Source organism: Falco punctatus, assembly GCF_963210335.1.
Source record: "Falco punctatus genome assembly, chromosome: 13".
NCBI classification, from domain to species: Eukaryota; Metazoa; Chordata; class Aves; order Falconiformes; family Falconidae; genus Falco; species Falco punctatus.
Window position 1 is genome coordinate 5,035,912 of NC_137593.1, and position 72,089 is coordinate 5,108,000.

Genomic DNA, 72,089 nt, shown 5'->3' on the forward strand with positions numbered 1-72,089 from the left:
CCCTCTGCCCACCTCCTCTGGTCCCTTCCCTGCCCCCTGTTCCCAGCCGTGCTCCAGCACCACAGCTGCTGCTGAATTAAGCTTGTCCTTTGTGGCTGATAAAACAACTGCGGTGCCCAACACTTGCCAGGAGGTCACACGAAAGCTTTCAAAGGTGTAGCTGCCGCGACAGGCATTTGCATAAGTCCATTTCTAAAACCTGTTGATTATTCCTGTGGTAAAATAGAGAACTCCTTTAATCTTCCTTTCATATCAGTCTCCTGGCACAGGCCCTGGTTAGCTGTGACTTAATTACAGCAGTTTTCATTGGCACCGCTGTTGCTTTTAATAGATCACTCTGAGGTGTGCCGAGGTGCCTGGCAGCGCTCCACCTCCCATTTGTGCCTTGCCCCAGCTCTTCGGCGAGGACTCTGTGTCTTCCCAGGTACTGATTTTATTCTTTGGCATTACAGTCTAGAACTACTAGTGAGGCTAAATGCAGGTAGGATTTGTTTGGGTGTGAGGACACTGTTTAGTACAAACCATCTCAGCTTAATATATAGAAGCCATCGCATTTCTCACCTGTCACTATAAATGATCAGAAAATCGGCTCCCGGTAGCGCGGGAGGGCTGTTCACGTTCAGCTTGCAGTGTCTCGTGTACACAAGCAGCTCCTGCGATCAGGAGTATCTTGCACAGGGCTGACCTGGGTTGTTCGCCACAATTACTGCTTTCGGAAGGTACTTTGCAGCTCCTGCCAGGAAAGGCTGAGCTTGTCTTTTCCACAGGCCAGGGAGAAACTGCAGGTCTTGCCATTCTCTTTGACAGCAGTGGAATAATGTATCCCAAATAGTCTGTGAATTGATTTCATAATCTCATTTCTACACACTTTAGCTATTTTGTTCTGATGAACAGCTAACAATACCATTTGCTCATTAATTAAGGACGCTGTCTTTTCCAAAATGCCATCTAGGACTTTTTTGTTGTTGTTGTTCCCTTGGTATAAGGCAGTGTATAAAGTTCCCTGTGAAGTTTAACCTTTCATTAAAGATCACCTTTTTAATCTACTTCAATTCATAGTTAAGGTCTTAATTGCACCTTGTGGACAAATGTAAAATTGTTGCTTTGACGTGAATATGAGCTCTTTCAGGAGTGAAACTGTGCTAACTTCTTTGTGATGTAAACCACAGTCCTTGCCAAGGAGAGGGACATTGCCTTTGGATGCTCTGTAAATTCATGGTAAAAACTGGTGGCCTTTAGAGAGATACTGATGGGAACACAGACCCTCCATTTGTTTGACCTCCGATGCATGAGAGCCCCCAGTCCTGCGTTGGTGGCAGCGGGTTAGATGGTAGATATTTTTACTTGTTTGAGAAAAGAGAGGTGGCAGAGCCAGGGGTGGCTGTGGAGCCCCAGCAGGAGGTACTGCTGGGCCAGCCCTGGCCATCTGCTGCCGGTTCTTGACTCCATCCTCTGTGTGACGATGCATGATGAGTTCCGTGAGCCTCCTGCGTAATGCTGAAGATTTGAGGAGCCCCTATGAATGTTTAGGAATTGTTAATCAATTTATCACAGTGCTTGTGGTTTGCTTGACAGCTAGGCTCGGACCTGTGGCACACGAAGAGCTCAGCCCTGATCCTTACCCATGAAATTTTTCTTTACACGGAAGGGGTTTTTTTCAGCAAGCACATCCCTACAGTTGCCTTCTCCCTCATGGAAAAGGACAAACATCAAGAAATCCTAGAACAGCTTGTTGCATACCTCTGATCAGAGAGTCAACATTTTGGGGATTCTCTAGTATCAGATGCGGGGAGATGTTCACCTCTTCCTGCAACCTGGAGCAGGAGAGCACCGTTCCTAAAAAGCCCCATTCCAGCACATCCTAACTAACTGTGACCGGGGAGCCGCAAAGGCTGTGACCAGACAGGGACACAGCGCTGCCCGTGCTTGGCGCAGCCCGTGATGAACGAGTGCCTTGCCTGCAGAACTGCAAAATGAGCGTGCTCGTTGCTCAGGGTGACTGATGGCTGTTCTGGAGGGAGGTGAGGTGGCAGGGGAGAAATCTCCCGTAGGCGCTAAGGGCTGAGCCGTTCCTGCTGTAGTCAGAGTCTGGTTTTTACCCCCAGAGCTCTACCAGTGCCTGCGACTCATGTGTTTGTAGAAATCAAAGTTGCTTCAGTTCACTCAAGCGCCAGCCGGGGTGGGTCAATGGTCAGCAGGAATGGAACTGGCTGAGTTATTCTGCAGGAAGCAATGGTGTGGTTTATGAAATAAGGATGGGGAGAAAGGCCGGTGTTTCCCGGCTGCTGCGTGTGAAGCGGCACCCAGATGCAGAGCGGCTCGTGCCGGCGGACGCAGAAGGCAGCGTTCCTGTGTCGGCATGGCTGGCTGGGAAGGGGACTCCTACTCAACCGCAGGCAGCAAAGCTGTTTGAGGGCATTCTATGAAAGTCTGTAGGGCTGTGAAAATACTGCAATTAATCACTGAAGGCAACTCTATGAAATGAGGGCTTTCCTAGCCAGTTAGCTCTGTGATGGGCGTTCGCTGGGGGCTCCGCTCCTGTGGCTTCGAGGGCACCAGGAGTGTTTCCAAGGCACCGCGTGATGCTGTGATCACGTACGTGGCTGACATACACAGCCCTTATGACGAAAAATGTCCTGATAGTTTTGCCACCTCTGAAACTTTCATGGAGCATTAATTCATGCAGCTCAAATGTCGGAATGGAACTTAGGGAAAGCATAGCCCCTAGCTGGCATCGGGGTGATGCAAGGGGGGGCAGCAACTCGTACAAGCGAGGGCTGTGAGACTAGAATAGTGAGAGATCAGCCAGAGGTCAAAAGCCTGTTGCAAAACATTTTTTTGAACTGGTAAGACCATTTTGCTCTGTGGTTGAGACACGCGGAAGATGCAGTGTAATATTGATTATTGTGGTCAGAGGGTATGGCAGGACCCTGGGGCCGAACTGGGGCCCAGCCTGATCTCTTCTCAGGGTTCTTCTTGACAATCTTTCCCAAATCACTTGTGTGGCCTTGCCTCTCTGCCTCTCCCTAAGATACAGTTTAACAGGGTTTTTTTTTTATAATGATTTGAGGTTTGCAGGCAGAAGAAGCTTTGAGAACAAAATATACATTGCAGTGCAGTGCTTGTGTTTCAAGGCATCATAGGTTATTGCTCTCAACGTGCCTGTGAATTTTCTGTTGTGTATGTCAGCATGTAGGAACAAGTAAAGGCATTGCTAATTTTGTCAGTTGAATCCCTGACTATAATAGAGCTGATAAATACCTTTAATATGCTGAACTTCTAATAAAATTTTAAAAATCCTTCGTTAATAGATATGGCAAAGTTGTTTGGGTTTTTTCTATCCCCTTTTAAAAGTGATGAGGAGAAAATAACGAATAATTTTGCATTTGAACCAGCAAGAACTATTAAAGCAAGAACTGTGGAAGCGAAAGGAAATGTGTTTGAAAGCTGGTGATGTCAGGTGCACTGAAGGCAACTTTTTATCTTGCTCTGGATACACAGCTTTGGGTTTCTTATTCCCTTCACCCTGAAAATATTTTGGCTGGAAGAGTACAAATTTTTCCTGCGTGTAGCAGAGTAAGAAGTTCTGTGCACGCAGCAAACACGCTGTACGTGCTCAGACTTGAGCAGCTGAGTGAAGGCTGGTTTTAGCAATAACCGCTCTACGGCTCCTTTGTCATAAAAACCTGTAGCAAAAGTGGATTAAACTTGTCAGAAACTAGCTTGTGCTTCAATGACAAGTGTATCTGTGTTTCATTTCTCACCACAGTGACTTTATATATATTTCCCCCCCTAATGTGTGCTTTAAAGGAGAGCTACCTAACTCACTTTTCAGCTGGGGTTAGATCAAGCCTTAGGTTAGCGTGGTGGTGTTTACTAGACGTGGACAAAACCCAGACTGGGTGCTGCTTGCCTGCTGGTGCCAAGAAGCTCCCTGACGGCGCGTGGTGGCTTTCTGCCTGCAAATGGTTCCCAGCTCCCCAACACACTCAGAGCTGTGACAGGCCGTGTGGCAAGGAGCAGTTGTTTTACTGAGATGAGTTGTGGAGCCATAATATTGTATCTGATCCACTGGAGGATTTCCTGACCTACAGAATGAATTCCCCTGGGTTTGATTTTTTGCAGTGAGTGTTATTGTTTCATGTATTTTATGGCTAGAGCATGCTGTTGTGATCCTCTTGACTGACCTTTCAATTTATCGTAGGCAGTAGGGCTTATCTTGTGATGCCCCAGTTGGGGCTGAACGAGAAAGACTTTGCAAAGATGTCTAGTGATCAAGAATTCATCACAGCCTCTAAAAAAATTGCTGCCATGACTAACTAACTCCACTGCTAAACATTTACTCTGTATTTCTGGCCTAAATTTTATTGTGGGATTTACTTTTGGGTTATACTGGGAGGCTGAGGACTCCCGTCTCACCGGCTGGCTGCCCCTGTGAGTTCTCCTAGCCCACATATCAAGTCACCCTGACATTTCTTTCCTGAGCTGACTGTAGCACAAACTTTCTTTCTATACGCCAAGTTTTCCTGTCACTCTCACCCTGTTCCCTGAGCAGTCTCCAGTATTTTGATATGAGCGGAGGTTAGACCTGGTCACAGCACGCCAATAGCAGTTGTCTTGCTGCCAAAGCCAGAAGTGATGTAACTTTTCCTTTTGAGTTTGTACTTTCACACCATTGGCACAGGACTCTCGTTAGTCCTCTTTGCCACAACATTATGCTGGGAGTCGTGCTCTGTGAGCAGTAAAACTGGGAAAGAGCATTTTTCTCTGCCGTCTGTCCAGTATGCCCACAGCGCCAGAGCTGTGCGCCATCTCCGGTTTATTTTTTAGGTCACAAACATCACTTTCTTGATTTAGCAGAGCATTCAGCACTCCCTGTGCCCCAGAAGACATCCTAGGGCAATGAGGACCTGCCATGTGGGTCCCCCTTCCCACCACCTCTACCGGGTCTACCGGGTGGGACCGTGGGGCCTGGCACTAAGTGACGTGTGTCAGGTAAAGAGGTCGGGATCATTTTAGGGCGAGCAGCAACTGAGCAGGCAGCAGTGCAAGGTCTCGTGTGGTTTGCCTTGGCTTTTGCCAAATTACTGGAACCAAGGAATTGTGTTTTGAGTTGGAGCCACTGGCAGGGAGCGGTGCTGGCCAGGGAGTCGTGGGAAAGCAGCGGCAGCCGCTGCCGGAGCGTGGCCGAGGCGCTGCAGAGGTTACACAGCGCTACCGTCAGCCAGGCCTCGAGTCTTTCCCGGAAAGTTGGTCTTCAGTCAAGTAACTCTTGCCCAAAGTGAATAGGCCCTTGATTAAGGACAGCAGAGGCTTTCATTAAGACCTTTCTTGGCCTGCCTGTGTTAGCTGTGAGTTCGTTATGCTTACTGAAGTAAACACTGCACCCGCTGCCAGTGCTGCCTTGTTCCCGCACAATAGGAGCCCTTGTTCTGCAGCTTCTCATTCTGGGCAGAGTTCTGTTGTCTCCCTGGGCTCTGGCCGGAGCCACAAGTCACCCGAGTGAAACCCTGCAGCCTGAGAGTGGACAAAAGGACATCGCCAAAGCGGCTTAACAGAGGGGCTGCACGCCAGCGTGACGAGCGTCGGCTGTAGGCAGCAAACTGCAGAGGCGATGGGGGAGGGGGAGCAGCAGCTTATTTTGGTGCAGAGGTGCTGCACCGGCAGGTAGTTTGTACCCACAGGTGACTTTGGAAGTGGCTTTTTCTGCACTGTGGCAGAAAGGGGCCCGTGTTCCTGCAGGCCATGCCGTAGCCATTAACACACGTGCCTAAAGCGTACGGCTTGTTGTAAGTGCTAGGTACGGTGAGAAGATGGAGCCCTTTGCACTGGGAGCCCTCCCTGCCCCCCGTTAGCCGTCCCCTCTGTGGAAGGGCTCCGCTGGCCTGAGCGGCCCCACACAGACGGCGGGGGTGGCCCCTGCCCCGCGGGGTGGGCAGGAGCGAGGGCAGCCGGCCCGTCTGTGTGCCCCTGTCGGGGGGGCCAGAAGGCTGAGGTGCTCTGGTGCTCCAGCTGGAGAAGGGCCTCGGTCGCAGTAACGGTTTAGAGTGCACCTCCAGCCCGCCAGAGGCTGCCCCCGGTGCTGGTGCTGCCCCGGGTGCCCCTCACCCACACGCCACGGCGCTGCCAGCTCCCTCCCTCTGCCGCTCTCCGCTGGTTAACGCGGCATGAACAAAAACACCGGCACACTGGTGAAAGATCAGTAACGATACTCTAGTTTATTGACTGCAGTCAAGTTTTATTATGCCTCAAATAATTAAATACTGCAACCATGACATTAAAAATACAGGCCAATTTACCAAAATAATTGTATTCTGAAGATTATGTACATATTATACATTTTACAGTATCATGTAAACTTTTTTTTTATACATAAGGTAAATCTGATCTATGGTAACTAGAAAACCCAAAATACCTGCTGACAAAAATCTTCCTATGAAACATAAGCACTGTGTCTGGGACATTTAGGAAAATTGCAAAGAATGGAAACCAGCTATAAAACATAATATAATTGAGTTAGTAGAAAAATGAATTAAATTACATTCATATAAAAAGTTAAACTAAAAACATTGCTATGCATCATTATTAAAAAAGGGAAAAATCCCAAACCCTCTCCTTTTTATATATTAACACACACTTTCATGGGGAGCTACTGTGCGCCTCATTTCCAGCAATGGGGCGTAGCCTAGGAAATCCAGATTCCCGTTCTCCTTTTAACATATATTAAATAACTAGGGTCTGTACCAATACAAATATTGTATATATTCATGCACCGTGATTATGTTCATAGTAGCCTACACCAAGGCACAATTTTTTTTGTTATTCCCCCCACCCCACCCCTTACATTTCAGCATGCAGTGCTAGAGATGTTGGCTGTTCAAAAAAACTTCTGTGGGACTTCTCCCTAGTCTGATTTTTCACACTAGGGGACACAGAAATCCTTCCAGCATAGACTTAAATATAAATAAGTAAAAGAAGGTAAAGGCCTTAGTTCAACATCTTGCACCAAGCGTATCGACGCAGTTAATACGCCTTAACCCTCTCTACGGACTCCAGAAAGCACGTCACTGAGGCAATGTCGTTTTATTTCTCCGGTCAAATATTTTAATATATATTAACTAGGAGAAAAAAAGTGTTCCTTCTATAAATCTTCATTCACGTGACAGCTGTAGTGTTTTGGTTTGGCATAATGGATCTTCAAGTCTAAATTGGTTCCTAGCTCACACCTCATCTCAGCATACCACCATTTGCATTATCTGCTATGTAGTGCATGTAATTGAAGTACCTAGGCATGCTCATTAAAATAAATGCATAATTTAACTGTATATAAACAGCTGCCAAAATTAACAGCTGTTAACCTGGCTGTATTTTGAAGGCTTGTAAAACTTGCATATTTTATATGTTAGTTCTGCACCTATAAAAGGCCTGGTCCTGCAAATAGCTAGGCATGTGCTTGTCCGCAAGGATTTGAAGAATCTCAAGAGATTATAAGGAATGAAACTACCCCTGGGCCTCTCCGAGCAGCGCAGATCCTGCCCGGGGCAGGCAGCGGCCAGCCGTTAGTCAGCAAAGCTGCCAGGGAAGACCACGAGAGCTGGGGTGACTAACGTCGACGGCCTTTAGGCACTAGGTATGTTCCCTCAGATGGTGAACGCGTCCAAATTCAGACCAAACATCTGTCGGACCTGGACAAGGTAAGAGTGTATTCCAAAATGGCCTTTATAAAACATGCCCAGAATTACAAAAAATTAAACCTATAGGACGTCTGTTTATGTACAGCTGTAATAGAAAAGAAATCCTAATCTAGAGTATCAAAATACCGTATTCATATAAACATAGGAGACCATCTAATAGAAAAGTAAAAAGTGTAAAACACAAACTTTTTTGGGAAATTAAATATCCTAAAAAAGTTGTTGGGCTTTTTGGAAAAAAAAAAATAAAGAACAAACACACACAGGAATCTTTGTGCTGGAAAAAAAAAAAAGAGGAGGACTACATCTCCCCTCGTCTACGAGTTTTTGCTGCAACAGCTCTGCCTTCCTCCTCCTCGTCGTCCTCCTCGTAATTTTCTTCATGAACTTCTTTTTGGTTGTTCTCTTCTTGCATTTCTTGCTCTTGATCTGCTCCTCTGTTATTCTTTTCATCTGCCTGATTGGGGGGGAGGGAAACCCAACAAACAAACCCAGAACAGCAGAGTCAGTGCATCTGCCAGTTTCCTTACAGTTTATTTTTGATGAGATGAAGCTAAGGGAAAGGAAGAATGACTGTCAGCTGGAGTTGTTAAAGCCGATGGACAGAAACAGGAAAGATTTTCAAAGGCCTCCAGGCAGCAGGAACTGATGTGGGGGTGGAAGGATGAGCAAAAGCATGTTGGGACAGCATGAAGTTTTAAGGTCTACGCTCTAAAGCAAGCTACAACAATTATTATATAATGGCACTGTGACATGATCGCAGTTATGTTAAGTGTTTAATCATGTCACCGAGTTTGTGGGTTTATACACTACTTACATTTTCATCATTTTCACCATATGGCTCTTCAGCATTGCGTTCCAGTTCTCGTTTCTTCTCTTCAGTCAAATCTTCCTGGATCTACAAAGTACAGAAACATTCTGTATATTTCAATTTCCTTTAAAAAAGTAGCCTGTGGCATAAATGTATGCATTTTCACAGCGACACTTTTACAGCATGAAGATTGAAAGAGAGGAAGAAGAGGGCATGGAGAGGTGGAAACCAACCACCCAACAATGGGGAAGCTCGCTTCCTCTGAGAGCATATTTCACTTTTAAGTACCATTTTCACAGACCTTCCCATCATCAGCTAACACTTCCAGATTTCCATTCCATGTTTTAACTTCAGATATATATTATTTTCTCCTTGTCCTTCAGAGTAAGAGTCATGATGCAGCAAAGAGACAATACCGATCCTTCCACCCCACCCTGGACTCCTACAACTGTTTCAGCTCCGATATGCGGTGCACATATTTAACGGTAACTTTGTCCACGTTTTCCCAGCAGTTGAGTGCTCCTTCTGCCAACTGCTCTTGGAAAGCCACAAAAGAGCAAGGGAGGACTGGGAGCGAAGAAGAATCTCTCCCAACTCTACCCTTGGAAAGAGCAGGCCATGCTGAATCTGTGTTCCAGATGTTCAGGTCCTGAGCTATCGCTTCGACATGGTTTAGTGGTGGACTTGGCAGTCCTGGGTTAACAGTTCAACTTGATGATCTCAAAGGTCTTTTTTAACCTCGATGATTTTCTGGTTCAGCCCTCTCCCTCGCTTCCACGTCCCTTTAGGTGCAGCTTTGAAAGAGCTATGCTTTTCAAAGTAAACTTGTCTTTCGGAGAATGCTGTTCTGCGTTCTGCTCCAAAGGGTGTCCTGCGAGCCGTGTCATATGCTCCTCCTGTAAGGCTGTACAGCCCTCCCGTGGGAAAAAGCTCCTTCACCTGGCTGGGAAACATTCACCACTCAGTGCTGCCACCTCCCCTGCCGCAGAGCGAGGACCAGACTGCTGCTAGCAGCTGCTGTCATTCTCCGCAGCAGCAACAGCAACAGCCTTCCCAACAACACCACTAGCAGGAGAGTGTGTTCAGCAGCTGCTTCCAACAGGAGGCAAAGCTGCTGGTGAACAAGCTCTCTGGGGTTAGGAAGTGCTGCCAGCAGAAGGGCAGCCACCGAACCTGCATCACTTTGAGGGATATGAGGGCAAGATCTGAACAGCAGCAAGGTACGATATTTGAGCCCACCTACTACAGAATCTGTTCCTGATTACAGCATCTGAATTCTTTCTTGATTGCTTGTTCGATGACTGCTCACTCTTTGACCAGTATGCTTACTGGAAGTATTATAGTCCTTTATCAAGAACATATTAAATGATTTCCTGTAAGCCAAAGAGCAGTTGCCAAAGGCCGACTACCCCCAGTTCCTCATGGCCTTGTTTGATTTAAGTAACCTTCTTTTGAACTAGTGGATCCCAAGTGCACACCAGCTAATCTAGACAAAGTGTTCCCCACAAGGGAGTAATGAGTAGCTGTTCCTGTTGCTTTTTGTAAATCATTATGTAGGAAGCAGAAAACGGCAATTGATTGGGTACGTATCGGAGAACTGCAGGGCAGCTTATGCTAGCGCATGCATAACGAGCGTGCCATTCAGCGTAGGGAGGAAAAAGGCCCTTCCCCTCGTTTTCCCCTCCAGTTCAAAGCGATGTGCTAACAGCTCCTGACTGACTCCACCAATAGGAGGGGCTTACAGACCATGCATTGCTTGGGAGGAGCACAGATAAATCAAAGTCAGAGCTAAGGAATAAGTAGCTGGCCAAGGAAGCCAGTTTGCCTGGAACAGCAGCATGTGATTAGAGATGCAAAGTTAACGAGGTTTTCAGTGACCTTCAGAAGGCTTGAGGTTTTCAGGAATTCTTCCTTGCGTTGTCAAAGGCTTAATCTTTTCAGTTACTGCACAATTAATACCCTGTTGCATGAACTGCAGCACATAAGCACGAGTAACACCAACAGTGTCCAGGAGTGGACAGCAGAGTAATGGCAAAGACATCCTATGTTTCTTAGAGTCAAAGTGACTTGGGTTCATCTGGCACTTACAAAAGACACCAACGGTGAATGTTAACGGCGATGTGCTGTGCTACCCAAGTCCATGTACGCTTATGTATGTTTTCTTACCTCCTCTTCTCCCTCTTCCTGGTATTGTTCATCCACATTATCTTCCTGCTGGTCAGGATTTCCCGCCATCTGCAGAAAGACCATATAAAAATTCAGTTCCATGTTCATGTCTATTAACTTTAGAAGACGGAAGGTTAAAGCTTCTTGTTCTGGAACTAAAACTTCATGTAAAGCCAAAGTAACAATAATAGCATAAGAAGTTATAGTGCATTCATTAGTATTAATGATAGCCTGGCTACATGATTTAGAACTGCCCTAAATTAAAAAATAGACAGCAGAATAATTATAATAAAAATCACTTCACAGAATAAAGCAAGACTTTCCATACTAAGCAGGAAGACAATGAAATATTCACACCATTAAAGACCAATGCCATAAAAATACCGATTATCTCTGCCTAGAGGAGTTTACAGTTTAAACATGGTTCCCCTGGAACGGCCATAGAGGGAGAATGACGCTGCTGCTTACAGCTGGCTGAGTGCTGATGGCACGGAAGGGATTTGTGCAAAGACACGAGGACTGATGAACGGGTGCTCTTGCAGGGGCTTGTGCGACGGTAAATACAGGGGCCCTGAACGACGGGACTACAGAGCCTCGCTGGGTGGAGCCGGTGATGAAAGGCATGCCAGCCCATCACCAGGAAGGATTCCACACTTTTACCTGCACTGTCATGTATGGCTTAAGAGATCTTAAAAACAACCCAAACAACCAAAGTTCAGCGTTCTCTCACCAAGCTGTGCTATACTATCCTTAAAGAGGGCCTATAGGTGCTTCCTCTCCTTTTACTGACCACTAGGTGCTCTTCCATTCCTGGGTGTCCTTGTTTCTGACTGGCTTCCTTGTGCTTTTCGTTTTCATCAGGTAGATTTTCTTCTCTCTCTTGCTCAGCTTCCTCGAATTCATCTTCTCCCTGATTGTTGGGGTCATCAGCAGGATTCAAATCTTCCACAGCTGCCTTCTGTAATTTTCAGAAGTGAATGTTAAATACATATCTTTATCTCACAGTCAGAGTCCGTTTCCCTTGAAAGCTACCCTAGCATGAGCTATGTTAGAGCCAGCTCCGGACCTGCTGAAACCAGCTGGAATCTCTCCACAGGCATCAGGGGTCACTAGATCAAGCCCTACCCAATACACAAGTGTCAGTTCCTGAAAGAAAAAGTACTGCAGCACTGAGCACAGACAGCACTGCGTAGGGGTACCTGGCTGCTTGAAACAGATTGAATCTGATGACTTTTTCACATCGGCTGTAGAACTCCTTTTGTGTACTGACTATCTGACAACTGACAATGCCTGATAAGGCCAGGTGAGAAAAGATAAGAGTTTAAATGCTCATGGCTCGAAAGAGCTGATGTGATCTTTTAGTACCAGTCTGTCCTGCAATATTGACCTTGTCTACTCCTATAATAAAACAAAAGAAAACAACACTCACTTGTCATCGTACTTTGCGGTTCAGAAAATGAGCATTTTCTTTCTGCTTATCGTTCAGTAAAAACATTTCTGATATCTTTATAGATGAGAAGTTAAAGAACCTTTAGAAATATCTGCTATACAACTTAATTTCCTGAGGGGAAAGGAAGTAAAGACAATATGCTTGGTGTTCCACAACCCCAAGTAAGATGGAACTTGGGGGAAGGCGCAGGACTGAATATTCTGCATCCAGATCTCCGGCTAATCGACATCATGGCTGTGTTAGTGCTGAGGTATGACCTCTTTCAAGATCTCATGCTTCTTCTGTAGACTCCAGCTGGCTCCAGTGGCTGTTGAGTTAGCTCATAACCTCTTAACTAAACTCAGCGTGAAAAATAGCATCACCACTTTTTTTGACTGACCGCTCCTGTTACTTTTTTGAATCCAAGTTGACCTGTTCAGGTTCCAGCTAAGTCCAAATCCTTTATTCCACCTAAAGTACAAATCAAAGGAATGTAGAAAAAAACCCAACTTGCTTCCAACAAGGAAGCTTTTTCTGACTTCTTCCCAAATCAGTAAGGACAACTTTAAATAGATCTTAGATGTAGTTTTAAACTGTCAAACTTGTCTTCCTAGCAGACCTCTGGTTCATCTTATTTCTGTAACATGCAATTATACTAGATGAGACTTTTGGGTTTTCACTTCAGTAACAACTGCAATCCATAGCATCCTAATTCATACTCACTGATTCATCAGCCTGCTGATTTTCTACTTGATGCTCTGGTTCTTGCTGTTCATTTGCATTATTTTGATCATCATCTTCACCTTCATCCTGGTGGTGGTTGTCGCGTTCATAAGCTGACAAATATTTTATATTGTTATTGTATTATAGCGGTTTCTAGTTAGCCTTTTAAAGAGTCCCCTATATACTAGCTTGCATATCTGCTTTTAGCAGTAGGCAGCCTTTACCTAAAGAGCTTACCTAAACAAAAGGCGCTAACAAAATTGTTTTACTGCTAGTAGGAAAGTGACACAGAAAGATTATATAATTTGAAGAGATCAAACAAAATAGCAGGCAGAGCCAGGAACGTAACCAAGATACACAAAGCCCTATCCTAGTAGCTCAATCAAAAGGACACTTTTACTGTCAAGAACGTGGATATGATCTTTAGTAATTCCTGTATGTCACTCAGTTCAGTCAGTATTATTTGAGTTTCTGGTTTTAAATTGTGAGTTTATATTTTACTTGAATCCAAACTGGATATGAAATTAATCTTAAAATCTCGCATGAAAGGCAGTACACAGGGAACCCGTGAATATGGTAAAGACATAAATTGTATCTTACCTCCTTCCTCTTCGTGAATACCTTGCTCTTCTTCCCCTTGTACGATATCATGGTCCATGTTATCATAATGGGCCCGTTGGCTGAGGAAATTAAATGCCAATACATCATTTTAGTTTCAAAAAACCATGTTTCTGCTTTAATAAACAAACCATCCTACATCTTTGCCTCTCCCAGCTCCTGCCAGAATGGGTTCCAGTTTAGCTTTCTATTACCTAATGTTTTCTTGCATCCTCTTTTGTGAAATATACTTTATAGAACAAAGACTTTCTTGTCCTACTGTGCTACCTTCTCTGCTTGTATTTCTCCATGTATTTCTGTCATACTGGTGGAATCTGCAGTCCTGAGGGATATGGGTCAGGCAAAGAGTAAAGTCAGGACCTGGAATTTCAGGAAAGCAAATTTCCAGCTGTTCAAAGAATTAGTCAATAGGACCCCTGGGAAACTGCCCTCAGGGACAAGGGAGCAGAACACAGCTGGCAGATCTTTAAGGATGCTTCCCAGAGAGCACGAGAGCTCTTGATCCCCAGGTATAAGAAATCAGGCAAGGAGGGCAAGAGATCAGCATGGCTGAGTCGAGACCTGCTGGTCAAACTAAACGGCAAGAAGGAAATGCACAGGGAGTGGAAGCAGGGCCAGGTATCCTGGAAAAAGTGTAGAGATGCCGGCCAGTTGTGCAGGGATGGGGTCGGGAAGGCCAAGGCGTGGACAGAACTGAAGTTGGCAAGGAAAGCAAAGAATAATAGGAAGGGCTTCTACAGGCATGTCAGCCGGAAAAGGAAGGTCAGAGCTAGTACACCGCCCCGATGAGACAGACTGGCAAACTGGTAACAACAGACAAGGAGAAGGCCAAGGTACTCAGCAACATGTTTGCCTCAGTCTTCACTGGCGAACACTGGAGCGGGTGGACCACAAGGCAGGGACTGGGGGAGCAAAGTCCCTCTCCTGTAAGAGGAGATCAGGTTTGTGACCACCTGAGGAACCTGTACAGACGTAAGTCTATGGGACCCTACAAGATGCATCCCAGAGTCCCGAGGGAATTGGCTGGTGTAGTTGCCCAGCCACTCTCCATGATATTTGAAAAATCGTGGCAGTCAAGTGAAGTCCCAGCAGACTGGAAAAAGGGAAACATTCACCTGTTTTTAAAAAGGGCAGAAAGGAGGGCCCTGGGAACTATGACCTGCCAGCCTCCCCGCTGTGCCTGGGAAGATCACGGAGCACATCCTCCTAGAAGCTATGCTAAGGCACGTGGAGGACAGGGAGGTGATTCAAGACAGCCAGCAGGACTTCACCAAGGGCAAGTCCAGGGGCCACAAAGTCAATCAGAGGGCTGGAGCACTGCTCCCATGAAAACAGGCTGAGAGATTTGGGGTTGTTCAGCCCAGAGAAAAGAAGGCTCCAGGGAGACCTTACTGCAGCCTTTCAGTATTTAAAAGGGAGCCTACACGAAAGACGGAGACAAACTTTTTAGTGGAGCCAGCTGCAATAGGACAAGAGGTAATGGTTTTAAACTAGAAGAGGGTAGATTTAGACTAATTTTAAACTAAGCAGAAGCATAAGGAAACACGACAGGCAGGGTGAAAGGCATGTAGAAGCTCCAATATCATGAACATAACTGCATTCACAATAACACTATGATGCTGTCAGGATGCTGGTTTCTCCTGTAATCATGATTTTATCTCTACAATGCAAATAATACTAGCTGCTCTTGTCCAGAAAGTCCTTGTGGAATTACTTAAAAACAGTATCTCACATTTAAGAGAAACTTTAGCGTAGGTGCCCTCATATATATCTGATACTGGAGCTCCTCAGTACTACAAGATCGTCACTGCTGCTTAGTCGAAAATAATTACTAATTTAAAGCAAGCTTTAAGACAAGGGGCATTGTATTCCAGAAGCCCCTAACCTCTCTCAAGGATGCACATGGCAATGTGCACTCATTACTCTAGGCTTCAGAGGCTTCCATAGCAAAAGGGGAAAAAAAAAGAAGGAAAAAATCCCCTTAAAATAGCAGTAAGATTTATCCTTGAAAAGAAGATGAGGCTCACTGAGTTTAGTTTCTGGGCAGTCAAGGCTTATAGCTTTAAACCACCTTCTTTTCAAAGATGGTACGGTGGAAGCCATAAAACCTAGAGCACAGACCATGACAAACTCATGTAAAAGAATTTAACCTGAGCCGGTTTTTATAGAGTTTTTCTCCTTGTTCTGCCTGCTTCTGCAGCTGAAGCTCTTTTTCTTGAAGCTGTTGCTGCCGTAATAGCTGTCCTCGCAGCCTTTGCTGGTGCAGTGATTCCTGATGTTCCCGTAGCTGACTGGCTTCCTCTGCTCTCTGGGCTGCAAGATGTTGCTGCTCTAGCTGTTGTTCATAAGCTGGCTTATGTCTTTTTGTTACAGCTTTTGTTGATGTTATCTGTCAAAGAAATGTGTTAGTCATAGATTAATCATAATTTCAATCATCAGAAACAAGCATGCAGAACCCTATCAAGAAGGAAAAATATGCAGATGCTACATGCAATAGGCAAAATTACAGCAAAGTTATTTTAAGTTTTCTTGTCTCTGCTTAAAGTTTAATTATCGTTTTTAATGTTGGGGTGTTTGTGGAGGACATGAGGAAGGAAGAGGAGATAATGGGCTGGAGGAATGCATGCTTTTCTCACATGTCGATAATGATAAACCCACCAAGATATTACCAGTAAAGGAAGTTTTGATGGCTGGCAATTAAGTCAGAAAATACGTTTCCATTGATTTACCTGGTAATTTCAATCGGGGCTGCTTTGAGCCTTAAGTGAGACACTGTTACAGTCAGCAGTACTCTAACTGCAGTTTCACAGCTCAACCTATTGCTGCTGTTCTAACCCACTACACCTCTTCAACAACGGCTTCGCATCGCAGCGGAGTCATACAATTAATCTGCTAGGAGACTAAGTATTTACAAAGCCTAAGGTGAGATCAGTAAAATATATTCTCCACTGGAGATCCAATCTAGAATGTAAATCCAGGATTTGCAGGTTTTATTTAGAGCTGCATAGAGCAAGACTTGCCATTGCTATGCACTGATTTCCCCTGGCTATTTTAGTCACGTTCATCTTGCAGTTAAAAACCTCCTGTCAAACGACAGAGAACATTTAGATGGAAATGTGTTTACAGAAGGGAGGTACATCTGACAAGGAAACACACTGCAATTTGCTGAGATGCATAGAATTAGTAAGGCAGGACAGCTCTCCATCAGTGATGAAGATAAGTCCCATTCTCATCTTCTTCCCATCAGCCACCACAGGCCTCAAATTTAAAGCAGGAGATGAGATTCAATCTGACTGCTCTTTTTTTCCATCTGTTGCTTTTTATCAGCAGAATTAATGTTCGTTAAGCTGCACTTGGCCAGCACTGTGGTACATGCATGCTGACGGTGAGTCTGAAACCTATGCATCCAAGTGCTTGGAGTCCCAAATTTTCTATGATGGTAATTTTTTTCTAAAAACCAGTGAGTGGTCCAGATCCCAAACTTTCTGTAAGTATGACACTGATTTTACCTAGAAGCAGGCGAGTGCAATACACTGCCAGCGATCGCAAAAGATGCCTCAATTTAAACAGCAAATCTAATCAATTAGTAGAAAAGAGCTCCATACCTCTGAATGAAGATGATCGCCCAACATGTTGGTTTCTTCTTCCTTCTGTTCCTGTTTTTTCCAGTCATGCTCTTCTGGTACTTGATCTTGTTCCTCCTCCAAGTGCTCAGGCTGACCTGCCTGCTCCATTTCTTCCTCTTCAAGTTCTTTTTTGCGTTCCTCTTCGACTTGATCAACACGTTGCTCGTCATCCTCTCCAGCTTCTTGCTGCTCCTGGATATTCAGTTCTTTGGTATGCTGGCCTTCATTAGCCCTTCTTTGCAAATGAAAAGGCTCAGCTCCATCTTCTTTTTCCTGGGTATTTATTTCTTCTCTCTCTTTTAGCTTCTCGTTCTGCAAAAATCACACAAGATTACGTGTGCACAAGATATTACAGATTACTTATTTTCAAGAGAGCCAAGGACCAGATACGGATGCCTTTACTCCAGCCTGCAGTAGCGAAGCTGTTATCAGGAGAGCCAAATGCCTGCTTTGGAACAAGCTAAGCCTCCCGCCAGACGGTATCAATACCTGATTCTTGGCACTGCACAGCTAGGCAAGGTGCTGTACAACTGCATCATAAAGTCGGTTAAGCTTCATTTTATCTGAAGTGGAACAAAAAACTCCTACAATCCTGTATCTACAAAGCTTTGTATTTTTATTTCCTGTAGGTTCTGCTGGCCAAGAACTCTTGTCAAACAAAACCACAACTGATTTTGTACCTTCTAGATTTTAACCACAACATTGCTTTTTTCTTTTTGAACATCAGATAGTGTTAATTTTAAAGATACTAAACTTAAGTGAAACTGGAACTTTATAAAACACATGAAAAGACAATTTCTTCAGAAGTTGTTAAAGCTTGTTCTGTAACACAGGAGATATCTAAAGTTATAGAGACCACTTATTATTCAAAAAATTAAGATCTTTAGCAACTTCTTAAAGCAGCTTACATAAACCAGTTTAAAGTGGTAATGAGAAAAGGTCTTCGTGAATGTATTTTTCTACTACTCAATAAGATTAAACTGTTCCTTACCACTTTACTCAAGAATTGACAAACGCGTACAATTAAACATACGCTTCTAATAGACATTAAGCACAGAGCTAGTATTTTGCTGAATAAGAACCATTTCCTATAGCATCTGTAGCTAGTCAGTACTTTATACCTCCTCATGCTCTTCAGCCATGGTTTCATGGTGCATTGGGAGGTCACTGCGGGGAGACGCCACTCGCACCTCTGGTTGCTCATCTGGTCTTTCTAACTTCTCAGGTTGTCGGAAACTTGGCATTTTGTTGAGTGTGTCCTTCAACTGTTTGTATTCCTCCACCTGGGACTAAAGTCAACACATTAATTATAGTATGTTCAAATCAATTTCTCAATAAAATGTAGTCACCTTGGAGTAGGCTTGCTGGCAAGACACATGGTAGAAAGACTCAATATTCATATTAGAGCAAATACCGGGGAGAAGAAGGGATGGGAGCTTTTAAAATTGGTTATTTCCACACACTAGATAATAACGACTCATCACGATCTTTTCAGCCAAAGTGCACATGCATACAAAGTATATTGGAAAAATCTCTGTGGGACAAAGAGAAAGATTTGTCTTATTCATGCCAAGCGGGAGAATTGTCAAAAGGGGATGATGCAGTTTTCCTGGCAGACTAAAGCTAGGGAAATCGAGCGCACCACAACTTCTCCTTTACTGGTAGAAAGAAGTGCAGTTCTTTCAGAAACAGTAGTTTTAAAGTATATATACACGTCATGAAAATGCCAAATCCTCAACATTTAGACAGGTGCTACATGAGACAACAGCCAACATACAGTACTGAGGCAAATAAAGTCATAGTACACCATTGGTGAGGAGCAAGGAAAAAAAAGAAGAGCAAAAAAAGAAAAAGGAGAAGAGAGAAAATGTCAATGTCTAAAGTCTTCCTGAAACGAAACAGTAAAATGTTGTAATTTGATTTGCTGTTTAACTTTGTTCAAGATTAGGATACTTTCAAAAAGCTCTGAAGTCCACCATGAGAATCCAGACCGGTTGGTACACCGGTCCCTGTCTATACAGCAGACATACAAGGAAGAGTATGTTATAAAGTAAAATTTTTGAGATAGACAGGATTTATAAAAGCCAATCAGCTGCATATACAAAAAGTGGTGACCCACAAAAGGGTTTCTCTGTTGCTCCAGTGGAGGTGGTGGGTGTGTTTACTACCCATTTTAAAGTCAGAGGTGCATTTCATAATCCTTTTAAAAATTCAGTTTAAAAACTGGCTATAGGTTCCACTTGGTGACTGTGTACGTCATTTTGTGTGTTATGTGGTATCATAGCAATCAATAGTACAGCAGACACGCACGATGCATTGATGTACAATGCATAATACTCATACAGAACAATATCCACGGTGCTACAGATTGACATGATGCAATGCGTACCAGCTCTGAAGCTAGACGCACCTCGAAGCATCTTCAAAAGACTATGGCATCCATTAAAACAGACGGGCCTAAAAGCAAAGCAGAATGCACAGCAATTACTCTTGTCATTCCAGAGGGATACTTCTGCTTCCTGATTAACTGCTGGAGAGTCCAATAAGAAATTTTAGAGGAAAAAATAGTATTTACTTCACATAAGACTAAAACGCAGGTCTCTTGATTTTTATTTCCCACCCGCCCCTTCCACTCACTGACCATGCAGAAAGACTAATACACCGGTATATTTAAACAGTGCACGTCCAGATCAGAATCAGGTACTCCATGCCACTTGCACGAGTCACTAAGCTGAACATCGTGATTCAAGGCCATAGCTTAAAAGGTATTAATACTGGCAGAAAGACAGGGTTTATAAAAATATATAATGAATCTGTCTGGCTGCTTGAGCTATGGAAAAGTACAAAGATTACAATGCCTTAAAGATTCAGGTCACAGATTCATTATTGCAGTATTGACTACTAGTATTTAATGTCTAGAATACACTTCGAAATAGAGGGGTCATTTATTGAGCTGTGTTTCTAAGCAATAATCCCTTGTGAACTTTCTGTAGCTGGTTTGCAGGAGAAACTAGGCAACTGTGCTAAATACCTTCTGTTCTGAAAGAATGTGCGAGACCTTCCTTCTCTTGAAGGAAAGGTTCTCCCTTTGATAAATGCCACGTTCTGGCTGCAGATAGAAAGGCTCTGTGCGCCACAGGTTTTCTAATTAAAGAACTGAATCAAAGCCAGGAGAACTAAATGGAGGTTCCCTTTGGATTTGGTGAACCTTAAATCAGACCCTGTATCTGCCCTTGTGGAATTTCAGATATTAGCAAATACATACCAAGTACCTAACGTGGCCAGTGGGAAAAGAGCTTAAAATTAGCTGCCAGCATATTTTAGTGCTCGAAATCCAGATCCTTCATATATTTAGTCTATGAGGGTCTTTCACTATTTTTGAGTATCTACACATATTGACATGCCCGACAAACAGAACTGGGGAAAAAAAGAAGACCCAATGCTTTTAATGCTGCTAATGATTTTGTGGACTGTAAAAACACTTAAATTAAGAAAATTAGTCAGGAATAAAAATAACTTTACACTGCCTCATTGCCTTGCCCTCTGATCTTTCACCAATAGTCCTCCTCTGCTCCAACATTACTTCTACTTTCAGATTCCCAGTGGCCTACACAGCTTGTACTGGCACAGCTGACTGAATCTGCAACACTAGCAAAGTCTGCGCTTCACGGAGGGTTCACTTGAAAATCCCATTTAAGAAAGGTAATGCTTCTGCTTCTCTTAAACTTATTTACATTCCACCTGCAGTTTACGTTCCTCCATATATACTATATACTCTACGTCTGTTGCAGTGATGTATATAGCCTTATAAACCTTCCATACACATAAAGAGACTTTATAGTGCACCAGCGTCCAGGTCTTTCTAAGTGATACATGTGAATGTCAGTGTGGGATGTTAAACTAACAGATGTTCTATCAGAGAAGACAGAGAAAGAAAGGTATTTGACAGCTCTCATGGAAGCAGAGATACTCTTCTTATCAGTAAGACATGCATTCTTGGGCCTATAATATAGCTTTTTATTTTGCGACAGCCCTACGATTTGTTGCAGCTTCTTCTTAAAAGCAACCCTTTAACTCATGCATTTCCCTGCAGTGTGCAGCATGGTGCTGACTGCAAACTCCCCATGCGAACGGCTACATGCACAGCATGGCAGTCAGCTGGACTCGGAGAAACAAGTGTTAGAAGGTTAGGGCTCGCAGGAGCGGCTCGCCTCGCTGACCTGTGCGGCGGCTAGCGCACTCTTGTGGTCTTCCAGAGTCACTACAAGCTGGTTGTGTTGGGAGAGTAAGTTCTTATGCTGTTGCTACACAAAAAGAAGAACATGACACGTTTCACATCAAGTTCATTCTCCACGTAAATTAGGTAGCCTGGGGGATTCTGAACTAGGAAGATCATTCGATTTATTTCGAAAAGAAAATCCTGAGTTGGAATGACAGCATTTATTTATTTAACACGGAATGTACTTTAAAAAGGGAAAGCGTGCATGCCAGGGAAAAAAACTTGGAGGCCGGGATTTGCATAACTATAAAATAAAGTTAGAAGTTGGAGTAGATGTTGATGAACACTTTTTTAAAAAACAGAGCTGGAAAACATTAATTTCAGCAAACTTAGATTGCCAAAACCCAATTCTTAACTTGCAAAATCAAATTTCCAATTTCTATACTAAATACATGTCTTCCTTTTTTTTTTCTTTTTTTTTTTTTTTTTCAAAATGAGCATGTACCTAAAGTGCAGGTGGCAAAAGAAAAGAAATCCAGTTCAGCCATATTCTTCTCCTTTCTGCCACATATCAGAAACTCTAAGTCTCCAGCATAGCCCATTTCTGGCTTGTTAAAACTTGGGAAAATGTTTCATTTTCCTAAAGGTCTTTAAAGTTCTCCCCAAAGTAAAGCCTACCTTGACATCTTGTAGCTGGGTGTGAATGTCTTGGTGAGCTTTTCTCAACTGCCTGTTCTCCTCCCGTAAGTTATATAAGGATTCTGTTTAAAAGAAATGATATACAGAATTTAAACCCAGTCAGATCTATAATACCAGATTAAACACCAAAATTAAGACTATAACACAAGCCACCTAAAATCCCACAGAACTGCTACAATAAAAATGGATTAGAGTAATTGCATGGTTTGTTTATGTTAATCTCTCCCCAGCCCTATAAAAACCTTACATTTTCAAGCAGAAAGTTGTAAAATTTGGTTAAAATCTATATTAGTGCACCCAGTCTGCAACTGGAATTATGCATCGCTCTTCACACTGGGGCCTGCAGACAGCAAAATTCATTATGGTAATCTGAATCTTTAAAAGGCAGAGAGGAAGCCACCCTCCCCTCTTCTCCCACATCGCATCTGGTGAGTGAGAATTTTGTGGTAGGACTAAGCCATTCTTTTGGAAGAAGCACCCAGATGGCCGGCATACGTAAAAAGCTTTACGTTCTGGGACCAGGGAGAGGGGCTCCTCTTCCCACTTCTTACATTATGTTGATGTGGAATATTGCAAGCAGACACAGGCAGGCTCTTCCCACACTCCAAGCTGCTAGGCTGCAATCCAGCTCAGTCCAAGAGCTAGCTGTATGACTTCGCTGGTGCGGTGCCAAGGCAGAGCTAATAAACACAGCCTCTGCCTGCAAAATACTGTGCAGACAAAACTGCAGACAGCTCCAAAACTAACTCATGTGTTAGTGACACATGGCAGAAAGTGGCTGAAGGCCCTTGATGGGGAGAGCCCCATCCTTTTGTTCTGTGCAATTGTGTAATTAGGACCGAATAGGTCTGCCAACTGCAAAGAATCTCTTTAATAGGAAACTGGATGCCAAGAGTAAATAATGAATACTTCATCGTCCAGGTGTACAGGTGCGACATGTTTCAGACAAGGTGATACATGTAGAGCAAATGAGGTCTAAAATGTATGTAAAATCACTTCATTAAAAAGCACAATTAAATCCCTGAGAGAAATAACAAACATTCTTAGATTGCCTTTCAATTGAAAAAAAAAAAAAGAGTAGAGGCAAACCAATTTTTCCAGTTTTATAGAAGTCTTAGAACTAAAAATGAAAACCTGGATAAGTCAGCCTCTGGCACTTGATGGGCTTTTAAGTGCCGTGTTTCTTACTGTTTCTCTAATACAGATAGAAACACCAAGCACACATACGAACAGATTTCAGAAAGAGGCCACAGAAGGTCACAGAAGACTAAACTGTAACTTATCAGGAGGAAGGTACATGAATGACCTGTTAGCAAGAACAGAGAAAATGCCTTTCTGTCTCACATCACACAAAACACGATGACAACTACACATTTTAATACGGGCAGCCAGATGCAGGTTACATATACCCTTCAGCTTAGAGATCTCCTGCTCTTTTTCCTGCTGCAGTTGTAAGTATCGCTCCTTGTGATCGCTGAAGGTTCTGCTAAACTCTTCTCCTTGTTTTCGGTGATCTTCCTCAAGGTCGGCATGCTGTTTCTTCAGTTCTTCATGTTGACTCTGCAAATACCAAGAACAGTTCTGTATCTGCATATCTGGCTAATATTGTCTTTGGCAGTTTGTTAAATAAGTCCAGATGAATAGGAAGCATTCATAACAAGAAGTTTATTATTCAAAGCATGCATATTGCAGCTCCTTTCAAGCACAAAATGATCTCTGTGATGAGTAGCCGCCTGTTCTAGGGCTACGTCACCTCACCCTGCAGTTGCACTGTCCCATTGGGAGCTGCTGAATGTGTCTAAGAAAATCCTTACATGCCAAACTACGTAAAGTCTGATAAGTCAGCATTCCACACAAGTAATTGCATTTGATAAGATTAAATTACCCACTGGAAAGCCTGACTAGGAATAACTTCAGTAAATTGTCGTTTAACGGTACTGCGGTAAGAGGAAGGCACCATCAATGGACGGACATTCTGGAGAGAACCACCAGAAGCCAGCGAGACCGTATCTCCCCGACACAGCAGAAAGCCCATTTCACAGGACACTGGCAACCTCGGTGACCTACCTTCAACATCTGGTGTTGTACACTCAGTGCACTGTATCGGCTGTTTGAGTCTTGCTGTAAAACAAGAAGACTGGTGTGTTAAACAGAACAATGCTGTCACTCCTCTGAGCCCTGGACATGCAGTCACCCAGGAGCCACAAGCCAAAGGACACAGCTCCCCGGGAAACAAATTAATCTCTCTACCTGGTTTGGAACTTAGCAAGCAGATATATACTTTGCACTTACTGCAGCAACAATGTATTTTCACTTAGTTTACTCAGCTCAGAAACCGCTCCCCAGTTTCGACACTAAGTAGCCGTAAAATCCTAATTCACCGGCTTTATGAAGAGTTCCTTACAGGTCTCTGGGTCCTTTGCCAGATACAGCTTTCCTTCTGGCACTTGGTATATAAAACAAAGTTTCTTGTTTTCACACTTTCCAGTTCAAAGACCACGTGCTACAAAGTTGTCTCTGTCCTTTTCCCTGTGGACTAAGCTACAAAAAGATTTCTAATGCTTTCTTATTCCCCCTCCCCCTTAAAAATAGCAACATTATGTTTGAACTACTGTAATATAAACAGGAAGATGCTTTCTAAATTAATTTTCTGGAAAGATATTAGCATCTCCTACTACAGCTCAAATAAATGGGATTTGCAGAGCACTTATGCACGCAGAGTAGAAATGGGATAAATGAGAGCTCTTTCAATTAGTATTTTGTAAGACCTCTTCCTCTGAACGTTATAATTGCACAGCATTTCCTGTTTCTTGCAACCCAAATAGCATCAACTATTAAAAACTTGTACTAGGAATGATGACTTACCCTTCCTTTATTTAGCGTTTCCTGTGCTTCTAATTTATAAACAAGAAAATCTACAACATAAAAGGGAAAAAAACTGATGAAAAAAGCCAGGAAGATTAGAATCTGTACTTAAATAACATCACTGTTGCGTACATAAATTCTCTTAAGAGCTGAATACTTATGCAGTTACAATTTTACAATTTTTTAACAAAATGCTCAAATTTTGACAAAATATTTTCATTTAAGAGTTTCATACCTTAGTGTGAGAGATAAGGGGTACAGACTACAGGTGGGTAATTAAATCTGCTACACGAACTCTCTCAGTAGAGACCGAGTAGCATCATTCAAAAGGAAAAGGACATTTATAAATCGTGTATTCTTGTATTACGATTAAAAAAAAAAAAAAAAAAAAGTAGTATGTTTTAAGAAGTATGAAAGTCTAGGCCAAGTTTAAATAAAATTAAAAAAAAATTCCCCTTTTATTCCTTGATCCTCTTTAAGATTTGAAAATGCCGACTCGCCTTTGCACAGCAACGGGACAGCTCTACACTAGATGGCCCCAGAAAGCTGCTGAGGACTGCACAGTAAAGAACAATTTCTTACAGGTTCTTTATCTTCGCTGAAGTACTTGCTTTAATTCAGCAGCTGAGTCCTCAGTCTTAGGAAGAATACAGTCTTACTTTGAAAATTCTAGTGCATTTAGAACAACCAAAGACTTGGAGAAAACTCTGAGGATCGCATTCTGCTGAAGTTTCATAGAAGGCAGATGTGTAAGAAACACAGCGTGTGCCAACCTTCCCCCCTCACACGCACCTAGAACTTAGTTTTAATCAGAAAAAGGTACGTAAGCATGTGTTTACCCTTAAGCATGTGTAAAAATACTGATTCAGAGTCTAATTTCACATTGATGGAATGCAGAAAAAGATCCCTTGAATTTGGTAAAGTGTAAAATTTGCAGCATGCCAGAACAGGATTTACACACGTCCATACTCCACATACAAGTTAGGTTTATGTACATTGATATAGATGCATTCTCAGTGTGGATTATGCCATGTTGTGGTGATCTGTAAACAGTACTAAAAAGATTAGACAAATGTCTAATTAGAAAGATGTACTAAAAAGACCACCACAGATCTGCCAGGGTAGTCCTGCTAACGTGTTACACACTGGTAACTAGTTTAAAATTGAACAAAATACATCTGAAGTTACGTTCTAAAATAATCAAGTTATCTTAAATGTCAAAGTGAAAAGCACATTTTTACCTTCTTTTGCTTTCTTATGTTCAAGCCTTTCCTTTTGTAATGACTTTTCTAATCTTGACCTGTGCTCATATACAACTGAAAAGAGAAATTTTGTACACAATGCATTTTAAAAGTAAAATATACAAAACCCACCACCCACCCCCAGCACACCCAGACAGCATTGGCACAGAAGGTACCAGGAAAATACAAGTGGAATGAGGTTATAGGATAAAGGACTGTTTGTATTACGTGGGACAGTAACTATTTTTATTTTTTGCGTGCTTTATTGATCCTGGATTCTGGCTTACTTCCATTGCATAAACATAGAAGGTGATAACCGTGTGATTTGTTTATGGTGACGGTCAGCTAAGGTGGACCGACATGAAAGCTACCAAATCCTCTTTCCTTCTTTGGCATGCAGGTATGTATTTTCCATGCTTTCATTCTCTCCTGCCTTATTTGTAAAAAGACAAAGACATAAGACGGGACAACCTTACTGCCAGAGTAAATCCTTGCAGCGAAGAAACTGTCACAAGGAGGGAAGAGAGATGCACAAGAGCAGGACGACTTTGAAAGGTGCAGTAGTACCCTAGGCAGGCTGCTTAGGCTAAGACACGGAGAGCCTGAGATCCGCTCCTAAATTGCCCCCAAACCTTGGACAACTCCGTTTTCTGCAGCCTTCTGTTTTGTAGAGGCCGGATAGCAGTATCCTTTCACAGCACAGCGCTGTTGAAGACCCATCAAACGCACAATGAAATGCTCAGGGAGACCTTAGAGCAGCCTCCCCGCACCTAGGGGGGGTTGAAAGAAAGTGGGGACAGACTTGCTAGTAGGGCCTGAACAACAGGGCAAGGGGGAATGGTTTTAAACGAAAAGAGGCTAGATTTAGATTAGATATTATTTACTGGGGGGGGGGGGGGGGGGGGGGAGGCGCTGGCCCAGGCTGCCCAGAGCAGCTGTGGGTGCCCCGTCCCTGGCAGGGCTCAAGGCCAGGCTGGACGGGGCTGGGGGCAACCTGGGCTGGGGGGAGGTGGCCCTGCCCGGGGCAGGGGGCTGGAGCTAGGTGGGCTTTAAGGGCCCTGCCAACCCAGACCAGTCTATGGTTCTGTGATTCTATGAATGCCCTGCATTTCTTAGTAAGCATGTGCTGACAGCAAGTATACATACGCTAAAGCACCTTGTCCTCGCAATATCCATACAATCTAAGAAGGATCTGGCATTTTCTGAGGCTTTTTCTCATCCCCCAATTAAGGAGATAAGGCAGGAAGAACAAAAGAAATCATCTGAAGGGCTAAGGTAGCTAAAGTATAAAGCTAAGCTGGATGCTTCTCTGTAAGGCTAGGGTATCAGAGACTGCTCGTCAGCAAATCATTTCAGTTTGAGAGCAAAATTTAATCTTCACTGATTTTAAATCTATTTATGCATTTTCTTTAATTAAGTCACTATATCCACATGAGGCTAGGAGATGAATGAAGATGTGGTCTGTGTACAGTGCTTCAGCCAAAAAGCGACAAGCTGAGGTTTTAGGAGCACCACTGATAGCACAACGCCCAACACCCTCAGCAGAGCAGCTAACAGCAGTCACGCAGTGTGTCATGCAGCGTGTTGCGGTCCCCTCCAGCCGGGTCACTGCCTACAACAATACCCATGTGTTTTTTTGAAAAGATGCTCCAGCATCTTTGCCAACCTCTAGAAGCCATTTGAGCCGACACTGCTATGAGAAGAGGTGGCTCTGCTGCTTGTTCTCCTACAGTTCCTTCTTTTGCTCTCACTGCTATGGGTGATGGCCCAGCAGGACCTAGCAGTTGGGGCCAGGGTGTGTAACAATTTCTTCTGGTGGCGGTGCCAGCTTGTACAGTTTTTCAGAGAGCAGCAGTGACAACTGGCAGAGCCCTGCAACGCTGGGCAGCATGGCAGAAGATGGACTGCCCTGGGTCTGATCACAGAAAGCAGACAACCTTAGTTCTAGATACTTACAGTATGACAACCACTCGTGGTCATATCAGAGGTCCAACAGACCAACTGTGCCATTTCTCAAGACCTGACAAGAGCAGATCCCCAATACAGAATACACACAATGAGATTACAGTATTTCTTTGGCACCGTCTCCCAGCAATTTATGGCTCCTGAAGACTATCCAAGGCGCCTGCAGGTCTTTCGTGTAAACTACTCCAAAATGGATTTTACATTTATGAATTTGTCTAATTGTTTGTTGTACCCATGCGTATTTAGGAGATCCAACATCCTCTGGCAGAAAGTCTCCGCATTTAACTGCCTCTAAAGAAGCATTTCTTTTAGCTTGTGTTTTGAACATCTACTTTCGGATGTCTCTCGCTAGCGATGGGGCACATCGGTCCCCATTTACCCTTTCCTCATTGTGCTAGACTGAAGGATCGTTATCTGAAATAGCCTACCAAGTCTGCAGCAAAGGAAAGATATTAATTAAAACTCCTGCAAGCGTACAATTATATTTGTTCAAGCTGTTTTACACAAGTACCTCTCACTATCCAAATTCTAATTTGCACACTTTTTTAGAGTTATTAATTTATGTTAACAGAATGTGTGATTTTTTTCCTTCAAAACTAGGAAACTACTTTTCTGAGAAGTAAACCATTGGTGAACATAAACCTTCAGCAGGAAGCATCAGACAAAGATTTGTATCTTGACAGACACAGAAAACTCTTCTTGCACCTTAAAATGTGTTCTTAATTCCACCAAGGTGCATTCTGCAGGTTCTTTAGCTACTGGCTTATCTAAAAGTGTTTACGTTTTGGCTTAGAAGCTGCATTGCTAATCAATCCTTGTCACCTATCTCTACTTCCCTATTTATCTTCTAAAGTCAAGGGCATCAGTCAAGATGAACTAATGTATCACCATCTTCTGCAACAAAACAAGCATGTAATGAATATTCAAAAAGTTACCAGCAAGTAAGCTTTCAGAGAAGCAGAGAGAGAAAAAAAAAAAAAAAAGGCAGCACTACAGCAATGGTTTTATCTATGCACCAAAGATCATGAATGCCAAATAATGTTGCAAAAAGGCAAAAAGAACAGTGGTTGTAGCATAGCAACTCAGGAGAGAAATGAAAATCCACAATGGGTTTCCCCTCCTCTGCAGTCTGGGGTGGAAATAGGCGTTTTGGCAAACAGACCAAACCACAAATGGATTCAGAGGTAACAGTTTCCATTTCACTTTGTCTTTGCAAGCGTACTTTCCTCAGCTCCTCCTAGTGTTTTAAGAAGTGGGGGGGAGACCCAGCACAACAATCCCATAAGGGCAGGAAGAAAGGAGAAAGAGAAGGCAATGGTTTGGGGTTTAGGTGCTCTGTACCCTTCGCAGCTCACTGCGCCTCTGCTGAGCGCTGGCTCTCCTGTCTTCATCCTGCTTTTTCAAGCAATGTCTCTCCACCTCTCCCAGGCAGCGCGTCCCCACTGCTACCTCCTGTGTGCTAACCTTTGAAATACTGGAACAAAGCTGGCGATGTCTTAAAATAGCCCTTCTGATGGCCAAAAAGGGCTAAGAAAACCTTCCTCCTACACCTTTCCCCTTCTAGTTCATTTACTGATTGGTTCAGGATGTTTTTCTCTGATAGAAGTCCCATAACATGCAATGTAATTAAGATGTTGATTGAAAGTAATTATTGAGAAAGCCGAGCTTCCATATTTTCTCACTTGCTCTTTTGGGGAGTAGGTTGCAGGTCAGATTTTGTAAGTACATGTAAGAGTTTATCTCCCATAAACGTAAATTATTCCCACCAGTCAGGAACTTCCTCGGCAAGAAGAGTCCAAATTACAAGGCTCTTGTACTACAGCAGGGGATTTCTCCTCCTTCACCACCAGCCTGGACATAAGAAGTCTGAGCAAGAATCTCAAAGCAATAATACATTGAAAAACATTTTCCCTATCATAGGTTTCCCATGTGGGAGGTGGAACCTATTATATAAGGAATTTGACAAATTCCTACTGGTGTGATGCACCGATGGGGAACTTCACAAATAATTTTTTCCTAGGGCAAGTTCTTAATTTTGTACTTGTCTTTGCACAAATACTTGAACTTTGTTTCTATGTTCCATTTAACAGAATGGGACGGGGGGAAAAAAAAAAAAAAAAAAAAGAGGGAAAACACTGTCATCTAATAGCTAATATGCACTATTCCAAGGCTGGAATAACTGCAGGTATCAGGAATAACTGCAGGTATCAGTTTAATTGTTTAAGTTACGTATATAATGTAACCTACATGAATGAACAAACAACAAGCTCACAGAGAGGTGAGCCAGCCTCTAAAAGCACAGCCCAGATTCATAACTGAACACATCACAGCTAATTAAAACACTTTTTGCCTTCAACAAGGAAATATTTTACAGTTCTTGAATTGATCCCAATTAAATCAAGTACTTGAGATTTTTCTCATTCAGAAAATAAAGTGGAGGAGAAGCGTGTGTGTGCCGCTTTATAGGTCCTCAGAAGATTACATCACTTCAACCACTGCTTAACGTTAATTGCAACACAGGAGTCAACGTGATGAAAGCAAGCCTATTTAACAATCACAGTTATTTCTTTTATCTTTGCTTTGCACCTCTAAGCAGTAAAACTATTATTAAGCAAAATAAGCCATTACTGTATATTAAAAAGAAAGTATTTCCTATTGTACATTATCAGCGATTTTATAACTGCATTACTTTGGTATTTTGGCCTGTCAGAAGCATGACTCCAGTCTAAAGTGCCCCAGGTCCCACTATCTTACATATTAGAAAGTAAAAATTACGTTGGGATTTAAATATACACGATGCAAGAAATTTTATTAGTTTCAATGTTATTATTTCTTATGCAATTCTGCAACCTTTCTCTGAGCTTACAGTAATACTTTTAGTTTGAAACCGGCAGATTTCAGTAGTCTTGGCAACATTCAATGTTATTTTCTCTCAGACTGTGGCAGAGTTGAACCGAACCAGCAGCGTGTGGTAAGCCACACTGGCACTTTTCTAGTAACACTATGAAGGTCTGTAGAACATAAACTTGTTATAAAAATACAGTTAATTTCCAATTCTTGTCACTGCAAATAGAACCATTTAAAATGTGAACCCAAGCAAACAGCTTTTCTGCTGAGAGTAAAACATTTCCATGAGCCAATGAAGAATCCCTTCAATATGGGATGTAGGATAGATTTTCTAGTTCAATGACAATAATTAAAATTTTGATCTCAGAAGATTATTTCTTGACTCATCTGATGCTAACATGTCATGCTAGGAGAACATGTTATTAATATAGCAAGACCTGCTCCCCAAGCTTCCAGCTCTGCGTTTGATTAAGTCAGGGAATCAGGCTTCAAACAAGGAGATCCACTACTTCACTACTGATAATCTTATCAGAAACTGATCATCAGACTGTGGGTAGCTCCTGGACAAGTATCAGGACTCCCCAGCACAGTACAATCCATACCGGTCACCGTATACACTCCATCTATTTCAAAAGAATCTCAATTGAGAGTTTAGCAATAAATGGATACTCCAGCGACACTGCAAACATCTAAGAAACAAAGGAATCGTTCCCACAAGAAAGACAAGGAACCCTGTATTTTAAGTATAGCACAAAAAAACAGCATTACAGAAACCATATATTTGCAATATATTGAACAAAATATTGAAGCTATTTCATATTTTATGCCCTTAAAGTTTTCTGTTTTGAATTTATACAAAAAGGACAAAAATAGAAGCCAGCATAAGATGAAACTGATCATGTGTGAAAAACAAGCATATTTCTGGCTTAATTATGAAACAGTTTTGCATACAGGCAGGGATGGACTGTTCTCATTTTGCTCACTGAAAACCATAACTAGCACTGCATGCAGTATAACAATTATGTTTAATTTAAAACAAACTCCTACACTTTTTCAATTTACTCACGTGAAGAACAATCAAGCAAGAGTTTTGTCAAATTACAGCCAGTCACTGCAAAAGAGCAGAACTCCTCCTAGCAAATTAAACCATGCATCAGCAGTTGTGCTTAAAAATAACCACTGCTTTGACTTAATTCTCTAGCCATTTATGTTGTTCAGAGTATTAATAATTTTAAGAGAGAAGTTTGTAGTTAATATCTGGGTCTTCATATCCAGGGCTTTCATGTCATAGACCTACCACTGATTTAAGCTGCATGAGGAGAAAGAGTCTGCACAAAAAACAACCCATCAATTAAAATAAGCCTGCTCCTCTAACAGTAACAAACTAGAACTGGAGAATGTGACTTGAGCAAATTATGGATATTTGGGTCTGGCTAGCTTGAGTGCAGAGGGACATCCCGCTGCACTGAGCTCCCAGTGCAGAGCCGTTCTACACAAACGAGACGGACCAATGCCACTAACACGGCTCCACACAGAGCTGTGGATGGAGATGACCAAGGGCTTCACCTGGGTCAAAATTTAGTCATAAACCACAAGATATCTACCCAAAGATAAGAGAGAAATGACTACATGCATTTTTGTACAACATTTTCAATCTTTTGGGAATTTTTTTCTGGCTAAGTTGGAATATATCTGAAAAACCAAAGAACAGTTTGGGAATTACCTGTATCCTGATAGTTGACATGTCACTGGGTGCTGGGAATCCATTAGAGCTCACAGCTGACTCAACTAAAGCTGCGAGACTCCTGCTTTTGGCTCTACAAACTCCAAGTCGGTCCCTGGTGTCTTGCCCAGGACAAGAATTATCACTGATGCTCTCTATAAAACTTGCCTTCTATCAAGCGGGTTTTCCCCACACTAACATTGCAGAGCTTGGTAACAGATTAGACAAAGTATCAGAATTAATCATGACAGATTAGTTCTGATACTTCAAAAAGCTCTGGAATGTGTGGAGAGTTCAGATAAGCATATAAGAAAATTCACATGCCTATCAAACCTTCAGCTTTGCATCCTCAAAAAGGAATGAGGAAATCTGAAACGCAACGTGGAGAAGTGTTGCAGATCATAAAAGTTTTGCTTTGACTGCAGTTCTGGAAATGGGGGAATGCTGGGGAATTTGGCACACTAACGCGGTTTGCCCCAGAAACACGTTTATATTTCTAATAGTTGTGGCCTCTATTCATTTATAAGTATGACAGGAAAATTAATTTCTAAACCAAAGTAAACATGTACATTTAATAGAATCCTTTTACTCCACCCTGCCTCATGTACTCCCTTTCTTGGAAGTCAATAACACACCTAGGAAACAGCAGATTTAAAAACAAATTGCAAGATATGTTGGGATACAGGAAGGTATTTATCATGTTGAAGCAGTAAACTGTAATAGCAGCCGTCAAAAATAAAAGTTTGAGAAAAGGTATTAAATGCGATTAGATATTTAATCCCTAACAGTTAGGCTTCCGACATGACTTTTATTAAGAAAGAGATCATGTTTTCCATCTCAGAAAAGATTTCCTGCAAACTCCACAAAAGATTTTTTCCAGCCTTTGGTGCCACCCACAGTTAGGACATGCTGGGTCAGATTATGCTGTTTTCTATACACCCATCTATGCTAAAGGTTTGGGGGGTTTAAGTGATGATTAAATGCAAGAAGTTCAAACAAAACCTATGCAGTGATTTTAGACTTACATTCTTAAGGTTAGCAGATTTACTTCTAAAAAAAAAAATTCCATTCCCTTTTTATGATTTTCTTCTGTTATTCTGCCATGTTTGTCATGACACACCAGATGATTTTGAAGAAAACCCATAAACACTCAGAAGAGCCACAGAGACAACAGCTTCCTCCTCACATCATCTCTGAATGTCTGGGTCGACTCAGCTCTCAGCTCCAGGAATCAAGGGCCTGTTCTTTCTCTCAGAAACTGGTTTAGACCTTTTTCAATTTCATGCAGCAGTCTAGTAATTCTATCTACATGGTGTTAGGATCTATAGAAATATATATATATATTTTTTCAAAAACTAGCACAAAATTGACATTGAAGAAAACCAATGTAATCTGTATATATACACACATGTTGTTTTAACAGTCTCTCCTAACTGAAACATACATTTGCATTTTTATTGTAATGGAATACGGCAAACACTGGTGTAATAGCTACAGTTATCAACTTACAAAACTGCTAAACTGCTTCCTTAAATTACTTCTCCAGAGCTTTAACACAAGGGACTTGGAGTCAGCTCCAGTTGTGTGTTTCAAAAGCTGCATACGGAAATCAATAGTTTGAGTTAGTGGTTCATTCTTTATTTTTCTGGTAACAGAAGATCGCTGTCAAACCTCAAAATATGCATCCAAGTATGACAGATTAACTGAAACACTGAAAATGGCATTGTTCAGCATGGTGGCATGGAGAGGAACAGACTTCTTCCTATGCCCTCCAGGGGCACTTCTCTCAACATCTCTGTAATTAAGCCCTGGAAATGACTGCCAAACTCGGGGATCTGAGTCACCTCAGAAAAATAAGATACTAGGCTAATTTCAGATACCTTGGGGGGGAGAAAAAAAATGTAGAGGAAGAGGTGGAGTAATTGCAGTTTCATTTATTTCCTAATTAATGATACATAGTAGAAAATCTTGGGAAGTTTGGTTTATGCTAGATCACCAGAAAAAGATCAGAATTGTACCCATCTCAAAAGACCCTTCTCTTTAAACAAAGAGCAGCACCCAAACATGCTGAATTCCTTAAGTGCTTACCTCAGGCTCCAACATGACTAGAAATTCATGCCCCTGCATCCTAAATATCCCAAGAAAAAACCCACCCAAAAAAAGATTCTTCCTTAATTAGTTGTTCTGTATGGTTCGTTTTTTCAGTAATCCGAATTACCATTAAACCTCAAAACAGCACCTGACTTTCAGCAGGAGAGATTTAATTACTTTTTCTATGTAAGGATCCTATTCCAAAATGAGTGAAGTGAACTATATTAGCCACAAATGGCTGGCAATATCCTCACCACTAGACAAGAGATGCTACAATGCATGCTCAAGCCTCAGAGTGGGTGGAAGTCTTACTCATACGGCTGCCCCACCCAGATACACAGGCTGACAAGCCCAGCAAAACAGCCAGCCCAATGAGACAATGTGTTTGAACCATCATATTCAAGACTTAAGAATTCCATCAGTTTTACTCATGTAGGAAGCAAGGAAGTAGTTGCACTCTGTTGTTTAGGCTTTGGTTTTTACAGTAAAGCAATAACTCCAGGAACGCGTAACTCTCAGGTATTAACTTTAAAGTTTTGTCAATACACTGCAAAGTCACAACCCTCCCAGGACTCTTCCCACGGTGTGTGCTTAGCACAGCCAGATACCGCTTAAACTGCACTGTTGACTACAGGATTTCTGGCTCAGTTTGCAGTTCAGTTGTCAGATCACGACCGTGGCTGCTTCATCCCCTGCTTCTCTACTGGTCTCCCTCCAACAAAGCTGATTATGTTTTAGGTGATGCAGAAGCTTCTGTCAAACCTTTGCCTGCTAAAGATATGTGACAGAAGATGACTGTCAAAGAAGCTGGAAGGAAAACTCACCAAAGCATCCACCCAAATTGCCTCCCTCCTCCTCCCTCAGCTCTGAAGTGTTCATAAACCCAAACAGATCACTCGCTCACAAGATTTGAAAGGATTAAATCATCATCAGTAACAAATAGTTTCAGGATATTGGCTCTATCTTACATCATACTGTTAGCTACGAGGCCCAGTGTTAAATCAGGCAGGGGAACAACAAAACCCAGGGGACAAAATCACTCTATTACCTCATGCTGCTTAATATTCCTTCAGACTAGATGCTCTCTGATCTCCAGCCCAGATTCCAACTTGGGCGCAGATGTAACATTGCAGCACAGGTAGAAATTTATCCTAGAAGCATTACATCCACAAGGAAAAGCGATTGTAAGGGCATCTGGGCACAAATTACAGGAATGAAAAAGAATATAAACACAGGCATTTGCTTGATTTATCTTTCCGGTCACAGAATTCAGCTGCTGGGACTCTTAATCCCTATGGACCTAGAAGCAACAAACCAGCTCTCTGAGTTAACTGAACTAAACAAAGCTGTAGCACCTTTTCTGTACTTGGATTATGAAGAAATCTTTATCATTCCAGATAACCCAAAATCTTCAAGTTGAGATGCAAACCAGACATGTATCTATCTAAGTATACACTTCCCACATACATATAGGTACATACAAATGCATATATATGCATTCACAGCATATAGATCTTCCATACTAAAATTTTGCATAAATTATTTAAAACATTTAACGCGCTTGAAGTATTTAGAACATTAAATACCCAGTGGAAAATGTGAATGGAAGTACAAAAGACAGTTTCTTAGATGAGGTTACAAACCAAAGCACACCATGTCAGGAAGCCAGGTAACAGAATTAGGGATGCTGTGTTTGCCATTTCACACAGTACTGTACTGGGTGTTGAAGTACACCCACGTGCCAATGGTACACAGAGAACTAACCTCTACTATTACAGTGTTATCACAGATCATTCAGATCTCAGATAGCAATAAAACACCACCAGAATAAGCACCATAGTGTGACATGCAATCTGAAACTAATAGGAATGACAGGAATTTAGGCTGCTGTTACGGAGTACAATCAAACCATGCAGGAGCTGCATTGATGTAGCTCTACTTGTATGATGTACGTGAAAAATAAGCCATCAAAAGTACTGTTAGTTCTTCCTAGCTCTGCCAACTTACGGTACAAGCTTAAATAGAGTACTATAAAAGAGGGTTATATGCACATCTGTATGTACTTCACTAAGAACAGCTTTGGTACCTACGTAGTTAGCATGCAGACTTATTACATATTAAATGCTAAAGTTACACAGAACTGTGATCTAATATTCTGATGCATTATGCGAATCCCTATACCTAGAGTTGCTATAGATATGATCAGCTTCTAGCAGGTCACCTCCAAGAAGGAGCCTCAATATAGGACAAATGGCACAAAAGGCACAGAGGAATTCTACATTTCCTTCTCAGCTGGTGCTTTCTAGTGCTGGATCAGACCGCTCTGAGGAAATCCACACCTCATCTACAGCAGGACAAACTCTGAACTCTCAAGTTCAGAGTCCCTGCTGGGTTGGCTCCCAAGATTACAGTACGGTCTCAGACTGCACTGCGATTGCCTGAAGCCATCAGGTACGTTCAGACCTCAAGAGAGAGAGCAGGAAAATTAAGGTAGTAAAAGGCACTAAACGTAGGCTGTTGTTAGGATTAGGGATTAAAACAAATTTAAAAGATTAAAATAGTACACAAGGGGTTACTTGGTACCCAGAAGATGAGAAGACAAGCTCTAAGGGCTAAAAAGACATTTGTAGATGCTTTCAATCTTGAAGCAGTCAAAAACATAATCAGGTTCATCTACAGCTGTCAACGTGTTTCTGTTCCAGCAACTGAAGTCCGTCCCTATAAAGCAAATAGTTTAAAACTTAGTTTGACAGCAGACAAAGAGCATCAAGTTTTGTTTCCATCATTTTAAGAAATACTAAATAAGATTATCTTCATGTTTTGAACATATAATGCTCGGAGAATGAGATTTAAAAATAATCAGCTTAGCAGCAAAATCCACTTCTCTATTAAAGACCTTATAGGTAACAATGACTTTAGGTTTTCTTAGCAGCCAAGAAATTTTGCGTCACCTCTAAATTTTGCCTCCAGTATTCCCTTTGTGGGTTACAAAAGCAGCCCTACTTTCTCCATGTCTATCAGAATTTTGTTAAAGAGATGAAGATGCCAAAGTTTGACATTCTTTTTTTTTGAGAAATTCAGCTTTCAAATAGAAAATCTTCTACAACGTGATCTGTCTAAAGGGGGTGAGCTTAAGATCCCAGACTCTCCAAACCTGTTACCCTTATCATGTTGTTGCCAAGTCTGCCATCCTTCCAGTTGCGCCCTGGTCTTGAAATTTCAAGAAGCACAAATATTTTGCAGCTGAAGCTGCAAACACCAGAAGAAGCAGAACTCCCTGCAAAGTCACAGATGCATGGGTTAAAGATTTTGAGACCTCTTCCTGCACCTTTTTTCATGATCTGTGCATTCTGTCTTGGTAGATCAAAGGGCTATTTCCCCATGCATACAGAAGATTTAGCCTGCTTCACGTGCTGCATTTGAGCAAAACAAGGCAATGAAAAAGATAAAAATCTAAGATGACTGGCTTTTCAAGCAAAAACAGAAAGGTCTACTCATTCAGGCATGAAGAGCTGGCAAGTACCAAAAAGAAGGTTCTTGTTACCTGCATAGGTGAAAAACCTAAAAAACTGTGCAGAGAGAAAAGAAAACAGTAGAGGGGACAGTCGGAAGCGAAGGGAGGCTGCACTTTGACCTACATCTGAGGATCCTTCTTAATACTGTGGGCAGACCAAAGGCATTCAGGTTGAAAACTGCAACCTTAACACCTAAAGCTGAGGAGTTGCCTGTGATCCCTAAGCATTTCACAAACTGACTCAAATTTCACCCAGAAGCCCAAACAGTGCTCCTCTGTGTACAATCAGAAAAGCAACTGTCTTGACAGGCACCAGCAGTCATAACAAAACCCAATGAAAATTCAGAAGACAGGCAATATTTCACTGTCATCCAAGCGTTTCAATCCAGTTGGCCTTCCAGGAGCACAGCCAGCCCGGCACAATACAGCCTCAGGATCCTCAAAAGGACAACTTCAAGAAGTTGCCTTTTATTTTATTTTAATTTTTATTTAAAACAATAATAGCGTATTGATGAAATGGTTGTTCTGGAAGTAAAAATCCAAGGTTCAGTTCTCTCCTCAGCTTGTAATGAGATTTAGAGTCTTTTTTAATCACATAGAAGAGAGCTGCAAACACTAAGAAATCAATTACTGTTGATACAGCACCCTCTTTTCTTCCTGGCAATGCTATGTCAATGACTTTGCCCTTTTAACTGGTTCCTGTTTAAAAAAAATTCAGAGTGCTCCCATCATACTTCAGGCCCCAAAGTTATCTCTAGACCACTATCTATAGAGAACCTGACTACACAGCATGGAAAAGTTAAATTGCACTGCTTTCATAGCAATTATACTTTTAGAGAACAATAAAATGTAATTCAAATAATAATCTCTCGTGTTGTTAAGGACAGCAAAGAGATGTAGCCTAGATACCCTCAGAGGTCTTTTTTTCTTGGCAACAGAAACATTGTTGATTTAAAATCCAGGCCATTTAAAATCAAAAGTTCAAAGTGCAGTCAGATACTGCACCTGCAAGCACAGGATTTTGTTAGCATTTTATGTTGTTTCAAAGTCTTTGTTTACAGAAAATTCCTTCCTGTTGTTCCATATCAAAGAGTTACATAGGCAAAGTTCAGAAATGGTTTTGGTGTTGTATATTACCAGCTAGCATGGTGCTTGTATATCTCCAGGTGAGCTGGGCACAGGCACAGCTTCTGAATTCTCTATGTTCTCCTCACTAATAAACTCCTACTGCAAAAACCCAAGTGATTATACAGGGCAGGCCATCCCAGAGCCATTAAATGTACAGGGAAACACAAGGAGGAAAAGTTTATTTCTAGCTTACTAGGCCCAAATCCTCTGAAGTCCTTAGGCATATAGCTTCCATTTACTTTAGTGGGAAATGAGGCATCTAATGCTTGCTACTGCATTTAGTATGTCTCTGGGCTCTCAGCCTCACCCTCCTTTAGGTATGTTAGCTATTGCCGTAACGCAGAAAAATCTAAGGAACCAATTTTATTGTTATATTACATTCTTCCTTGTATTCTGTGACTTAATTGCCAGTAATTTATTTTTTTAAAACAAGGTTTACTTCTACCATACTAGGCACAGATAACATCTGCTTAATAGGGTTGGTACATTGGCATGGGTCCCAGAACCACATGAAATTATTGAACTGATAATCAAATCCAAGTGTCTAGATGAGGTCACAAAAATGATTACAGGACTGGAGCACCTCTCCTGTGAAGACAGGCTGAGTTGGGGTTGTTCAGCCTAGAGAAGAGAAGGCTCCGGGGAGACCTTATAACAACCTCCCAGTACCTGAAGGGGACCTATAAGAAAGATGGGGACAGACCTTTTAGTAGGGTCTGTAGCAACAGGACAAGGGGGAAAGGTTTTAAACTACAAGATGGTAGATTTAGGTCAGATATGAGGAAGAAATTCTTCGCTGTGAGGGTGGGAGGCGCTGGCCCAGGCTGCCCAGAGCAGCTGTGGGTGCCCCGTCCCTGGCAGGGCTCAAGGCCAGGCTGGACGGGGCTCTGGGCAACCTGGGCTGGGGGGAGGTGGCCCTGCCCGGGACAGGGGGCTGGAACTTGGTGGGCTTTAAGGTCCCTTCCAACCCAAACCAGTCTATTGTTCTGTGACTCTAAATGTATTAACATTTTCAGATCCTGGTCTGTATTTTACATTTCTCATTGATACACTGAAACAAGCAAGAGAATACTCAACGCAAAATGCAGCATTGTCACCACGTTTATCAGCTACTAGTTGCCTGCTGCTTCCATGCACTTACTACTCAATATAACATTTTGGACACAGAAAGTTTAAACTAACAGTCCAGACCCAACATATGTGATCAAGATAATCTCTCCTCTGTGTTAGGATAAAGTTTATTGCATGCTCCTCTTTTGGTATAGCCAGAGCAACAGAAAAAGCTGACTTGTTAAATTTTAGCTCGAGAACAAGATGTTCCTGTGTCCTCTTCAAATACTGTTGGCAAATATACAGACTAGCAAAAGTAGCCCTTTAGCCATCTGCCACATACCCATCTCCCAGCCAAACACTTGCACCTTTTTCGTGACTAAAATGAAGGTTTCTGTCAAATTTTTCCATGGCATTACCTGGAAATGGCTTGAAATCAAAACACTAAGTAACGATGGTCTCAGATCACAGCTAAACATATTCAAGTAACAATTCACTGCAAGAATCTAACAGAACAAGCCCAGTTCTATGCTCTCTGCATAAAAAAATGTATGCTTCTAGGCAAGGTTTTCTGTATACTTCCTCAGTGAAAAGTATGGCTGAAGATCACCCTGAAGTTAAGTACTGTTACAGCTGCTAGAGCAGACCACTCTTGTTCTTGTTTTATACAGTTTTGAGAAATAAAACTCCGAAGAGTTTTGAAAGTTGGCTCTGGACTTTGTATATACCAAACTGATAACCTTGGACTTGACACTTAGAGAGGCGCTGAGGTCTTGCACTTCCTAGAGTATGGCTGTTTCACGTATATATCTGCTGCTTTGCATCCGATTTCTAAACATGCAGATGTCAGACATCAGCATCTTTTCATCTTCAAGTACAGGATGCCCACAACTGCTGCATCCTCAAACCAAGATACCCAAGGATCTGTATTCACATGGCAGCTTTAAGCCAAGTAATTAAAAGTTATTCCAAAAGTAACAGAATAGCGTCATCCAAATAACCAATTAGAACTTGACTTTCAAAATACCCTTTATGAAACGTTTTATGAGAATAGTCCTCTCTACCCTCCTAGAGCTATTTAAGGTTTATGCTGCCCAGGAACTGCGGCTTTGCATTTTTGCAGCTGAACGTTCTCTCAGCAGCATAAAGTTAAGACTTCTAAGACAACACAGAAGCACGCCAAAGTCCCAAAGCTGGATGTGGTCTGTACTGTTAGATGAGCGGCAGAGCAGTATGCCTGCCTTTCCCATTCATACCAGGAAGTGCCAAGGGACGTGCAGTCCTTTGGGAGTAAGAGTCGCTCTATGAAATGTGTGGGAGTGAGGGGGAAGGAGAGCTCTCTGGAGGTCCGTGACAAAAGCTCCCACTGAATTCAGTGGGGGTAGGATCCTACCGAAACCCCACAGGCTGGAGGGGGAGATGGAGGAGAAGCGCATAAGCAGCAAAACTTTGTGGGGGGACGGACAGCTGGAGCCCAGAGGACGAGGAGGAGGAAGAGGAGGGGGGCATTCTGCAAGCCTTAGGAAAGGGCGGCAGAGGCTGCTGCCGAGGTAGGTACCTTGTAACTGAGCCGAGAGGGACTCTTGATGCTGCTGGTACTTGAGCGCCGTGGCCTCAGCCTTCCTCAGCTGGCCCTGCAGCTCGTAGTAGAGCATCGCCCCGTAGAGGAAGCCGAACACCACCGTCAAGAGCAGGAGGGTCTGGAAAATCCGCTTCTGTTTTCGGGAGCACATCCCGTTGCCCATGTCCCCGGCGGGGTCCCGAGGGCCCCCGCCCCTCACGGCTTAGCAGCGGGCGGCTGGAGGCGGCGGACGACGAGGCGGCGACATCGGAGGCCCCGGGCCCGCGCCGGGAGGACGAGGAGGGAGGGACGGAGGGAGGGAGGGGCCGGCCGAGCGCCTCAGCCCCTGGGCACCGCCGCGGCCGCGACGCCCAGGGCGGCTTCCCCCTGCCTGCGGGCCCTGCGCGCCGCAGCGCGGCCGGCGGGACTCTGCGCGGCGCGGGGCGGGCGCCCCAGACGCATGCTGCGGCCGCGACGCTGCCCGGTGCCCGCCCGGCCCTCCGGCGGCGGGAGGGGGCGGCCGCCGGGTCCCCGCGGCAGGCGGCGGGCAGCGGCGCCGAGCTACCGCGGCCTGCGGGAGCGGGGCTGCGGGGCGGGGGCGGCTCCCTGCTCGCCTCAGGCGGCGCCTTCGGCCCGGCCCCGCCGCGGGGACCCGCCCGGCCGGTGGCTCGGCCGCCACCTGAGAGGAACAAAGGCAACTTCCCCGGCCCCGCACTTACGTGTCACCACCGCTCCGCCGCGGCTCCCCGCCGCGGGATCCCCGAAGGAAGTCCCGCTCCGGGCGCGGCCTCATTGGGCCCGGCCGCGGGTCTCTCCCCTCCCTTCGGGGCGGCAGCGCCTGAGCGCATTGGGTGCCCGCCGCGTCCGTCCGGGCCGCCGGGCGCTTCGCTTCCCTCCGCCCGCCCCTCGCCTCACGCCCGGCCCAGGCCAGGCCGACCCGACCCGGGGCTGCGGGCGGCGGGGCGGGCTCCTGCGGGGCGGCCGGGGCCTGCGCGCTGCCCGGCCCCCGTGAGGGAGCGGGCTGCGGGCTGCGGGTCGCCGTGCGGTGCCTGGCGGCCGGGGCAGCCGTGGGGCAGCGCCGGGGCAGAGGGTGGCGCGGCCTGGGGCGGGCGGAGGGTACCCGCAGCCGCCGCGGGGTCTCGGACTGTGAAAGCTCCAAAGAACCAGTTTTTCTAACTAAACGCCTCGGGTTTTGACACCCTTCTTCAGGTTAGTTTATGTTTCCCATAGCTGGTTGGCTGCGCCTTCCTTCGGGGTGCCGGTCAGCCGCGCCCCAGAGGTGCGCTGCGTCGCCCTTGGCCCAGAGCCGAGCTCAGGCCGCTGGTGAACCCTGACTGGGGTTGGGGCATGTCTGTGGTAACGCAGGGCTCCTAAATGCTCCTAACCGGGCTCCTAAACGCTCCTAAATTCCGTTCTCCTGCCTGGGCAGGTGAGACAGGTCTTCAGGCATTTGTGCTCAGCCAGCATGAGTTCAGAACCAGCGTAGCTAGCGTTCTCTCTACTAGTGTGTTTTGTTACAGGGAAGAAACAAAACAAACAAACAAAACAAACAACCAAGACTCAAGCTAAACCAGAAGTAATAATAAACAAACAACAAAAAAATCCAAGACATACTCCAAAGTTATTTTTTCTAGATATATCCAGCTCATTGTTCTGTGTTTTTCACAGGCATTATTCAGGCCTTAAAAGAAAAACTGCATTAAAGAAGCTTAAACATTCATTATTCGAATACTCTACATATACCAGTAATTAGTAGCAGTCAGTACCACAAGCTGGTATGACTTCTCTCTAAATGTATTTCAAATTTATATCGGTTGTCTTGTAACAGAATGCCTTGCTCTCTGTTCAAGGACTGTTGGAAATCACGTGGTAGGCACCCAGGAAACAACTGTAATTGCTTTGAAAAAGTGATACTTTTAAAAAAGAGCAACAACATATTCTTTTCCCTTGCTTTAAGAAGATTCCTGCAGTTACATTTAAAGGCTGTTGTTCAAAACCATGAGTGTTTCAAATTGACTAGATAAGTTTTACAGTATCCATTTCTTTCACAAAGTAGTCCCAGTAGGTTTCTTAGTATCACCTGAACTGCAGCTTCCCTCCCTTTCCCAGACTCCTTCAGAGATGTTCTGGCTTTGCACTACCAGGCTCCTCAGGTTGAGCTCAGTTAAGGAGAATGAGACAATTATTTCTAGACTGAGACTTTGAAATTACTGAAGATGATTTATACTTCAGTGTTGCAGTTATTCAGATTACTTAATTTCTTGAGCTTCCACTTGTTGCTTACCTTACTTTTTCTAACACTAGTCTACACCTCTGGTTTTGATCACTTTGCACTGGAGAACAACTGGCTAACCAGTAACTTCATCTGAATGTGGTAGTCACTTTGGGTTATCATTATGATGAATAGACACCATAAATTTAAGAAGAGACTGAACTGACACCGCTACTTAATACCTATTCCAAATACAGTTAATTGATTATGGTAATGTAAATATACTTAATCTGCTTGTAGAAATTGGCAATATCATTAACAAATGCTGAGAAAAGAGCAAATGAGTATCTCTTTTTGCTTAATCAAATATTACTTATATTCAGTAATAGCTAGTGATATATCTCCTCTTCAGCTCATGTAAATTGTGATTCTTCATGAGAAAACCAATTAGAGTTAAAATGAGGAATTTATTGGGAGCAAGGGACTATTATGTGAAGCTATTAGGCAAATTTGAATTGGAAGTCCCAAAATAGAAAGGTTTGGACCTAAAAGAGACTGTAATATATTAAAAAGCATTAAATTAGTTGCTAGGAGAGGAATGTTACTTTGACTAATCACTGAATAAGTTACTGATATAATCAGAAAAGATGGGGAATAAGTGTGTTCTGAGCCATGTTGTACCATGGGAAGCGTGCTTGGAGGCTGCAACAGGGAATTAATGGGCAGGCATTTATACACACCTATTTATCATCTTTAGTTTAATTTCCTAAGCAAATGAGGCTTGTGCAATCAAACCGTCTGCCAGTTTGTGCCTTGTAAGTACAAGCAGTTGGCCAATGCATTGGCCAATTTCAAACAAATTTAACCGGGCTGTAGAAGTGTTGAGCAAAAAACGAAGTTCCTATAAGTTTTGAGAAATTAGAGGAGCGATACCTAAAGTATAACCCCCTAAGTTCCCTAACTGAAGAAAAGGCTACGTGTGCTCAGACTCAGTTGGATAACAGAGAACCTGTTCAGGGGAGAGAAATATCCCATTTCTTTAGGACATGTGTTCTCACCATCAAACACAAGGTGTGGGAAGCCAGTCCTCAGTAAGTTTGGAAATCACAGAACTACATGGGTTTTTTTGTTTCCTTTGTCTGGTTTTCTCCTCTTAAAATGTAATTCTCTTGTATTTTCTTCCATTTTTTTTCACTGTGAGTTTAACTAAGCTTGATACCATGATTATTACGTACCTAGGGATACCAGTTTCTAATAAAAGTGATCATTAAACAGCTTTGTTTCCAGTTTGATCCCGTGAACACAGCAGTTAAATAGATCAAGTAGCAGGTCTTTTTTTTTTTTTTTTTTTTTTTTTTAATCCTACCAATCAATGGATCAGGGATCCAAAGTGATGGAAATGTACAGTGAAGGTTGTCCCATACAAGTCATAGCCCATTGATTTGGTTGCCAGAAATCAAGGAATGTACTGGCAAGGCGTATGTTATTACCTCTCCAGCTACAAAGCACATTCCAACTGCAGATGTTTAGGCAAGAATGACCTTTTTGTCCAGTGACTAAAGCTTACTAATGCGCGCAAAGATTGTTTTAACACTCAGTGTCATTTATTAGTGGTCAGGAACTGAAGGAATAAAAAGGTTGGACTTCAAGAGGTGAATGGTCCTGGGAAAATTGAATTTATCCTTGCCTGAGGTCATAGTTTGTGACACAGGGGAAGTCAGGTTTTTATAGCTGACCTATCAGCTGCCTGTGTCTGAGTGCCCAGCTTAAGTAATCAGTTGAACTCTTTGCTGATATCCTAATTCAAGGTGAGGGTGAGGACAAGGAGGACAGTGTTTTGATACAGAAAGTGCTATACTACTTAATATTCAGGGGAAAAAAATAATCAAACATAACATATCCCAAACTGGACATGCAAAGTTAACACAGCTTTGACATGCGTTTTCTGGTGCCTCAGTTCTGGCTGTAGAACAGTAGAGGATGACTGACTTCTTTCTCGTGGATGCATATCAAGATACATTGATCTAAATCACTCAGCATTCATGGTAGGAATGGGGATAAACACTGGTAAGAAAATTCTGTCTAGGTTCATAGAATAATTAAAACAGCATTCCATACTGAGGTGAGAAAATGTGGTTAACTGATGGAGATGAATAAGGAGGCTGCGCTCTGACTTAATATCCTGTTTCTGGTGCTTCCTGACTTAAATAGTCTTGTCATTTTACTGGCTCCAAAACATTATCCTTTGTAAATAATTAATGTAGGTGAGCAGATGCATTAAAATGTACAGCTGTTTTAATAGGACTAGGAGGTAATGGAGCTATGTATGCCACAGATCTCCAAATTCACTATGAAACGTACATGCAGGACACACTTGGAATTGCCATGCGTTACATCATTGCCATACAGTCACCACAGATGAACTTCGAGGGGTAGTACTCCAGTGTATCCTGTGCTGGAGCTATTGTCCATCGATGCAAAATAACTTCTAAGAAATGCTGGAATTTGATCAGCCTTTTGCTGAAATTCCCAGAAAAAAACTCCTCATACTGTTACATGCTCCATTGTTCTTAACATAACAGCTACCATAAAAACTGAAAGTAAACACTTGAAACAAATATTAGGATCTCATATAGTTTAAATACCTTGTTTAATCATGAATTGATTTGAAACAATGATTAGATGATCCACCTTATACAAAACTTGCAATTGGAAGCCCTGTATTCCTGAGGGCTGGTGTTACACAGAAAGGAGTAAGTTTGAGTGGTAATAATAAGAACACTCTTATGATTAAGGGGCTGGATGCTGGAGCCTTTAAGCACTTACCTAACAGCATGTTATTTGCATAAAACAGAAGTGCTCCTAGACCAGGATCTCTGTGTAATTTTGCTTCTGTGTGTTTTGTTTATACTACAGATCAATCTGAACCACTAAGTGAAATGCAAACAACAACAGTGCTCAGTCTGCCCCATGGCAGGTGGATGGATGCCTTTGGCAGTATGAGCAACCACACACAAAAGACATGGGGTTGTGCCTGTAGTGAGGTGGAAACAGGAGAAAAATCTAACTCCTGGGGGAGCACCATGCAGATATAAGAACAGTCAGAACACAGGACCCTGGAGTTTTTCCATGTGGTAGAGTGTTGGGGGGGTCCTGTGTCCTAGCTGAAAAATTCTGTGAGGGAAGTAGGCTTCCCCGTTTTACTGTTTCAAAAGGTAGCAGTTGCATTCCAGATTTTATGAGTTAGAGGAAATTGTTGAACTTGGGAATGCTGACTACAGGCATTGTTTTTTTCTGATACATAGAATAATCCCCAGTGATTACATTTTCCTGGTGCATTTCCCATTGGGCTGTCCAGACTGGAGGCTGTTGCAGATGAAGAAGTAAATAGGTCAGTGAATTTTGAACTGTTTTATCTTCTGTTTTTTCCAGTCTTGTTGGACTTGTCTATTTTTTCACAGTCTTTTGGTTTTTCAGCACCTGAACAAAAGCCAGGGTCTGATATCCTACAGCTGTAGAACTGTCTGGCCTTCCAGGAAAGAGAAATCTCATCTTCATAATTGTTTCCATTATCATTGCACTGTAAGATAAGGTAGTGACTGATGAACTAATGTAAATTTCATTGACGTTTATATCTGTGATATCTTTGTGATTTTTTAAGGATCTGAAATGGAGACTTTTAAACGGAGTTTGGAAAGAACTGTTTACTTTGTAGAGTTAATTCAAGGAGAAAACAAGCACTCAGGAATTTATGTATAAAATCTGAAGAAATGTAAAGGACTTTAAAATGAACTCAGGATTTTAACAGCCATATTCACATTTATTTTGAACTTCGTGAGATTGCCATCTCTATTACTGATACTGTCAGGGCCTGCCAGACTTGGAAATAGAAAATGTTTTTCCAGTCAGTTACAGGTTTGTCCCTGGATTTTAGTTTTATTTTAATTTTAGTTATTTACTTCTAGCTTTTGTGCTGCTCTTACACACCAGGAAAACGTGTGCAGGCTTCTCTCACAAAGCATAACTATCTGTCCTAATTGTTAGTCTTGGAAGTGCTTTACTATTACATTACAAAATAAAATTAGTTCCAGTGCAAATTAATTTTACAGATTTGTTTGGGAACATGTAAGAATATAGAAGAATGGAGAAAATAGCTGAATTTGAGAATGACCTGTGAGAAAAACCTTGAGCTGTTCTCCTAAAAGGTTTCTAATATTTTGTGTTTCATGTGTCACTGTTGAACTTGGTAGGAGTGTTTGCACTCAAACACGTATGTACTTGTTTGCAGTGTTCAGGCCTCACTTTGAAAAGGCTATCTAGGAACTCACTGAGCTCTTGCTAATAAAAAGGAGTCCTTTAATTGAATACCCTACTCATTTGTTGTGTTTCAGAAAATTGTGCAATTTCTCCATCTTTTTTCCCTAGTCTTTAGGACTTTATTCTGTAGGGAGGTTTTTTGATTATTTTTTTGTTGTTGTTAGTGTTTACTTTTTGTGCATATATTTGTTTTACCATTAGCTAAAACGTCTTGAAGAATTTGAGTGCAATTCTTCTTTAGCCTGTGAGCTGCTGCAGGATTAACATGGTCCTGTTGTCCAGATGGCTCTATACATATGACTGGGAACCTTAACAGATGTGATGATCCTGGTCCCCAGGTTTGCAAAACTCATCTCCACTTCACTGGTAGAAGTACAGCTCTTCACTGTCTTTTAAATTGCTCAACTTTGTGCACTGTGAATATTCTTTTTGTCTCAGATATCCAAAATTACTTCAGTCCTATTGGTGAAAAATTACTCTTGCCTACTGCCTGGTGAGAGATGTGTTATTTTTGTGTTAGCTACCAAAACCTCCTTGAGCCACATTTTGCCTGATTCAGTTACTGTTTGAGTTCCCTTCAAAGGGTGTTGTGTAGGAGTCTCTCCCCCTTTTCCCATGTAGCAGAAGATAAATGCCTGCTGGCGGCTCTCTGACGCTGCCACATCAGTTTTCATCACAGCTTTCCCTGTTTGTCCAGCTCGTCACTCCATCTGGGGTAAGCAGCATTCTTTCAGAGGTTAGGTTTATTATGTCTGCACATTAACTGAGGATGACAAAGTAAAGAACCACTAAGGAGTTGTTGTATGAAGATGGTCCTGAAAGAAGTAATTAATGGTTATGCCAGTAAGGTTCTTGAACTAGCTGTAGAAATGACATTGGAAATTGATCTTTTTGTCTGTGAAAAAGCATAGCTTGTGTGTTGGCTTGGATCCGTGCAGCACTGTAAGGACAGGAAAAAAGATCCCAGGAGCTGTTTGTTTTTGCAGTTATTAAGCCCGATGAGCTTAGTGTTTGGAAATGCTGCAAAAAGTGGGGGAAGACCACTTTTGGAGCAAAGCAAGGGAAATGGAGCTGCAGGGTGGGGAGCAGGCTGCCGGAGAGCCCGTGCCACCTAGCGGGAGCCCCCCTAGGGTGGAGGAGACCCGGGCATCTGCCCTGTGCCCCAAAGAGCTCACAGGGGTCGCGCCGTGAAATAAAGAAATCACTGAGGCTGTGGGCGCTCAGCAGAACCAATAAGCAAGGCAATGAGTGTGCAAGCTGAAGGCAACAGCTGGTGGACCATGTGTGGGTGAAAAGAATAAAGTCAATTAAATCCCTGATATGGCTCTGTTACAAGGGAACTCATGTCTTTTAGAGTTAGCTACTTACCCCCCGTAACAATACTGCTCAGTCAGCATAGAGGAGCTCTTTGCCTGTGATGTGACACAAACTAACTGGAGTATTGCCCTGAAAGGTTACGCAGAGACATGAGACAGTGTGTATATGCATGATTTATTATTCATACCTGAATTGTAAGTGCTTTAAGGCAATGGAGCCCATAAAGTTTTACAAGCATTTACACAGTACATTTACACTGTGAATAAAGAAGTGCTACGGCTGCTATTAAGAACCTTTATATGGAATTACTGCATAATAAATAATGAGCCCTGAGAGTAAAACCTACTCATCTATGTTATCAGACATTCTTATGTTCTGGCCATGATGATGAACAGCCTCTGAGAGGTATGATGTCCAGCTCAGTGCATGACCTTTTTGTTTGTGTTTATTTGGTTTTGTTTTTTTTATTTAGTTTCCTTAGGAAATGATGTTCCAGTTAGCCAAGGGTGTTGTGTTTGTGTGTTGTTCTCTTTAAAACATTACAATTCACTGTCTGATTCAAGCAGACTTCACCAGGGGCAGCAATCTCAGATATTGCATTCCTGAAAGTTTCATGCAAATAGGTGGCTGGGTAGAAAAGAGCAAGCCATGAGGGAAAGGCTGAAATGTGGTATCAACTAGCATCTAATAACATGGAAAAATACTTTATAAATACTGGAAGCACAGGAAAAGCTACCATTGCTTTTCATAGCAAACTATAAAACACAAGAATTTCAAATACAAGCTTCTATTGGAACGATTTGTTTAGGCAAAAGTAATACAAGACTGGTAGTAAACCAGGAATGTGAACAGAATTAGGGTATTAGGCAGCATCAGTGGTTTTACTCCTGATTACACTTTCTGAAGTGGAATCACATGGCTAGAGTACAGTTGTCATCAGATAACTATGGTGCAGTTAGCCTTGCATCTGTAGGAATCAAAGTTGTATCTACCGTAACTCAGACCAATTCTTGAGGAGGAGATGGGGAGAGAGAAGGGATGTTAGCAACACAGTAGCCCAGATCACTGGTGACAGTCCACGTGTTTCAGCAAATATCCCAACTCCCCACAACATCAGGTACACTTGAGAACCTGATTCTCTGTTGTGCCTCTTTGGATTTTTTGTGCTTTTTGGAGTCTTGCTTATGCTGACCTGCTAGAGGGCTGGGATATGAGATTTTGTAAGAGTAGTTGTACATGCATATTATTTCTAGCATCTTGTTTAGTATCTGTTTTTCAAAAGGAATCTCCTTTTCAAATAGACCCACAGAAGTTTCTGTGTTTAAAAATAGCAACCTGAAAGAGCTTGCATCCTCCTTTTGGCTTTTCTTCTTACATACTGCATGATTCAAGAGAAAGCCTGAACATATAAGGAGGAAGTGACACAGACATATTGCTCATGATGAGAGCACTAAGCAAATGGAAAACAGAAAACAGAAATTTGGCAGAAGTAGTAAGGAAGATTAAAGTACATCTGGAGTAGAGCTGTGTTATTCTAAGGGGTAAAATAATCAAAACAACTGGAAATCAAAATACATTATTGGAAATTTTAGCATTCAAATGCCAGCAATAAGGAGAGTGAATTTGCCAATTTTTGGTAAAATAATATTTTATTACAGTGAGGTTTCTCCAGTGACTCAGGTAAACTTTCTGATTGCTTAAAATTTGTTTTATCTGTAAAGTGCCTCAAAGTGGAAAAGTCTGCTGTAAAGAAGCAACACGGCTTTTGAGTACATATAGTACATGTAGAATAAACACGCTGCTAGGCAGCTGATGTTTTTCTAGAGTTTCAGATAGCAGAAATGTGTAAATCTGAAGGTTACAGTTAGGTAAAATAATTACTGACCTCCTAACCTTTAGAATGGTTGATTAAAAGTGCAATTCCTAATCAAATACGCATATATATTTACCTAAGCTCTTCAGATCTCAAAAGAGCATTCTGTGTACCGCGTATTATGTACATAACACAAAGACTTGAATTCGTACAGACAGTTTTCTGGGTGACATATTGGTTCTATTAAAGCCAACATCAAATTATTGAATATAGTATACTCAAGATTTCACTTTTACTTTCTTTTGACTTCAGAATTTAATATGTGATTAGTTTGTTTTGACTTGACTTAAAACCTAATGCATGACTAATGCTGATATGCAGTAATAAAACTTCCTGTTAGAATAAATCCCAAGAAACTCTACTAATTTTATTGTCAATTTGGACTCATACCAATGTTACAGTGGAGAATTTTTTCATTTTTATTTCCACAGTGAAAGTAAGAGGCCCCAGCTGAAATATGACAGCCAGACTGTGTGTTGGAGCAGTTTAGGTCCAGAGCCAGACCTATATTCTGCAGTCTGAATATTTTTCTAATTAAAATACACTTGATCTACTGTTAGAGTGTTGAAGAGCTTTTGAAGTCAGACTCTCACTTTTTCACTTTTGCAGAGTATTTTGAGGAAAGAGGGTTGTCTTTGTTTTGGGACACATAAATGAAGTTTGGTTAATAGATTATAGTAACCATAGACTAGATCACATTGTAAATTTCATACTCCACTTCCATTTGTTCATCCTACAACCCTGAATTTTTTACTGCATTTATCATAATGGTATTTGGAGACATATTAGGTTTCAAAGTGGGCTTACTGAACTTTTTCGAATCTGTCTCTTTTTTTTCCTCAGGTCAGCATACACTGTCTTTTAGGGCTCTGTTCTCACTGTGTTTCAGTGCAAATTTTGAAACTAGTTCAAGAAGTAGGCTTTATGCACTTTTCTGAAGACATGAAGCATCAGGATCAGTCATGATTACTCATCCTCATTGTACACATCACTTATATCCAATTATGCCAATATTGTTTTTACAAATATTAAAGGCACATGGCCTGATCTGAAACAAAGTAAGTTTTTTAAAATGGAAAATTTCCATTTTTTGAGTGGGAATTGTGGTATCTAGAATATTTTGCTTCAAAACAGGTTCCTTTCTTTATTGAAGGGAACAGTTAAACCCCTGACTTTAACTAGCTTTACACCACTAGCAATGTACTTTTTACAGCTCACTTGAAACCCCATACAAATACATCATGTTAGCTTATTTGTGTGTGATGCAACACAAAGCTGAAAACTTCAAGGTTTGCAGAGGCTGGATGACATTCCATCATGGCACTTTTGGGGAAAACGGTTGTTCCAGAAGAGCACCATTTAGTTGAAACCTGATGTTTGGCATATTATTTACCTCCTCAGGCAAGATACCCCCACACAATTTCTGCATGGCAAATACTGGTCTGTAAACTTTGTGGGACAGTAGAGTGTGCTGGGTGACCTGCACGTGCCTGTCGGGAAGCTACAGCGTCTGCCAGGTTGTTATGCTGGTTATGCTGGGTGCTGTTGGGGGACCAAAGCACAACTGGACACACAGACACCTTGTTGCTGAGAGAGAGCAGGCTGCCTTGTGCCTTGAACACCCCCCCCCATCTCTGGTTTCTCAGTTCAGATCCTCAAAGAAAACCTAGAAGTTGCTTCAAAAGCCAACGTGGAACATTAACATTTCATGGTTCTAACAGACAAGTTGCTTTTCTGGCCATTACAGGTTTTCTCACTCTGCATCATCTATTAAGTTCTCATTGTCCCAAAGGCACCTCTCCTGTCACCACAAGGTCAAAGAAGCTTGTCTCTTCCATTGCTTTAGCCTAACCCTAACATCCCTTCTTTTCCCAAAGTGCCGGCACAGCACCCTCTTTGTCACAGTAACTGAATAAAGCAGATAGGTAAACTTCTTCCTTGGTTTAGGCAGCTTCAAAGGTTGGTGCTCCTGGCTTAGCACACGAAAAAAAATGGAAGACATGCAAGAAATGAAACTCAGTTAATTGAGAAGGGAAGAAACAAGCACGTAGATGGCATTTGCCTTCTAAAAAGCATATGTAGGAGTATCCTCTGATGATAAACCTGTAAGTGGTATATGCCCAATATTTTTAGATCGTACAGGATTTCTTCCAGCAATAATAAATACTATTCAAGGTGCCAAAGTTGTTACCACTAGTCCAAACTTCTATACACAACCATGTGAGAAACTGCAGGTTCTCCAGTTGGTTGGTGCTTACCCAGGTATTACGCCAGTGTGCAAAGCCACAGACTAATGATAATAGTTGGGGTTTTTTTCACTTAAAAAGGAAATAGTTCAATTAAGCACGTGTATAGCAGTTCTGTATAATAGGAAACTTTGCCCAAGAGATCTGGCCATAGGTCTTGAAATCACTGGAAATCCTTTCAGTACTGCATGGGCCCCAAACCGTCTATTTATAAAACAGATCCAGAACATGCATCCAAGCTTTCTATCCTGTTTCTGTGCCATAGTGCTTTGTTGGGACACAATTTAAATTCCTTTGAACTCAAATTCTCCTTGACTACAAGAAACATTGACTGGGATTTTGCCTTTAAAAACAGCAAAGTAAATGAGCCTCTACACTCAATCACAAATAGTCAGGCCTTTGTTATCTGAGCTGCTTTTGACATAAAGATCTCCTATGTGAAAAAAAGAACACACTATTTGTCAAAGCTCTGTTTCTAAGATGGAGTGATACGTTTTTTCAGAGTCCACAGAAGACAGTGTACAGATAAAACTTACCTGAGAGATGGCAGATGGAGGTGACAGTCTTCTTTGTTCAGGAAAAGGAGGAATTCAGCCATGGCTTCTGCACACTATGTTAATATCTTAACCACTGGGCTTCTGACTGTTTTGGATACCATGTTGAAAAGTCTTGATGTCATCCCAAACCAGATGGGGATCATACTGTAAATTTCCAGGTTCTGTAGGCTGGGGGAAAGTTTCTCACTTCAAATAATGAGCTGCTTTTACTGAAACAACCAATTAGGGATACGTCTCTGCCAATTTAAGTTATTTTCCTTTGCACCTAAACATTTAGTCTGGAAAAAATGGGGTTTGATGTTGTACTTTGGTTATACTGCTTCTCTGTCTAATATCTTATAAATACCTTCTGTCTTGAAGTTTATGAAGACTTTACTCTGAGGCCATACTGACCCCTGAGATCAAGACCCTGTTGTTGAACCGAATTTGGAAAAGGGATTACAAAACACAGGGTATGAACACTTCATTTTGGACATGTAAGTGTGTGGTAAAGAGCTTTTAACTAGTGCATTTCCATCACCAGAGCCCATCTAGTAATGGCCAATACTGCTGATATAACCAGAGGCAAACAGGCTGATTGATGATTCCCAGCTCATTAGTAAGCTTTTCAAAAGGAGGAAAACCCACCAAAAGAATCCTTGCTCCAAGTTCCCTGGTGTGTCTTATTTTCTGTGTTCCTTCTAGAGCATAGCTGCCTTCTGGACAAAGATGACCTATGTTATGCCGTATTATGTTTCTGGAACATAAAGAGCAGCAAGAAGCTTATCCAAGCTCTTTTACGGAATCCCCATTTGGACTAAGAGGTGCGTGACCAGTATCTTCATCTTTTCATGACAACAAGCACCACAAAAGTAAACGACTCAAGTATATTTGTGGCAGTGTTTGCAGAAACAAATCCAACAAATCCTTCTGGGGCTCTTAGTAACCTCTCAGATGCTGAATAACAACTCCTTTGAAGTGAGTACCTAATCCTTTTGGGGGGAGGTTCAGTGAAATGTGATTTCACTTTTCAAGATGTGACAGTGATACGGAAGCCTCTGTATGCAAATCAACAGCACCAATTACTTTGTGCCTATGAGAAATTGTTTCACTTTTTAATGAGATGAGAAACACTGACTGAAGCACAGTCGTGTTACACATTAAAAAGGAGTGGTATATTTGGTAGCCAATTTTAACACCTTGTAATGAGAATATATAGTGACAGAAATATTTCTTTCAAGTACAGCCTGGTGGTAAAACGTGGAGATGTTCTGGCTCTCAATTAGCACTTTACACTTGTACTTTATATAGGTATGCGCGCTGTCACCATGGGTTGGTTGCTCTTAAAAGTATCCAGGCATGGTTCCAGTGTGCATTTATACATTGTGTTTATCTGTTACTGATGTGAACTTCCCAGCAAAAGCAGAGCATCCCTGGTCAGGGCCCAGGGGACCACTCCCGGCCCGCCGGCGCTTCCCTCTGGCACCAGGCTTTTGCCAGGAATTCTGTTTTCTGCCATTCCGGCATCCAGGCTGGGAGCCGGTTTGAGATTTATTCTTCCTCGTCTTTCTTCTCTCCCTGCTCAGCGATCTTTCACTGCAACTTCTTTATGTTCCCGTCCTATTTAACCTCTATGCTCTGCAGCAGCGCGTTTGCTTTCCTGAGGGCCGGGCCGGCGCGCTGCTGAAACACGGGACTTGTGGCGGTGCGGTCCGTGCCACTGCGGCGCTTCGGGCAGGCTCCGGCGCCCCGTGCGCTGTGCGGTGCGGAGCGGAGCGGAGCGGTGCGGTGCGGTGCGGTGCGGAGCGGTGCGGAGCGGTGCAGCAATTCCCGCCCTGGGCGCCAGATGGCGCCACCACCCCGGTGCTCGCGCCACCGTCCTCCGCTTGCCGGGCCTCGGCCGCCACAGGGCGCGCGTCGCCTTCGCCTCCGCCGCCTTTTGGTGTGACACCAGTAAGTGCTGTGAAAGGAAAACCGCTTCGGTTTATATTTCTGAGTTGGTAAAATGAAATCAAAACTTCTCCGGGAGGTGGCTGCGCGGGCTGAGCTGCACCCCGAGCACCCACCTCCCTGAGGGCAGTCCCGGCGGCAGGGTTCCCTGAGGCAGCACGCTTCCTTCAGGGGGACACACACCAGTGCTGGGGCCTGAAAAAGGCTCCTGCTCTGAAGGTTGTTTGTGGGAAGGTGTTATCAGTGCCATCAAATGTCTGACAGGCGGATGCCGAGAGGACAGGGCCAGTCTCCCGTCAGCAGTGCCCAGCGCCGGGACCAGGGGCGGCGGGCACACGCTGCAGCACAAGAAGCTCCATCTGAATGTGAGGAAAAACTTCTCCGCCTTGAGGGTGGCGGAGCACTGGAGCGGGCTGCCCGGAGGGGCGGTGGGGTCTCCGTGTCGGGAGACACCCACAACCCGCCCGGACGCGGCTCCGTGACCTGCTGTAGCCGGGGTCGGCCTAGGTGCCCCCCGGAGGTCCCTCCCGAACCTGGCCACTCTGATCTTCCAACCCTTCTATTCCAGGACACCTTTGCGGGAAGCCATTTGCTTTCATCAACCCATTCCTGGCTTCCTCGTTCTCTTGTGCCACAGGTTTCCTACAGACCTATAGCGGAACGGGGGCTGCTCCCTGGGTGGATTGTACCTGACCTGTAGGACAGCTAGTGGCTGTTGTTGGGTTTCTGCTCCTCTCCCCGCACACCTGCTGTGCTTGTGCAGCTCCAGGTGTACGAGGAACATTTGCCAGCTCTTAGGAAAGGATATGCAGGATGCTATCATATGTTAGTGCTTCCATTCTGCACTGCTCTCATGTGTTTCTAAAAGCCTTAGTAAAACTTCTAGTTTAAAAAGTACTTCTGGTTTCCACTGGCTTGAGCTGGCTTGTTGGTTTGCAGATGAAGCAATCAGTGTACTGTCGCAAAGGCATAGTGTCTTCAGAGTGTGACCGTTCAGTACACATCTAAATAAAACAGGGGTTTTGTTTATTATGATCTTTTCATTATCTGCATTGGGGAGATTCTGGCATTTTACATGGCACTTTGAACAGGTTAGCTACTTGAAGGAACAGCTTTTTCTCCTCCACAAAGTAGTAAATACTATATTGACAATCTTTTTCCACTTCATTTGAGAATAGACTCTGTCCAAGGAAAATAAAAGCTAGTTAAAGCCACCTGTCCACATGTCCCAGTTTTATTTCAGAGCCAAAAAAGAAATCGTGAATAGGAAATAGAAGAAAAAAATCCTTCCCCAGTTGGTGATTTCGTTGTAGAGTTCCAAGATGTTCACTATGTCACTAAACAAGAAACTGTAACTGTATGTTAATGTTCATCTAAACTTCCCATTAGCTGATACACTTTCATGTATTAATTATGTGTCCCTTACTATCTTACAAAAAAAGAACATTACATTGTACTATACTTGTGGCTTGGGCACTGGCACAGGCTTTATGGTAACAATGCTCCAAGCATCCTACCTCTGCTTCTGCTTGACTTTGGGCATGTTACATACTGCCTTTTTCTTCTCTGTGAATTAGGGATGGTCATTTAATTCTTCTCATGTGTTGTTTATACTATAAAAAATTAATTTTTCAGTCTGTGTTTTTTCACAACTGATTTTGCCTCAGTGGATATATCTAGATGTTAATATAACAGAAAAAATATTTGACCGCTATGATTTCTTATTGATTTTTTTTCTTTCTGTCTACAAAATGCTGATAACATTCAAGTACACTTTAACGCAGCCATTGCCAGAGGTTTGTAAAGTGCTTAGAGATCTGCAGGATGAATATGCTAAAGAAGTGCCAAGCAAGATGATAATAGCCTATGTTTATTACCTTGATATAATCCATAGAGTTTCAGCGGAAACAAGTCCTAAAGTGCTTGTACCCAGCTGATGGAAGCTGGGGTCTTACAAAATTTTCTAATTCCCTTCTTCCCCCCACCCTGGCTCTTCGTCCTGCTTTTCACTGACCTGCTGTTCTCAGTGTGCTGTTGAGTTGCTTATTTTCAGTGCAAACTTGATTCACACAGCCCAAAGTCTGCATTTTAAGTGAAGCACTTTGGTTTGTGTTGCCTCATTATTTTTCTTCATGGTACACCACAACACAAGGGTGTTTTGCAAAGCTTAATTGAAACCAACAGGTAACTGTCTGACCTGCACTACTTAGAAATGACCTGCTAGGTATCAATTTAGTATACTTGGACTGTTTTTTTTGGCTTGTACACAAATATTTATGGCAACTTGGCTTAAACCCTATTGTAACAGAGTTGCTGTGGCACCATGGGATTATTTGTGTCTCAGAATTTCACCCCTTAAAATCCAGGGTTTATTTCACAAATAAAAATACATCTGTTCATTTCTGCTAAAGGGAGGAAGGGGATGAGGGGACCGAGTCCACCCTCTGTAAGTTTGAAGGCTACACCAAGCTGGGTGGGAGTGTTCATCTGCTGGAGGGCAGGAAGGCTCTGCAGAGGGGTCTGGACAGGCCGGACTGGTGGGCCAAGAACAGTTGTGTGGGGTTCAACAAGGAGAAGTGCTGGGTCCTGCACATGGGTCACAAAGCCCCACACAGCACTGCAGGCTTGGGGCAGGTTGGCTGGGAAGCTGCCTGGAAGAAAAGGACCTGGGGGGTGCCAGATGAGAGCCGGCTGAACGTGAGCCAGCAGTGTGCCCAGGTGGCCAAGGCCAACAGCATCCTGGCTCGTGCCAGCAGCAGCGTGGCCAGCAGGAGCGGGGCAGTGCCCGTCCCCCTGTGCTGGGCACTGGTGGGGCCGCCCCTCGCACCCTGGGCTCAGTGTTGGGCCCCTCAGCGCAGGAGGGACCCTGAGGGGCTGGAGCGTGTCCAGAGCCGGGCAGGGGCTGGGGCACCAGCCTGGCGGGGGGCGGCTGGGGGGGCTCAGCCTGCAGAAAAGGGGCTCAGGGGGGATCTTACCGCTCTCTGCAGCTGCCTGGAAGGAGGCCGTAGGCAGGTGTGGGGGGTCAGTCTCTTCTCCCAGATAACTAGCAACAGGACCAGAGGAAACAGCCTCAAGTTGCACCAGGGGAGGTTTAGATTGGATATGAGGAAACATTTCTTCATGGAAAGGGTGGTCAAGCACTGGAACAGGCTGCCCAGGGAGACAGTAAATTCACTATCCCTGGAGGTGTTTAAAAAACACGTAGATGTGGTGCTTAGGGACATGGCTTAGTGGTGGGCTTGGCAGGGTTAACAGCTGGACTTGATGATCACAAAGGTCTTTTCCAACCTCGATGATCCTATGATTCTATGATATTTTACTACTGCACAGTCCCACATTTACTGGGAACTGCGCAAACTGGAGGCCTTACTCAGGGCCCTAAAAGGAGAGGAAGGTGGAAATCTGTGTACACGGGGGTTCACCACAGCAGCTCCAAATGGGGCTTTTGGTCACTCACTTTTCTCAGGAACAGCTTTTGCAGGAAATGTTTGTGGAGGAAAAATCCTAGTAATTCTAATAGCATTGGAAACATATTTTTCTTTTCAATGGACATCTGTTGTGCTAAAGAAAAAACCGGGCTTAGAAAATAATGATGACTCTGTAGTTCCGTATTATTTTCACTGTATATACCCAGAACAAACCATATTTGTCAAAATTTTGCTAAGCATTAGTAAGTGTTGATGTAAGTACAATATGCTGAAATGTGCTTGTAGAAATCACATAATAATTCATAGAAATAGAAGCAAAAGATGGAGCATCCACAGCAGTCTGGAGTTCACAGTGCTAGAAGAGAGCTCTTAATTCTTAAAAGAAATTATAAATGCTCCTAGAATGCAACTTCTGCAACTTTTGTTTGTCATTTCTAAACTCATTGACTGTGCTTTATTGGCAACTAAAAGCAAGTCGCTTATGGCATGAGGAATGTGCTGAACAAGGTCAAGAACATTTTAAGGCAGCAATTTCTTTCCTTGATAACATAAGGCATAGTCGTTTCAACAGCTAAGTAAAGGTCAGGATGATTCAGGGTCAGCCTTAAAAGTGCTAGCCTTAAAAAAGTCATAAACACACAATGGCCCAGAATTTTCTACTGTTCAACCGTTTTTATAGCTGATTACTCCAGGGTGAGCATCAGTAGCCAGTAATCATAGAAAGCGCTGCTGGGTTTACACCTAAAGGGAGGAGAACATTGTGAACGTTTTTTGGAATACCCATTTTCTGGTATGTCATAAACATGCCAGAAAAGCTCTTTGCAGTATGAAAATTTCTTCTGGAGTGCAAGAGTTAAAAATCGGATGGACTTGGTAGTGACAGTCTTTCTTACAGCTTCAGCAGAAGTTGGACATAGTCCCTATTTCTGGAAGATAAGATTATAGGCATTTTGTTTGTCAGAAGAAGTTTCATTGTGTGAGAATAATTCATATTTCCTAAGTATGCCACATTTCTTTAGTAAGCCTTTTCTACAGTTGAAATGTGGCTGTGCCCTGTCCATCATCTGTCCTAGAAATGGGAAAATGAGTGACAGAAACTATTTGTTAAAAATTGCTAAAATCATTCCACAAATGCTACAGGAAAGAGACATTGTTTATGTAGTTGCATTGGGGTATGTGTACTTCAAGTGAAATACACCAGGGAAAAAATGGTCAATGGGGTGTGTTAAAGGTCTTTTATTTGCATAGATGCTTCACTTTGCCACCTGATTTATAAATCTGTGGATTCGGGAACCCTAACTAAATACTAGTGGGTTAGCATTTGCCCTTATAACCACATGCTGGAACTGCAGTTTGCTCAGTGAAACTGTCATCCCCTACCTCCAAAGATCAGATACTTTCTTAGCATCCTGATCTGTCCAAGGCTTAATAGTAAGAAATTTGTTTTACATATCTAAGGCTAATAAAAGAAAATAATTGCAGTAAGGAAACATTCATGCTCTCTGAAGTTCAGACTCATGTATCACAACAGGTACTGATTTCTAGGGACTGGTAGTTTATTATTAGTTTATTTCTCATAATCAGTCTGTCTGTGTGCTCACATGGACTTCATGAGTCACATCTCAGCTCATTATCTTGTGAAACAGACCTATTATTTTTGAAAGCCATCCAGTCAATAAATTAGCTTGGAGGAAATGATAGTCCTAAACACCTTTTCAATAGATTGCTGTCATGCTTGGTTCCTATCAAAGAGAAGCCTGAATTTTTTGTCGTGACATATGGATTAACTGAGCCTTCCCTGCTGTGAGAAAACAAAAGACAATTGGTGATGCATGGAGCAAACTGATCTTAAAACAGAGACATCAGCAAAGAAACATGACAGCATAAAAAGACAGAGTACAGTCTGCCGTCCACATATACAAAGTCATTCTGTCTGTAACTCCAGCATACATCTATTGCCTATTTTTTTCTCAAAGTGACAGTGTTCCTTAACCATAACGTCTCAAAAAACCCTGCACTTCAGACAGAAGTAGGGGCATGTCAACCAGAGTTTCTTTTGTCCTTTACCATGCTTTCTGTTGAACCACAAAAAGCTCACTCAGGGTCAATAAGGAATAATTCTCCAAGCACAGTTCCTTTCTTTGCTCTGGCTTTTGCTTGCACCTTCCACACTACTGTGCAGAAGCCCGTATGAAAATTTCAATGTGCTACAATAGAACAAGCTGATTGTCATATTTCCCCTTCATTATTTATACATGAATATGCCTTTTACCTGATAGAATTTTACTGTTTTCTTCTGTTACTTAATGTGACTTTGTAGTTGCCAATTACATCTGTATGATACATTTAGATACAATACAGAGAAAATGCAGCATGTTCTCATTGGGTGTAAAACAACAGATCTGTGCTGGGTCAGCTCACATCTTTTACCAGAGGCTGAGGATCAGAGGCTGGTTAGACTGTAGATGAGGGAAAGTCCCTGTAGAAATGACACACAGCCATCATGGCTTCCTTCTAGGAGTGCAGTTTCATGAATTTTGAACTTCCTAATATGACTTTTTAAATTTTGCTTCAAATCTATCCTGATCATTATCTAATGTTTTTGCTCAGGTGGACTGAATTTGTATGTTGGTTTTTGCCCCTTAAGGATCTGAGCATTTTTGTTTCAGTGTCTTTAGCAACAAATACTTAGTATTTTCTTGACTTTTAGAGAAACAGATATTTTATTTCCTAGCTTGTAGAGGAATGAAGCTGGGTTAATTAGCATTAGTAATATACAACTGTGGGTTGGCTTCGGGGCGGTGGGTTGGCCGATGTAGATAAGGTGCAGGTGTGACTGGTTAAGTTAAGTGGTTGAGAGCCGATGAAGAGAGAGCAGCCAAGGAATAAGCAAGAGAAGAGAGAAAACATGCCCTGGATGAGGTGAGGAGAAAGCAGCCAGAGGGACTGGTATGAAGAGTATGTTGGTAAGAGATGGTGAAAGACCTTGTTGCAGCCAGCTAGTTTGGAGACTGCTGCGACACTAGCTCTTTGAAAGTATCTCTCTTCTCTGAAATTCAGGATATTTCTGTGCAAAAATTATTTGTCCATTGTGCAGTTGCTTTCATACTGACTATTGCTTTTAAGTGTGATTGATTCTTAAAGAACAGCTAATAGAGCTTTTTGCCCACTATCCTCTTGTCATTGCTGTAGATAGAAAGAAACCTTTCAGCAGGAGAAACTATTGATTTTATTACACCTTGGATGTACTGTCATCAAAATAGAATCAGAGAGCTTGATCCTTCCCTTGCTAATTCTTATTTTACATTGGTAATTCCTCTAGCTTGTTTCTGTGGGAAATAAGTGAGAGAGGGTCACTCAACCTTCTGCAGATGGAAGGATTGGAACCATCATCCCTTAAAGTATTGTCCCTTAAAATTGTTCACAAGAAAAGCATATGGACTGTGTGACTTGCACAGAAACCCTGAGAAGCTGGAAGAGGAAAATGGTCACATCTTACTTTACCCACAAAACCTTGAATTATTGATGAGATCTACCTGCTTACATAACTCCCATAATGTAAATATACCTGCATATCGCATGCATTAATGGATTTGTCCTTAGGCCACCTTGGCAAGGCAGGAAGAATTTAAAGGGAAATTTGAAATTAAAACACCCCCCCACCCCAGTGCCTTAGGACATTGAGGTGAAATACAAGTACTTAAATCCTGGCAGTACAGTGAGACTTGCAAGCCTAAAGCTCGTAATGGCCATGGTTTTGATAGCGATGTTTCCCTAATGCTTAACATTCTGTTTCGGCTTGTGTCCAGAACTGTGTCTTAGCAAGGCTCAGCAGCTTTGCCTGTCCCATGCTGACGTCCCTCTGTGCACACTGCTACCTGAGATAACCTCTCCAGAAGACATGATGCCAGTATCTATCTTCATTAGAAATTTTGCTGGAAGACACAGGTCTTTATTCTTGCCCAATTGTTCAAAAGGAGATTTTTTTTTTTTTCCTCAGTGTTTGCTGTATTGCCAGTCTTCCTCTATGGAAGTGCCTGATAAAGGAGAAATAGGGATGAGAAATCCGGGATTTCTGGACAAATGTTGGGAGAAAAAGGAAGCCAAGACAGGACCCGCTTTGAGCAGGTTCCGGCTCCTAGTGCAGTGCAGTGCGGCACAGGAGCAGAGGGAGGTGTTGAGCTGAAAAAAGAGATGACTTGGTCTTGATCCCTGTTCTAAAGAATGTCAATTTATCTAGTGATCACTCGATGTAAATTAAGATCACGATAATCCCAGACTGCAAATTCCAAATGAGCATAGTTATTTTTTCAGTATTTAAGCCCAGTAGAATGTGAGATTTAGGACACATCTTCGTCTTTCATACTTTTCTATTTGATAATTTATATAGCTTCCTTCTTGGGGATGCTGAGGAGCCATTTCTTGACTGCTGCAAGATTAGGTACTGCAACTCTACTTTAGGAGCTAAACAGCCTAAAGTTAATTTGTTTACAACTTTACAACTTTTTTCATGACTTCTTTCAGGTCACCTACGAGCTTTGGGAGCAAGAAAATAAACCAAATGTCCCATATAATTTTAATGCCTAAGCTATCAAATTCTGGTTCCTGTGCTGCATTTACTGACTTTTAAGTAAGTGAAAACAAGCCTTAAGATGGACAGAATAGTTTATCAGTTAATAATGTATATCTGAATGATATCACTGCTGTGCTCAACACTTAAAGAGCACAAATATAAACCCCACCATAAATCTGAAAATTCCAGCTCAGTAATGCTGCAACAGCCAAAATAGATCATAGCAGTTCAGGAAGCAAATTCCATTTTCACTGAGAAATGTAACAAAATGTATACAAAGAAACACTGCTTTTCAAACATAGATTTTTAGAACATTGCTGTAATACCTAATAACATGAGCAGATGTCCTGGGGGGCTGCTGCCGAGTTCAACACAAACATAGTTAAGTGACAGGGGAGGAGCAACACAGCTGCAGAGGCATCCCCCTTTATCCATATCATGTCTGAACCAAGCTCTGAATGTCAATTGCATATTGCCCTGGTCCAAATTATCAGCTATAATAGAAACTAATTGATGTTAAGTGAATGTTGTCTACCATATCAGTTTAATGAAATTCAATGTTTCTGTCAAATTTTCTTACCACGACTTCAGTATAAAAGTGGGAAAAACAATGTTGCAAGGAATGACATAGCAGGAGTGAGATTTTGGTTTTCTGCAAGTGTTTAGATCTGCAAAATCAACTTTGCAATTGCTGATCAATTGCCAGTCTTTTTCCTGCATACATCCTTGCTGGAGATAAAGGTCTTGTAAAGAAAATTTAGGAGGCCACTTGCCGATGGTGTACAAAGATATAACAGAAGCTATCTTGTTCTTCTGTTAGCCCTGCAGTGGTAACCTTGGTAGATTTGGCTTATCAGTAAATGGTTGCAAAAGAAGGTGCTCTATCATGAAACGAAAGTTGACACATACTATATTTCTAGTTCTAACTAAACCATGATAACTGATCATTTCCCATTGTCAGTAACATTGCAAATAAACTCAGCTAGCAGGTTTGGACTATCTTGACACCACTGGTTTAATTACCCATGCTATCATGATAGACGGGTGCATGCAAATTTGCGCCTTGAAATTGTAGCTGGACTTCACTTTTATTCACCCTCTAGATGTTTTCCTGTGATCTAAAAGGCAAATATATTTCTCTCTTAAGAGAAAACATGATAGCATGCTGTAATTTCAGGGTTAGTTTGCCATTTTTTGGTTATTATTTACATTAGTATAAGGCTAAAGATCCCCAAGCTAGGTTCAGGATCCTATTGCACCCAAAGACAAACCAAAAAGATTATTCCCTCTTCAAGGTGCAAAAGGCTTAGTTGTTGAAAGTCACTGAAAGTTATTTAAATTGTCAGCCTCCAAAGCTGTTTCATGTAGCTGCTTGAGGTAGAACCCCATTTTCTAGCACAGGAGTTACTAGAAAAGATCAGTGTGTTATTCTTGTACCTGAGGCTGCAACACACTGGTTATAGTGACAGGATTCGTAATTAAAAGGCTGAAAACCAGCAGGGAATGTAGGATTGAAAGGCATCGCCTGGTGACCAAATCCAGTTCCCTGTTATCACATAAAACTGTATTTTAGAATTCTTTTAATGAACTTACAAATGTCCACCATGTAGCTAGATCTTTATTTTGTTCCTACTAGGAGGCTATTCCAGACACTCATGCCTTAAATGTATGTGTATGGCTAGTTTGGACCGGCTTGTGCTTATGCCAGCATTGTCTTTTAGCTTTGCCAACATTCTTGCATGTCCCTGATACTTATCCTGTCCCATCCCCCTTTTCATAGTGTGCTTTGAAAGAGCAATCACATAACGATCTCTCTTTCTGCCCCAACCTTCATTCTGCTAGTTTAAACAAGCCTTATTTTTGCTCGTCTAAACAGATCAAATTCTTTCTAGTTTCCTGGCTGCCTGTTCTCCTGCATCCTAATAGACTTGCTCCATACCTGCATCATGTTGAATTCTTTTCTTCACACTCCTGAATAATCAAACCTGTTTGTGGTATCTCAGAAGGCCTCCTAGCAGGAGCAATATATCTTTACTGCTAACGTATCACTACATTCTAGGAGCATATGATCTTTTTATGTTTTTTGGTTTACTGCCTTACCACATTAGTGGCTTACAGAATCATGTGAGTAACTCCATTTTGTCTCTTTGTGTGTCATGGCAAATACAGCGAAGATTGTTGTTATTATTAGTCCCCAAGTGTATAATCTAGCTTCTTGTGGTCTTAGATTTCATCCATATTTTTCTGTTCCAGAGTGATATTCTCATTCTCTTCAGCATCTCTCACCTTTTCACCAGCAAACTTCATGAGGATATGCCTATCATTTGTGCCATAGTGTGCAGAGATAGTACTATTTTTTTCCCCCAAGATAGTACTTTTATTTTCCCCAAGACTCATCCTTGAGAGATTAATTAGTGAGCTTCCCATAACTAAACAATTCCCTTTTGCATACAACTCACCATTATATCCTCCTTAGCTTTTCTTGTACAGTAAGCTGCTTGAGGTTAAACTAACAATTTTCCACAGGTACTAATGTTTCACTGGAATCTGTATAGATTAGAGCTTGCATCTAAAAAGTCAATAATAAAAAAATAGTGTTGACTTATTTTAGCATGATTTAGCTTCATAAACTTAGATTTTTGTACCATTTCCATTAATCTTTAATTGTAGTAATCCTCAGAATTATTTTTGACTTTTAGACAAATTTTGAGGTCAGTCTAAAAAGCCTGTAACTACTGACATTGCCTTTTTCTTCCATATATCTAGATGATGATTAATTTATTATTGTCTTGATACATGAGTTAATAAAACTTGCTTGATTTGCAGTACTTAGTCCACTCAACACTGATTTTGTTGGAGTGAAGGCTACTTTTTTGATGGTTACATATTTTTCTCAGACAGTTTTCATGTAAATCTTTGTAGCAATGTGGGTTTCTCCACAAGTTAGTAATAGGCACAGAATTATTAGTTGGGGATTCCATTCCAACACCATTTTGTTGTTGTTGGATATGATCACAGTACAACCTGTTAAGCTGTAGATAAACAGACATACAGGCAAGTATGAAATATTTAATTGCCACTTTCTTGCTGGAGTCCTGCGCTTGCTGTTTCATGAAGCACGGTCAGCGCAATTCCCATACTCAGGATGATTCTATTTGCGTTTAACAACAAATACTGCTGATGCTAATATCTGTCTCCCTTAAGAATTTAAAAAGAAGGCTTATTAAACCATTTTCAGTTCATCAGCTCCCTGTAGACAAGAATGTTTGAATCCTGCCTTGTAATACGTAAATGCCTTTATATGTGCATGGCAGTATGAGGTTAACTCTGTGTATTAAAAGCTGTTCCAGGATACCTATGATTCCTTGATAATAAGGGAAATTAAATATCTTTTCATGTATCATAGATATCACAAAGATGAGAGTTCTCTATGCTTCTCAGATATCCATGATTAGGAAAACAGGATCTGTCTACTCTAATGCTAACTTTCTTACCAGTTCTTTTATTCTTTTAAGAGAACTTGGTTATTAACGTTAGATAGGGAAATATACAGGAAAGCTTGCAAACATCCTCAACTGCAATGTGCAGGCATCATTTTCTAGACTCGACATTTGAGAATAAAACCTACTAAAAGTTTAGGAGTTAGGGAAGGGTCTGGAGCAAAGTGCTTTGGCACCATAAAGGTAAAATATGACTATATGATTTTTTTAAAAAAACATGGACCCTGATGAGTGCTTTTGGAATATAAATTTTAGCATGAGGCATTCCCTTTCCTCATGTCTTTGGTCTCAGACTAAAGTCAAACGGAGTGGTGGTGTTTAAACTATATGTTCAGGCACCTGAATTTGAGCTGTTTTGATTAAAAACAAATCCAGATAGATTTGGGGGTTTGTAGATCACATGGGTTGTTTAGTCTATGGGGAGGGGACCCAGGAGGAGGGAAGAATAGAAAAAAAGTTCTCGCTCTATCAAAATATGACAATGTTATCTGAATTTTAAAATATGTGTTTTAGTTCTAAAAACGTCTGAAAATATGGGTCAGGTCTTGCAGTTTCTACTTATTCAAAATACATAATGTAGTCTGTAAGTGTTAACGGAAAAAATAAATACAAAATCTTAGAATTTTATTTTTCTTCTTAGATTTCAGTTTCATCATTCCCAAAAAATTCTCCTGGTTTCTGTTAATAGTTGGTAAATAGATTTATAGTAGGTAAACTGTTTCTCAGAAGAAAAAAGAACAGACAAATGCTCCTTTATGCTACAGATAAAGCACTTTTCAAAGGCAATAAAAACATGAAGAATAAGGAAAAAACTCTCCTCTTTCATTTCATCCTTCCCTCCCTCTTTCCCTCCCAGCCACTACATTAATTAGCTGTCTGACTGATTACTCAGTCAAGGACTTAAAAGATCAATGGTGACAGTAGCCAGGCAGGTAATTTAGAGGAAAAAACAGTAAAGTAATGCTCTAATGTCTTTCTGAGAATGAAGTGTGGTCTAGTTGTGTCAGCAGAACAGACAAGAGAGGGAAGTTATACAGAGAAACACGCTATTGAGTTTCGGTTCATCTGTGACAAATTACCTGAAAGTGTATTCCTGGGATTTCATTAGCCCCTAATTGGAAGCAAACAAACAAAGCATTTATTCCCTTGAATTTTTGTATTTTAAGTACCAGTGATGTGCTTAGTACTGTATAAGACAAAGGAGAAAATACAGGCTTTCCAAGCAGCTCACATCTGAAATACGTGAGCATTTCCAAAGGGACAGGGAAACCCTGAGGAGAAGTCTACTTCTGAGCACTTTTTTCTTTGATATATTTTGCGACTGCATTTTTGGTGATGTAGACGAGAGTTACTAGTTTTAACATCTAAAACCCAAATTTTGAGTGGGTTGCCTACCCCAGAGGATAAATTAGAATGCTTGAAGTATTAGTGCTAGTTAAGACTGTAGTTTTACATGCAGCAGTTGCTGGAGTATTATTATTGCCTTCTTTGTGTGCTTGAGTTCATCCCTTTAGTATAGCCCTGACACTCACTGAGCTATGCTATGAACTAGCTGAAAAATTCATTAGGTGAAATAGACCTCTTTTATCACATATTTTAATATTTTTTGCATTTATTTGTTTCAATTTTCTTAGAGAATAACTCTTTGAAATTTCCTACCCTCAGGATAGATCAAGAATATTTGAAAATCAGATTGTGTTGTCTACCTATGGTTGGTTTGCTAAGTCTCAAAGGGCTCTCTGTATTTCCTGACTTGATGAGCCTTTAAACACTCCTAGCATGAACACCCCAAATTTGATTTCTCTGAACACATAAGTATGCAGGTACTCTGCTGAGTTTTTATATGAGTTGCTTGTTCAGCTGTTTGCAGATTTTTCAGGTGGGTAACAGCACGGTCAAAAGAAGAGCACTGAGAAGAGAACTGTTAAAACATAAAAACCTATTTCCTCCTAGAAAATGTTTTGTAATATTTGCACTGCTCTGCAAAATAGTGGATTGCTCTGAAGTTTCTAAACCCTAATTCTTTTCTTTGTATTGAGATGAGGCTGGAATAGCTCCATTAAGTTTATTTGAGTTACATCTGGCACTCACCTGTGTAGGTCAGAGAAGATGCGAGTCCTCCCCAAATGTGTGATTTTAATTTGAATGTATGCAAGTATGCTAGATGAGCTACTCATTGGAGTGTCATTATCCCAAATCCAGAAATAGATAAAAGTACTCCCAGTTGTTATTGCCTGTCAACATAAAACTTACTTCAGGATTATATTGTCAATAGTGTGTTCTTGCTAGGGTTTTGGTTAACCAATGCTAAAGAGAAAAGCTAAGAAATGAGATCAGTGGTCTTTATATAAGTAATTGTGAATGTGGGGAACATTTTATTTTCTCAATCAGATGTAATAGCTCCCTACAGAAATATACTCCTGACTTGAATATCAATGGATTCCTACTTATTCTGTCAAAAAGAAATACTTTATTTGAACATTCTTTCCCTTTTAGAGAGAGTGCTATGGGGTTAAATTGTTCAGACCCTTTTTATTTCCTTCCCTTCCAACCCCTCCTGCCCTCTCCTCTGAATGAACCTCAGACGTCAATGAAAACCTGTTTCTGTTACACCAGGCAAATGGAAGAGCGTAGTTGGTTACTGTTGGATGGGCAGGGTGGAAATGACTGGGGAATGAGTAGGATGTTGACAGTAAATTCCCACAGAAGGAAAACCTATTGAACTACACACTCCCTACCTCTCATCATCACCTGTAGCGGCACATGCAAAGCACTGCCCATGCCAGGCAGGGCCACCGAGGGTCCCAGCTTCCAGTCCCAGCCACGTTTGCTCAAACACACAGTGAATTTGTCACTACTCTTCGTGCAGGGGTTTGGCTCTTTGTGGCAGCTAATGCCTGTGAATGGCTGTGTTGTTACCAAGTAATGGAAGAGGGGGTCAGAGGGCAGAAATGCTCAGAAAGATAGAAATGAAACAGGAATTTCAATTCAGAGCTAATGGATGGGGTTCGGAGGCTTCTATTAGTGGAAATTATCACTGTATTAATGTATTTCAGGCAGCATTTTTTACAGTTGAATATGGTGTTATTTTCCTAGTTATCCATTCCCTGACAAGTGGTTATAATCAAAGCTGTCTGTGAGCACTATTATCAGGAACTTACTATTATGTGCTGTAGGAAAAAATATCATGGAACAATGCAGTGCCAGAAAGCTATTATATGTTTTAAAGATCTAGTGCAGCTCCAAGTATTTATTTATGTACTACTTTTACTTCCTGTAGAAGAAAATAATTTGAACTTAATTTTCTTGTCTTACCCAACTGCTTTAGAAAATGTACCTCCCAAAGTAAGTCCATAATTATGATTAACAACATGGGTTAGATCCTCAGTTACTGTAAATTGGCATTTCCCCATTCATTGCAGTGGAGCAATGCCAATTCACTGCAACAGAGAAAGCTTCCAATGGCCTTGGTATGATGCTTTACATCTTTAGGGGTATTAACAAACCTTCTTTAATACTGTATCATACAGGCGTTACTCTAGCCAGAACAAAGTTAAAAAAGGAGTAAATTTAGCATCACAGTCCTAAAAGTCTTTAAAATTATCTTGTAAGCAAAAAGAATCCTTTCAATATATTCTGTTGATGAATTAAATCAACAAAACTGCTATTGCTCTGTCAGGTGGTCTGGCTTTGTAGAACAACCTTATTTTCTTCTTAAATTTCAGGTTAGCCATGTACTTAAAAATATTACTGTAATTCAGGCATAGCTCTTACTGCTTATTGTGGAGGAAGGAACTCTGGTGAGACAACATAGGAATGAAGTAATTACCTAAAATGCTTATATAGTTGACTGTGAAACATCAAGAAAAAAGAAATATTTAGAAATCATAGGGATTTTGAGGTTATGATTATGAATAGGCAGTAATAAATTCTGCACTTCAATTAGTAAATCCTCAAGAAGGCTAAAGATTAATCAGATTAATTTGAGCAGTAATCAATACATTTTTGGAAACATTCTCTGTTTCAGGCTTGTCTGCCATGCTCTCCATCCAGTTGGTGCTGATGAAAATGATGGTCTAAGACTAGTAAAGAAAAATTCAGAATTCCTGAGGATACACTGATGGACAGGTAGCATCTGTAAACAGGTACTATCCCTGCAACTTGTTCTTT

The 72,089-nt window shown here is 42.1% G+C and overlaps 2 protein-coding genes across 4 annotated transcripts in view; one reads left to right on the forward strand and one right to left on the reverse strand.

Moving 5' to 3' along the window:
• Window positions 1-6,192: 6,192 nt before the first annotated feature.
• Window positions 6,193-42,706, reverse strand: GOLIM4 (golgi integral membrane protein 4). 3 transcript variants are annotated; one of them, XM_080409270.1, is made up of 16 exons: window positions 41,965-42,701; window positions 26,089-26,163; window positions 24,848-24,897; window positions 24,050-24,103; window positions 23,392-23,542; window positions 21,962-22,044; window positions 21,285-21,368; window positions 18,186-18,353; window positions 17,044-17,376; window positions 15,589-15,827; window positions 13,421-13,500; window positions 12,821-12,933; window positions 11,459-11,626; window positions 10,669-10,737; window positions 8,509-8,589; window positions 6,193-8,148 (listed from the first exon to the last, which is right to left on the reverse strand). In XM_080409270.1, the coding sequence occupies exons 1-16, from the start codon at window positions 42,149-42,151 to the stop codon at window positions 7,993-7,995; spliced, it is 2,091 nt and encodes a 696-aa protein (XP_080265396.1). In that variant the 5' UTR covers window positions 42,152-42,701; the 3' UTR covers window positions 6,193-7,992. The 3 variants fall into 3 exon arrangements, with proteins under 3 accessions (XP_080265396.1, XP_080265398.1, XP_080265397.1); XM_080409272.1 differs by lacking the exon at window positions 11,459-11,626 and having other exon boundaries at window positions 41,965-42,706; XM_080409271.1 differs by lacking the exon at window positions 21,285-21,368 and having other exon boundaries at window positions 41,965-42,700.
• A 29,238-nt stretch (window positions 42,707-71,944) lies between these two features.
• LOC308072425 (uncharacterized protein) overlaps window positions 71,945-72,089 on the forward strand; it is a 222,514-nt gene continuing 222,369 nt past the window's right edge. The window contains exon 1 of the mRNA XM_080409251.1: window positions 71,945-72,064. The gene's annotated coding sequence lies outside the window, so the exon portion shown is untranslated. The remainder of the gene's footprint in view (window positions 72,065-72,089) is intronic.

Coding starts and splice junctions, on each gene's coding strand:
- GOLIM4 (XM_080409270.1), bottom strand. CDS start 42,151: ATGGGCAACGGGATGTGCTCCCGAAAACAGAAGCGGATTTTCCAGACC. Junction 18,354..21,284: donor GTGCGCTAGCCGCCGCACAG/GTCAGCGAGGCG, acceptor TGTTGACTTTAG/TCCCAGGTGGAGGAATACAA. Junction 12,934..13,420: donor TATTCACGAAGAGGAAGGAG/GTAAGATACAAT, acceptor AATATTTGTCAG/CTTATGAACGCGACAACCAC.